Source organism: Sprattus sprattus, assembly GCF_963457725.1.
Source record: "Sprattus sprattus genome assembly, chromosome: 6".
Taxonomy (NCBI): Eukaryota; Metazoa; Chordata; class Actinopteri; order Clupeiformes; family Clupeidae; genus Sprattus; species Sprattus sprattus.
This window is the reverse complement of record NC_137925.1, coordinates 19,133,568-19,205,239: the sequence shown is the minus strand read 5'-3', so window position 1 is coordinate 19,205,239 and position 71,672 is coordinate 19,133,568. Positions and strand designations below refer to the sequence as shown.

The following is a 71,672-nucleotide window of genomic DNA, read 5'->3' as shown; positions in this document are numbered from 1 at the left end:
CTGTGGAGGGTCAAAGAAGACTCTAAAGTGAAACGCTGGTGAAAATTGGTTGCTGAAGGGGACGACTGAAACATCCATCAGGGCGGAAATGGTTCCAGATAGAACCTGTAGATTGATTCTATATCAACATTGTGACCTCCTCACTTGTGCACTTTTATCATAATCACATCTGATCTCATTTCAGTTACATAAAAATGTTCTTTGAAAGAGTTAATTAGTGAAGTTCAACAAGGTTCTCAGGGTGGAATAAAGGTTATGGTATTGTCTTTGAAGATGCTTTCAACACTGAACACCATGTTCCGTCAAATGCCTTTCTAAGTTGCTTTTGTTAACATTATATTTGTCCATTTTCTTTTTCTGTTTTAATTTATTTTGTGTTTGTAATGTTTATTTTAGCCTTATAATGCCTAATTTCTATGTAAAGATTAAGTGGACACTGCAAAAAAAAAATATATATAGCTGGCAATTGGCAAAGCACAAATTGTACTTTAACAGTGAACGGGGGCAAAAGTAAATGCACTTAAGTAAGTGGTCTCTGGCATTGGTTTGTCTCACATCTACACTCGTGTGCAGTTAATGAGTATGATGAACACACACCAGCTACGATTAATTGAATCAGGTAATTGTGCAGAGTGAAAAGTTTAAATCAGTGCTCATTTTCATTGGGGAAGCATGAAAGGCACCGCCCTGTAATCAGAGAGTTGAGCCAATGGCAGTCATGTGTCGCAGTCATGTGATCCCATCCATAACTATAAATTAGAAATTGCTATTCATTTTTACTTTATTTTATCAAACTGGATTCGGTATAGATACAACATAGACTGTTTCTATGCTGTAACTCAACCAATCATTTGAAAAAAAATTGGAGTTTATTAATTTATTTAAGATTAGTCTGATGACTTAAATAGGATTTAAGTTGTCCTTTTCTCGTTCATCCACACAGACTATTCGGTAAGTTATGGAATGTTTACTATCAATGTTGGCAATTCTAATGTAAGTATTAATATGAATCACCACAATGCACATTGTGTTGACTATCGCTTCATATCCTGTAATATTAAAATATTTGCTAAACAAAAATCAAAATATGATGCTAAATAGGTGCTAAAAGTAGCTATAATCAGTCACAGGGAAGGCAGCAATTGAGAAGCTTTAAAACACATTCCTTCAACTTTTACTTTTAAAAGTAGCACAGGTAATTTTTTTATTTTTGTAAAAGTCTTTCAGTTAATTATTTTATACTTCTACCCTGTGGTGATGATTTTAGCGATAACAAATTGAACACTGAAATCCACATCCATGTAATTACAGTCTTCAACCTGAGGATGGCGTTCTAAACCACTTTATTTCCAGGTTCATGTGTTTGAGTGTTTTCATCGCCCTCCTGCAAGCAGCTGCAATAAGAAAAAGAAGATAACAATAATCATTAACAGGAGCAGAACCAAAAAAAATAGATTTAGTAAAAGAAGTAAAAGATTAGAACATTTAAAGCAATTCACTGCATGCAGAGAAAGACTGTCAAAAGGAGAAAGGGAGTGTACATTTCAGTTAATCATTTAAAGGTGTGTAATTTTAATTTATTAAAAAGTGAGTCAAAACACAGAGAGAAATACGGGTATCATTTATGTAGGGTACAGATGCCAGAAAAGTACCCTGTAATGTACGTAAACAGTCCTTAAGGTGATAATTGCAGACTTTGTTTAATTTTAAAGTACAAAATCATTGCTCACAAAAAAAATTAACAAGCTTAAAGTACAGGCAAATGATGCAGCAAATCATTGATCACACTTGGTTGTGTATATGGAGGCATTTTCACTGGATACTTTCTATGACACACCACAGGTGCATAATTGGTCCATATCTGGAATACATGAGGTATCTGCAGTCAAGACGTGTTTTCTCAGATATCTGGAGTAGGTAATGGAATGTAGCTAACAAGCAAGCCAATGCTACTATCCTGCTATCTAAACAAATGCGCAGAGAGCCAATGCTAACTTAATAAAGTATAGATAGCTAGGTGTCTGACAAGATACTGTGCCTTGATCCCCTTCTCGTTTTGTCAGAGGGTTAGAACCCCAAAGAGTCCCGAAGTTAGCGACAGAAAAAGAGTTACAAAGGGAAGAGAATCTAATCTGTAATCTGAGCAGAGACTAGGTATGTTAATGGCATGTGCCTCAATTAAGTACTCACTCTCTTAAACCTTAAATCTTGAAAAAAAAAATATTCGTTTGTGTGAACTTGATTTTGTCTGGTAAATGTAAACTCAGCTCAGTTGTCAAAACAAGCAGCAGGAGAGCATCTTGTTAACCTCGTGGTATACGGCAGTCTCAAAACATCATAGCATTGTTTATTTAGGCTGCTCACATATTATCTTTTTATTAACAGGCCAAAGAAAAGGCTGAAAGTGGCATTGAAGATGTAGCTACTGTACTTTGTTGACAGGTTAGTTTTTTTTCTTTAATTATTGTCTATCATCTTAGCTAAAATGCTTATGATGAGGTATGTTCACACCTAAACTGCACATGAGTTATTCTTGTAAGGCTTTTCCTATGTATGAACTGCTGCTGGTTGATGATAATACACCTATAACTTAACAACCTGTAACTCTACTTTCATAAATAGGTTTCCCAATCTCCTCCCCTACCATGGGCCAGAGGAGCATGACCACCTGGGTGAGGAGTTTCTGAATTATCAGACCATGCCATCAACCTCCCTTCAGGACGAAACTAAAATGGAAAGCTTCTGGGCTGGAATGGCAACACGAAAACATAAGGTATAATTTTTTTTTTGCCTTTCTGGAAGGTGTGGCTACATCTGTTGCTTTTATTGATGCACGCATATATTGTGTCATACATGATGCAAACTATGCATGTTGCATCTGAACTTTGTTACAGTATACTTGCAGTATTAATCAAAACATGGTATGTTTTTCCATTGTGTCTTGGTTCATTTTCCATAGGTGACAGGAGCCAAATAATTTGAGAGGCTTGCTGCCGTCGCCAAGCTGGTCCTGGTGTTGCCCCATTTGAATGCAGATGCTGAGAGGGTGTTTTTAGTTGTGGGACTGAACTAAACTAAGACCAGAAATAGCCTGATATTTGATGGCACCCTGTCCTCAATAATGGCCATAAAGATGGCCGACCTGTATTGCTTAAAAAGGCTACTGTTAAAGCACTTTTTTGTTTGATAGAACGTGTGGTGGGAGGCTTTGAATAATGAAATTATTTATCCCTAACTAACCTTGTGTCATCTTTTGCTGAACATAAATAATTAAGTGCACTTAAAGGGATAGTTCGGGATTTTTGACATGAATCTGTATGGCATCCTCATCACCAGTGTCATGCAATCACGCTGACTTACCCCCGGCAGTGTCCTGTGAGCAGAGTTCTCGTCCAGTTTTGGTCAAGCCGAAAGTAGTCCGGGAGGTTTGCTAGACCCAGCAAAATAAAACGTTTCTCTTCCCAAAACATTATGTGTTCAAAAGAGTGATATATTTGCATCCCAAAAACATTGTAGTGGAAAAAGTCACACCTCGTTATCACTTGGACCTATTTTCAGTACGCGCGATACCGCAACCTCACAGCAAGGGCTTACCTGTTTGATTCGCGAAAGTTGATTCGCCAAAGTTTGATTCGCCAAAGTTGCCTGAGAGAAACGTCCGTCACAGGAAAACAATGAAAACTGAGACAACATTTGATAAAATTGACATAAAGCTGAGTGTAAAAAAATGGTGAAGGCTTGCGACTATCCAGGTTGTGGCAACAAAGATGATGGTGAATCGACTCTCAGTTTTCATCGTTTTCCAGTGACGGATGTTTCTCTCAGGCAACTTTGGCGAATCAACTTTGGCGAATCAAACAGGTAGGCCCTAGCTGTGAGGTTGCGGTATCGCGCGTACTGAAAATAGGGCCAAGTGATAACGAGGTGTGACTTTTTCCACTACAATGTTTTTGGGATGCAAATATATCACTCTTTTGAACACATAATGTTTTGGGAAGAGAAACGTTTTATTTTGCTGGGTCTAGCAAACCTGCCGGACTACCTTCGGCTTGACCAAAACTGGACGAGAACTCTGCTCACAGGACGCTGCCGGGGGTAAGTCAGCGTGATTGCATGATACTGGTGATGAGGATGCCATACAGATTCATGTCAAAAATCCCGAACTATCCCTTTAAGAATACAATTATTAACAATATAGGTTAGGTTTCAGTGAAGAATTAGTTGAATACCATTGTAATCAAAATGTCAATCAACCTACATAGTCATTGAGGCACAACAATAGTTTTCTGGTTGAATGTTCAGCTCAAGTCTAGAAGGCCCTACAACAGGGGTCGGCAGGTAACTTAGGCTGTGGGCCAGTATTTTTCAACGCCACTAGGTGACGGGCAAGAGTCTGGGTTGCTGCCTATTTAGACGCTGCAATAGGTGCCCCTTACGTGACATCGCAACAACTAGGCCTACATTGGGAATGGATAGGTCTACTTAAAATAACTAATGATAATGAATCATGTTAACTCTATCTTAGCCCCCTCTGTCAATATAGCCACGCCTATTGTGAATAATAGTAATGATGGACTTCTTTCAACATTGAGCCTCCTAATTGGACCTAGGCTACTACTTGGAGTCTATCTTAGGCTACTTTTATTTCGAAATAGTTGGTTGATGCACTTCCTTACAATGTAACAATGTTTATTGTTTGGGGAAAATAGTGTGCAGAGAAAAGTTAGCAAAGAATTAGCTGGGAACGATGTCTTTGTCAAAAAGTCTGAAGAGGAAAGTTGACAACTAAAACAGAACCTATAAAGGGAAATGGAAAGACCATTTTGCGTTCATCTTACACGGTTTCACTAATGGAAAGCCCATGTGTCTCATATAATATATAACGAATTTGTCGCGGTTTGCAAAACATAAACCTATTTGATAGGGATAACATTGGGTTTTTTTTCGCAATAATCTTGTTGCACACTGAAGTTTAGTTAAAGATGAGTGTTGAAATTAAGAATGCAAGTCATGGTGCCCTGGTGTTTTCTGTCATTTCTGCTTAGCTTCAGCTTGCCTTATTCGTGAGCCTGTCGACCGGTGGAGAAAATAAAAGATAAAAAAAAATAATAATCGCTACGATCAGAATAATCTGACGGGCCAAAAAAAACCGCTGGCGTGCCAGAATTGGCCCGGGGGCCGCGTGTTGCCGACCCATGCCCTACAAGTCATGATCAGATGAAAATTAATCAGAATAAGTTCAGGTATTGCACATCTTTAGCATACCACCCAAAAATACACTAGAATGCAGGAAATAACATCTACTTAAACAAAAATGTCCTGGGGGTGGACCTTCAGCTATGTCTTTGCTTCACAGAATGTAACCAATGTTATCCCTATCAACGACTTTGGGCCCCACAAACCACCAGAATGCAGGGCACAACATGGGTACAACGCCAAATTAATTCCAATTCCCTGATATTTGAGCCACCAACTTGTGTGGCTGTGTGCACAGCTAAGTTTTGGTCACCCCCTACAAAATCTCACTCCAAGGTTTTTTGAAAAGTTCGCAGCTTTGCACTTTGGTTTGTCCCACAATCAAATGCAGTTGGTCTATGTAAAGATATGCATCCCCATGTGAGTAAAATGTATATTTTCTACTCCTGCAGCCTGCAGTTTCATCTGTTGCCTCTAACCAGTTTAACGGTAGAACTGCATCAGGTCGGGACACTGCATCAGGTAGGCTTTGACAAACAGTGCAACCACAAGCAAAGCGTCAATGGGTGCTGTGAGGGCTGTGCACCCACTGCCAAGCCCCACAGCTAGCAAATAAATATTCTGGGGTTAGCAGAGTTAGCTAGTATAATCATTTTGAAAAATGTCTAAACCACGGCTTAAATTTGTGGGGATTTTTTTTTAAAAATATTTTAAACTATAGTCCTATGATTATGGCTACAGCCTTAAAGTACAGTAGCTGATCTGTTCATTATGTTTGCAGAAAATAGTTGAATAGACACAGAAAATACACACGCACTAACAGATTGACGTAGTAAGCTAATACAAATGTTGATTTCATATTCACTAACTTTGAATTAGTGGATCACTGATTTCATTTCCCACCAAAACAAACAACTAAACTTAGTACAAAATAATTAGAACAGCTGCAGTCTAGAAATGGCCTATTTCTGAGTCTGAACAGGTTTTTCCCAGTAAATGATCAGGGGCAGGAAGGTGTGTGTGTGTAAATAGAACACCCACTGTTCCACTGACACCGATAATTCACACCCATAGGAAAAGCAAGCTCCGCCCCTGAGTGTGACATCCACATCATGTTTTGTTGAATGTTTTTGCCTCATAAAAATGGCATGATGCTCCAGCTGTAACTCATTAGGTACCAATTTGGTACCTTTCCAGTGGGTACATCTATGTACCAGGATATAGGGGTATATTTTTGGTCACTAGGGGTGCAGAAATGTTCTTTTAGAGGTACAGACACAAAGGTACGAAAATGTACCAATGATAAAGGTACAGTGCTCGTACACTGACGAAGCATTTGTACCTTATTAGGTCCATTCCTGTACCTTGATTTATTAAGGCGGGTATCACACTGACCTGCAGTAGCACCAGGAGAAGCGTCAGATTGTCCATTGTTTGCTATGGTTAGAGAGTGAAGCAGTGGTCACCACTTGGGTCACACTAGTGATGTAGGAGCAGAGCGTTGATTCAAGTTAAACTTTGTTTAACTTCCAGAGCGTAACGTGATGCTCATCAGCGTCAGTTTATCCTAGAAAAGCTTTAGGCGTTTTCACCAATCAAAGCAGTAAAGATTATTTTTAGGTGTGGGACATCTGAAATGACAAGGACACCACAGAGAGGTTGATTATTGCCATCTCAACATCTTCACATAAATATCACAATATCCTGAAAAAAACAAGCATGGGAGAATGAGAATGATTAGTGTTTTACCTTTTTTATGTCTAAGTGGGAATCACTGCCTCTCGGTTGTATAACGGTTAAAGGGCTAGGTGCTTTATGGAGTAGGCCCACATAGAGGTGTTGGCTACAGCCAGTAGCCTGCTGTGTAGTATTGACAACCGTAGACATAGCAACATGTCGAGGCCGAAGAGCAGTGGCCAATTTAAACTTAAACTAAATCAATAATCAATTAACAATAATCAATTAACGCTACGTCACTTAAGCAGGGTTGGGAGGATTACTTTAACAATGTATTCCGATACAATTACTGATTGCCTGTTAAAAATTGTATTTAGTAACCTTATCCAAGTATCACAATATAAAAGTAATGTAACTTGAATACTTTCCGTTACTTTTGGATTACCTCAATGCCAAATGTTCAGATGGTTTTCTCTATTTTTATGTCTGTGATGGATATAAATACTTAAAAACATTGGTCCAACCTTGACAAAGACATGTACTTCTAGTGTGAGAAACTGTGCAACTCAATGGTCACATGCATTTCATGAAGTGGTTGTGCTATCCACAAACCACTCCTATAAAGGCACACACCAGCTTTTTCAAATTACATACTTTCTGCATTTGTGCAGTAATTGTGCTATATAAATAACATCTGGTGTGGGCGTCCTACTTATTACTGGGGAAATTAACTTAGTATGCTACAAATATCAAAATGTGCTTATATTGTCATAGCTATGTGTTAGACAACAAACTGAACTCAATACTAAATATGTAAAGGTCTTTTTATGTGCGACTGTATAGTATTGATTGGAATGTCGGGATATCCTTTTGGGCCCAAATGCAGCATTCCACCAAGATATTTTACTAGTGAATAACACATCATTTGCGACAACATGAAGAAAGTATGAACCATTGGAAATAAAAAAAATAAACCGATCAGCCCTTATTCACTGTCAACAGTTTTAACAAACAAATACCTTGCATCATTTTACACTTTGTGCCCAATCCCCTTTGCAATATAGCATGGGCCAGATGGGCGGAAATGTGAACTTGTTCAGTTTGATGTCCTGAAGGGAAATGGGCACGAGGGCCGTGTGGTTGTGGTTTGATGTGTGCATATATGTCATGCCAGCACTGAACTCTGCTCTTGCCATACCCCCTTTGACTTCAACTCACGCAACTCTATCTCATTCACAATCACCAGAGTACTAATCACACACACACCTGTCACTTCTCTACTTAAACCCTTCACTCCCCTCAAAAACCCTTACACCCTTCACTTCGTGTCTGACCTCATATCATCAAAAGATGGCTTTCACTTAAGCGCATTCTGTAAGTCCACAGCACAATGTAACCATAGAAAAGAAAATGAGGAAACCAAGTTTTAAGAATTAAACCTGGCCTGTGCTCAGTGTTTTTTAAAGACAAATCTGCTTGTCATTATGAAAATTCAGCCTACCGACCGACATTGAAAGTTCACAACACCACAGTCTACAAAGCATAGGCTAATAAAAAAATCAAATCAGCACAGATTTAGAACGTCCACAGTATTTTTAATGAATCAGTCCACTTTCTGAACTGTCAAAGGGAAGAAATTATTCAAGTAAATACAGTCAGTAGACCTACGGGTTCAAAGTAAAAATATAGGGCGTACCTACAGAGTAGTATAGTATAGTAGTATAGTTTAAATATGCTGTTCGAATGTTGTTAAAGTGAAAGTTGCATTGTAGTTTTCTCTGTTGGCTTCCTGTGATGTGTTATAAAGAGCGCATGTGGATGATGGTATAATGTTCTGCATTTTAAAATCTATTAATATTCCCAATTTTTGCTAAAAGTATTTGTAATCTAATTACTCTTTTTTGTAACCTAATTACATAACGGCATTCCATATATTCTGTTACTCCCCAAGCCTGCAGTTAAGTAAGGCTACACCTTAAATTGCACCTTAACGGTTCAAGCTGTTTCCCAGAACGTCCATAGCTAAGGTATAGTGCTCTAGAGATACTTTCATACAGTAGCGTAGGTCAGACTCCACTATGCGGAATTGTGTTGTTGTTCGACCGCAGTGTATTGTGGGAGAACTACACTGCGACAGTTAGCCTCAGTTCTAGGAATATGTGTGTTATATTCACCTGTAATGTGTGTGGTTTATGTACAAGCCTTCCTGTTATGATGTTAATGTGGTCGCAAACGGGCGGCAGCAGATCGCAGCGAAGGCAGATGCAGGAGTCATCGAGCTGAGCAACAGTCCGTGGACAGCGTTAGCATTTCTGGCAAAGAAGAAAGATCAGACATGGCGTTTCTGATCGCAGATGCCTGAACGATGTCACACGGAAAGACTCATACCCGTTACCCCACTACCCTACTACAGGTGCTTCGTCAAGGGCTTCGCCGATATAGCCAGGCCGTATCATCGACTGACGCAGAAAACACAGCCCTTCCACTGGAGCAAGGACTGCGCAAACCCTTTCGACAGGCTGCGGGCAGCGTTGGTGGAGGCACCGGTGCATTCTCCGACCCCACTCGCTTCCTTATCCTTGACACCGATGCCAGCGGTGTGGGTGTTGGGGCAGTGCTCTCACAGAAAGGAGAGCAACGAGAGCAGGTAATCGGCTACTTTAGTCGAGTCCTCAGTCAGCCGGAGAGAAACTACTGCGTCACTAGAAGAGAACTGCTGGCGTTGGTCCTGAGGATAAAGAATTTCCGGACTTATCTCTACGGGAACAAGTTTCTCCTACGCACAGATCATGCCGTCCTCACCTGGCTGTTGGAAGTTCCGCGAACCGGAGGGGCAGTTAGCTCAATGGCTAGAAATGCTCCAGGATTGCGACTTTAACATACAACACCGGGCTGGCAAACTGCACGATAAAGCTGTCGCATTGTCACGACAACCGTGTGTGGCGACGGAGTGCCACCAGTGTCAGTGTCATGAGAGGAAGAGCACGGCGACGGCTGAGACAATGCACAACCAGCATTCGAGAGAGGCACCAGGTCGGGGCACCCATGGAACGAGTCAGCATGGACTTCCTCTGACCATTCCCCGTCACCGATCGGAAAAACCGCTAAATTCTGGTTGCAATGGACTACTTCGCCAAGTGGCCCGAGGCCTACGCCACTTCCGACCAGAGTACCGCAACAGCAGCAACATTATTGGTGAGCAAGATGTTCTCCGGTTACAGCGTCCCTGAAGAACTTCACAGCGACCAGGGGAGGAACTTCGAGGCAGAGGTGTTCCAAGGGGTCGGTCGGTTGCTGGGGGTAAAGAAGACGCGGACTACTCCACTTCACCCACAGAGCGATGGACTGGTGGAACGCTTTAACAAAACGCTGGCGGAGCAGCTGACCATCACCAGCAATCGGCAGGCAGATTGGGACCTCCATATTCCAATGGCCTGTGGGCGTACAGGAGCGCAGTTCAGGAGAGCACCGGATGCACACCCGCTTCCTTGATGTTTGGCCACGAGTGAATCTGGCGTTCGGACCACCGCAGGAGCCAGCGGTCGAGGGCGCGCCAGGACTGGGCTACAACTACCATCTGCGCGATCAGCTTTTAGCTCGCCTCAGTGGGGAAATAGAGACTGTGGGGGAATCGTCCACTGGGACTGTAACATCTCCGGATGCAATGAGGACGCCATCGAACCACTCAGAGCGTACACGCAGGCCTCCTGCTCATCTTCAGGACTTTGTAATGCAGGCTTGGGTTTATGAGGAGGTGTAACCCGCCTGGAGGGGTCTATGTAGCGTAGCTCGGACTCTGCTAGGCGGACTTGGGTTGTTGTTTGATCGCGGTGTATTGTGGGAGAACTACACTGCGACTGTTAGCCTAAGTTCTAGGAATATGTGTGTTATATTCACCTGTAATGTGTGCGGTTTCTGTACAAGCCTTCCTGTTATGATGATAATGTGGACGATATATATGACTTGAAGTGCCTACCATGTTCATGTTCTACAGATGCCGTGGTTATAACCTACTGTACTTACTGTAAGTGTGATGTATGGTTATTGCTTGACGATTGGACAGCAGTAAAGTGTTGAGAGCCAATCAACGACTCGACCTGATTCTTGCCTTCGTCACAATACATTTGGTCTGGATCACTCTTAAGTAAAGGCCTACAAACGTTTTAGAGCCAAAAAATATTGTGTTAGGGTCTGGACATATGCACTGACTGCGATAAAACCAAGATATGTGTTGCATTACGTTTTGTGCTTCATTAAATTAAAATAAAAAAAATTGCTTACAATTAGCTACTATCGTTATTTTTTAAATCCATTGCGAATAGCCTACAAACCGCTAGCATACAGCCGTCCTTATTTCTGAACTTTATTTGTGTAAACCTACTTCAATTATGATAATCTATGCTCTAATCTGAGTCATGGCCATCGTAGGCCTCATGCATGCTCAAACTTTTGATGATGACAATAAACAACCTCAGCAACAGTATATGTAAGACGTTTTCTCTAAGAGGAACTTTTAACAGATGGTTTGGGAAACACTTGTAGAAAAGTTAACAAATTTAGTAATGTAACCTATCCTTTAAATCTTCTTAAAACTCTAAGAGAAAGCGTTATCGGGAAACAGAGCCCAGGGCTTCGATATCTCCTCTACCTATTTCTCATCAGAACTTAAGCTATTGATGAACCCCAAACAACAAACCATCCACCTCGATTTGGCTACTTAAGCTATAACTTTTAATCGAATAACTTAAGTAGTGTTTCATTACTTGTGTCACACATGTCATTCAAGTTATTTCAGACACGCGATTATCTGTAGCCTAAAAACGCGGCAGTATGGTTCAAATATCGGTAGGTTATGGATGCTGTGAGGAAGCCGCTACTGCTGTGGACTCGGAGTGTACCAACGCGCGCAGAAATAATACTCGAAAATGTCGGTAGACCTACTACACCTAAAAGCCATCTTCATCTCATTGCTACAAATAGTTAGATATTTATAAGCGAGAGGTTAATAACACAGACATCTGTCGAATATTCGTATCTAACAGAACACGGCAATACTCGTGGTTTTCAGCACTTTCAGCACCCTACATCATATGGATGCAATGGAAAGTAACATTGGTTGTATCAGCCTATCCAGTGAATGTGAAGATCAGTGAACGTGACTGTCGCGCTACTTATTACAGTAGGCATTATCCATAACCGAAGGTATCAACACTAATTAACACAAGAAAATAATAAGGGTGGCAGACAATGGTAAACATTTTAATATCTTAAATATACCAAAGATCCTAAGTTCTTGTAGTTTGGACAGAAATAAAAACATGTGATTTCATAAAATCGACATAGTCAGAACACACTTGTCTTAGGAAGGAGTTGTTAACAGTCTTAAGTAGGCTATGTTACTGTGTGAGGTAGCTTGAGCTCTGCGTAGGTAACTTCAGAATTATAATAGTAGGCATTATGCTAAAATGTCACATCGCTTGGAACTTACTGTATGGTTTGCAGCTTATTAGCCTCCTGCTCGTACAATTATTCTTATAAGTATTCTTAAACAAGATTATTAGCCATCTAAATATGATATGGTTTTACAATTATATATGTGTCAGAAACACAGTCGACAATGATGTTGCCCTTAATGATGACGGTGATGGGATAACGTAATCATCACATCAAACACAGTGTAAATAACATTTCAGTCGGTAACGTGGAATAACTCATCCCACCATGAAAGCGTGCAAAGCGAGTCCACAGTAATGGAAGGTAAGCCTTTAACGGCACCTCAAAAAAATATTGATTCTTAAGAGGACTGAAATCCTATCGGGTGGGGATGCCTATTTCTCTAATTCTAAAATAAAGCTCAGCGTTGGTGTTTCATTCTGTAAATAGCCTACTTTCACACACAGCATAGCACGTCACCCTCCTGACTGCTAGATAACATTAAGCGCACTTTTACATTAATCATAAATGTACGGGCACCACTAGCGGCAGGGATCTGTGGTTGATCAATGGTAGGGGCTACGTGGATGTTCTCAGTTGCGCCTTGAGAAGGTCCGCTGCTATTGGCTGATCGCATACGGAGGAAGGCCCACCTAGTGAACATATTATTGTGAGATTTCCCCCCTTAGACCATATTTGAATACTGTGCAATTGAACTATAAGGAGAAGTGACATTTTGGGAAAAAAAAGGTAAGTGTGACATCTGTTTGCAATGGTTGTCTGGTACTGACTGCTTGTGATGGATCATCGGATTTGAAAAGCGCGTATTTAACAAAGCATGTTGTGTGTAGAGCGAAATAATACTGCTTATTTACGGATTAAACAGTATACATTTCTTATTCGATGTAAATAGCATATAATCGGTAAAATACCGGCATGTGGCGACAACCTGATGATGGTGAATTGCTCACCATCAATTTGCCTTGAAAGGTACCTACTGCTGTCCAACAATATGTTGTAAGGACGTTGATGACACCATACTGTTGATATCGTGATTAGCCTACTATTACAACCAAATTATATATTTGTAAAATAGGAACACTAACCAAAGAATTACTAAGTTGTATATTGAAGTAAATTAGTCTCTTTACACAAAATACTTTAATTTAATGAATGTTGTGTGCATATTTGTTGCCTATTTCTTCTCCATCTTCCATTATCTCCACCATGTAATGCTCTTCCATTATGTCATTGAATACTGCCTTTTATGTGATACAGCCAGGTCTATTTGAAAGACACTTCTCGGGCATTGAGAGTAACGTTACATTAAGTAATAATTAATGAGCAGGTGCACAATTAACCGTTTCGAGGACATTGTGTTCCATTGCCCAATTGCGACTGGGAATTAATAGGGGACATTAAAAGACTAATATTTAGTGTAAACATAGTCACAAACGATTCTAGCTGGAGGCAAACGAGGCGTTCCATTCCCTCCTCCATTGTGTTGAAGTGCCAGGGGTAGTGAAGCCACTTTACTGACAGTTCGTGGCTTTTTGACTGGTCACATCTGAATAGGCTATACTGTGTGTAAGGTAAGCACGGTGATTAACATCGATTTATTCATTCATTCTTTTTTTCTTTGTGAAGCGACGGGGCCAAGATGGATGTTTTTATGAAGGGGCTTTCTAAAGCTAAAGAAGCTATGGACGTGGCCGCCGAGAAGACCAAGGAAGGAGCGGCTATGGCTGCCGAGAAGACCAAGGAAGGAGTCATGTTTGTGGGTAAGAGAAATACACGAGTCGTGTGCCTCATCAATTCCTTAAATGTATGCACATCACGGATATGCCTCGCGCCTGCCTCCGTGGGGGTGATGACGTCCAGGCATCCCTGCCACTGTTGGGGGAAGCTGTTGCCTTCTCCTTCATAACCACATAGCGCATCGCTATAGGATGGGGGACGTTTGTATATCTCATTGGCTATAAGAGGGGTGTGGTGATCTTTTTTCTCTCACGTAGACCGTGCATAGTGACTTTCACATGAGATAATATTATGCAATTATTTTATCACAGCTGTTGCGTATAGACAGTCACCTTGAAATCACCTGTTTTTCATGATAAGAGTAGTATATTAAGTTACTCATACAGATACTGATATTCAACACAGACGTGTAACATCAAGGGGACAACCTTGATTTGCGCTTGCAGTGTAACTACCGTCTTTGCTATACTTTGCCAATGTTCCGTCTATGCAGGTATATTAGGTCATAGGCCAGTTTTGCTCCCTGTAATTATCATTTAGGGTGAATTCTGGAGGAGCTTATTTGATTTCTGTTGGAAGCTTTTGAAACTGTTGCATTTACAATCTATGTGGTTTGTGAACAAAGGCACTCTTTTAGCCTTTCAACATGATGGAAAGGTGTTTAATGAAACACTGAAAAGACGTTTTAATTTGAGAATTTAGTTTTAAGCATAATGCATTCAAACATGTGAGTGTGCTGTATTCCTTGGCAGTAATGCTATGGGTGGTTACGCAGCGTTAGTTATTCAGAGACTCACATAGAGTTCAGATAGACATGTAGTCTGGAGATCATCCAACATCATTTTGATCCCTCGCTGGTGCTGGAAGGGAGCCTCACAGGCCACATGTCACAGAATTCCATGATCTCATAGAGTGTCTAATTCACCATGGTGACTGTAATGACAGAAGTCCCTTTACATTTAGCCTTTCAGCCTCAAAGTTATTTCTCCCTCATATTTCTTACAAAACTGTGGTAATGATGTGTGCTTCTGGCTTGTGATGTCAGCTGATAGTGTTAGGTCATTTGGTTGAGCATCTCCAAGAAGCCTGTATAGAGCAAAACCATAGTTTGTCTTAGAAAGAGCTATGTGGTTAAAAATCAAAAGGATCTCCACGGCAAGCAAATTCCCTGGCTTTGGACATTGTGCTGGGAGGGATGTTTATTTTGGTAACTTGATGTGTCTGTTTGTGTGGAGAAGGGGGTGTTGCATTTGCCTCTGAAGACGAGGGCAAAATAATCTACCGTGTCTTTTATGGCACATTTTGGTTAGAAGTCTTTTTTAATGTGAACCGGAATGCATGACTAGCTAAAAACAGCTTAATATGGATAAACAATTTGAGATGGAGCATGATATGAACACATGGCATGGATATGAAATCCATCAAATTCATCAATATGATATGTAGAACATCCTAAATATCGGACATAGATTAGCCAGTATATATATATTACCTAATTTGATACACTATATGAAAATTGTCTTCAAAATTTTAAGCACCTAGAAATTGTGAAGGATGAACTTAATTAGAGCACCAGTCGCAGACCATTGTTCCATTCAGTGAAGGCAGAGGAACTAATCAGTCTGATTTTGACCTGTAGACCTTTCTCCCTCTATGTTGAAAGAACGCCAAGTCTGTGGCAGGGTTCGGCAGCCACGCTCTGCTCAGCGACTACCAAGGCAATATATCTCAGGGCTGCCTTCTTAATCATTGCACTGCTGTGTCACAAACTGCCTGGTTGTGTTGCTTTAGTGTGGCTATTTCCCGTGTGAGGGTCATGCATGTCCTTTCTGGTGTTCCAAAGGGCTAGCTGAGAGAAAGAAAGAAAGAGAGAGAGAGAGAGAGAGAGAGAGAGAGGGAAAGAGAGAGAGGAAGAGAGAAAAAGAGAAAAGGCACGTCATCCCTATGTGTGCTCGCACGAGGGAATGCACAGTGGTGGTGGTGGTGCCCTAGAAAGCTACGCTTGATTCGCCCCGTGGGCTTGTGTGTGGAGGAGGGGTGAGAATGAGCTCATAGGCCTCCCCCTCACCTTTGACTGCCGCTGCATCCCGCCCACCGCCCACCCAGCCCAGCAGAGCGCAACCAAGGAGATGGCAAGACACCCCAACCCCACGGCAGCTGTGTTTTACAGCCCCCTACGCACGCACGCACACACGCTCACAATGCCTTTTCAGAGCTCACACTCAAATGGCCATGAAAGAAAGATCCCAGAACCATCCAGTGGTAAACAGAAAAGTCAAGCTGTAAGGATTAAAGGTCAGACCTTGAGTCCTCCGATTTCTGATTTCTTTTAGACAGATAGAAACAGTGTTGATTCTCAGGGTCCGCACTAAAATGCCTCTTTGCATTAAAGTGGTGAAAATGGAAACGTTGTCTTTGTGAGTAATTCATAAGGCGTACGTGTTAAATGAGGCGTGTTCCTCTTATCGTCAGTGGTATATCTGTGCTCCTCCTGTTTTGGGTGAGTGCACCAACAAGTGTCATGCGCCATGTTTATAACCAGTCTTGAGTAGGTCTTGAGAAAGGCAGAAATGTCTTGAGATCGAGGCATCAGTTGAAAGGGTAATGCCTCATTCACTAGAAAAGGCCATCCACTGACAGCTGAAAGTGGTGTGCTGATCCTCATCCGAGGCGAGAGTGAGCCGTCAGAGTGCCGTGTTTTTGTGACCTTGTTCGAGTGGGATTGCGGGGGTTTGATTTCAATGAGTGTAGTGTGTGTGTGTGTGTGTGTGTGTGTGTGTGTGTGTGTGTGTGTGTGTGTGTGAGAGAGGCTAGGTGTGCTCCCTCGACGAGCGGCACAGTTTAATCGCCGTTAAATGTCTGTTGTGACTGAGGGTGAAGTGCAAGGTGAGTGGCTGAAATGCTGAGGACAGAAGGAACCATTTCCTCAAGTACATAGAGACAGGAGAACAAAAAACAGAGCTCATCTTAGTTGCACTGTATATATATATTATACCGTATACCGTAAATCAGTGTGGATTTAGTTTAAATGCTCATAACACCAGGTATAAAAGATTATGGGAATTTAAATAAGAAGCTTGCAGAAATTAAATAGCCCTCAGTTGAGCAATTTCATGCAAGCTTCTATAGAATTTAAAAGAGCTTTTAAAAAGAATATGTGCTCTCAGTGCGGGATTCAATAAAATACTTTCAAGACATTAATAAAGAAATACTAGATCTTAAGTAATTAGGATCCAGACAGATTCAAATGCTGTTATTCTGCAATGAGTATGAACATCAGTAAACTTTCATAACTGTTAAAGTGTATTCATGATTTACTCTGTTTATATGAAAAATGTATCACTTTGTGATAGTTCTTATTCTTTTTTTTTCTTCTTTTCTTCTAGGGAGCAAGACCAAAGACAGTGTTGCAACAGGTAAGCTGACCTTCTTGGCAATTCGGTATTTAGTATTTGTGAAGATGTATTAATATATGATAGACCTCATCACCTCAGCAAACACATCAGCAAGTCAGTTACTGGTGCATACTGCGTGTGCTTTCCACCTCATCAATAATTTAATACGGCTAGACTCTGCCTGGCGGGTTAACCTAATCCACCAGAACAAATGCGCTGTTCCGTACGATAGTGTATATAATGTACATACAAATATATTTAACAATGTGTTGTTAACAACCATAGTAAAATATTAGTACAGGCTATCCTATACTGTTTATAAACTGTAATTTAGCCAAATCTAGTTAAATATTTGTAAAATGTAGACTGTAGTTGAGTGTGCTTGTTTGGTGTGTAAACTCTTTTAGTGTGTGTTAGACCAGTCTAGCAAATGGCCATCAAAGGCTATGGGCCGGTTTTGACACTATTGTTTGGCTAAGGAACGCCATTGCTAAACAAACAACCTCATACCATAGAAGAAGAAGTCATTTAAAATATGTGTGTGAGGATATGTTACACATTTAGCATAAAGCTGTAGAGGACCTAATGGTTCTGCTCATTATTAGCTACATAGCTACATTGGTCCAATTAAAGCTGAAAAATTCCTTTTGTTCACAGCTAAGGAGCAAGCCACGCAGCTCGGGGGCGCAGTAATGTCAGGTGCCGGGAACATTGCTGCAGCCACCGGTCTGGTGAAGAAAGATGAATTCCCCTCTGACTTGAACGTAGGTTCCGTTCTGAATCCCCCTTTCCTGACTAAAATTAGACACTGACATGCATGCCAAGTTATTTTTAAAGAGTTTTTTAGTTAGGAAGCTGTGTTCGAAAGCTGTTTTTTTTTGCACACAATAACTCACATTGTGTGCACCAGGGTTTTTCTTTTAAATTATTTTTTGGTCGAATGGGTCAGTTTTTAAGAAGCGATTACACAACCATCCAGTTACTGGTGTGAATCTCCACCAGATATCATCCCAGGGGTCCACGTGCTGCCTTGCCCTCTGAGCGCAGGTCTTGCATCACTGGCCCAGTGACAGGCAATGGGACAGCTGGTCCCAGAGGGACTATCATCACAGCCTCTAACCTTCCCCTGTGTTATGTTTGCCCCTATCCCCTGCAACCTTGCACAATGTCACTGGGCCCAGCACTAAGCAATTACAAGGCACCAGAGCATAGGGTTTTCTCTGCTCACTAGGACTTTAGCAAAGACACATTGTCATGGAAATCAGGTGTCATGGAAATTGGTGGCTGTAGATAGTTATTGAATTGCCCACATAGCCCCTTGCTGACACACATAGAGGTCTTGCATGTACTACAGGCATACAACACACACACTCATACAAATAGACACAACACTCCACACATAGAAGTGCAAAACCCTACATTGTTGCATTACTGTACAAAGAAGCAACCCCCGTCCCTTTCCTACATTGTGAGACTCACCACAAATGACCACCATTTGTCTTTGTCTGTTGCACATTTGAGATGATGCATATCTGGAGGAAATGGATGTGTACAGATTGTTTATGACTCCTTTCCACTTTAACTCACACTCACTCACTCCAACGTCCTCTGGAATGACTCATCAGTAGTATGCAAAGGGTGCCTATGTCTTTGGAGACTTCACTATATCTATGGCCCTTTGCCATAGGCATAAGCCTAAGCATTTCATCAAAATATATTGGGCAACATCACCACTACAACAAGTGGGGCACTTATTGTCCCTTCTCCTTCTCTTCTGGAGAGACTAATAAGGGAAAAGGGAACACAAGGTTCGGTGTCTTAGATGTGTGCCAGCCTTATTGATCTGCTGTGGGGTGATGCAGCTATCTCAGAGTTGAGATGGGAACACAACCTGGAAAGTCACTTTGGAAAAAACAAGAACCAAAAAAATAAATCAAACAAAACAAGAGTTTTGGGTGGTAGCTCTCAGAAATTCTCATTCTTACCCTAAACAAAAGTACAACTTGTAACAGCACAGATGTAGGTAAAAAGTATAAGTAAATTAAGCCAAAGGATAAATGACACCTACGCTTAATTAAGATAAGTGCAACAGAAAATGGTGTCAGAGCTGTAACCCAGAAGTCTCCCCAACCACTGTTGTTGTTCTCTTTTTTGGGTATCTGTGGGAGGGCTCAGAAATCCTCATTCATCCGCAGACGCATGCTAATTCAATTGAGTGTAATTCACAGGGTTTATTACACACCTGAGATGCTGAGGGGAAAAACCTGTCATATTTGCAGCACTGCCCAAGGCACAGTGGTTGGCACAGGTTTACGCATGGTCTGGTCATTTGTCAAATTAGTGAAATATTGGGCGAGGATTTTAGATTTTATTAATGGAATCACTCCAGTTAAACTCCAATTAGATGCCAGATTTATCCTGTTAGGACATGACTCAATATTACAACTCAAACACGATATAAACCCAAGATTGATTATGATGGTCCACCAGCCAGAAAACGTTTAAACGGCTCCACGGAAATCAGCTGAAGCTCTAAAGTTAGCCGTGTGGTTCAGAAAAATGTAATCGTATGGACCTCTTGAGAGCATGATGGTTAATTCAATAAAGAAGCCATCTGTTTGTAATAAGCACAGGGGAAAATTCATTGAGTTCATGAATGAGGTAGAAATGAGACTGGCCCGAGATGAGATGAGATGTCCATATAGCCGTCTGATCTCTGCTTAAGCTGCTGCTGACCACCCCTGCTCTGTGTCTGTGTCTATGTGGGTTGCTGTTTGGTAGCAGCTGTGTTTTTCACTGATGCCCATACTTTGATGCACTGCCTGGGTGGATGGTTGGGTCAGTAGCAGTAATTGGCAGGAACACATTGGCAGTGTTCCTACACAGAGGGGGGTTTTACTTTTAACATTTCAGTGTTCAACTTAGTCTCATTATATATAGATATGTAAATGTTTCATCAGGAAACATGTACAAAAGCAACTGCATCATTAAACGTTTTGGAAATGTGGTCACCCTCCATTTGAAGTAACCTTTAAATACAGTGCACTAAATCTGGATTGAGTAATTAAGCTTTTAATTCTCAGTGCTTCTCATGTAGATATTGTCACCTGTTAATAACCTTAAACCTAACCCTTACCCTAACCAAAAGTACATCTTGTTACAGCACAGACTTATGTTAGAAGTATAAATGAATTAAGCATTAAGTATATAATACCTAAGGTTACTTAAGAAAAATGTAACAGAAAATGCTGATAGAGCCGTAACGGCCCCCTTGTTGTTGTTATTGTTGTTGTTCTCTTTTGTTGCCTCAGTAATCTCATAACTCGCTTACACTGAGACTTAAGATAAGGAGCTTCCACTGGCTGCAGTTTTGTGGCTTTTACCCTCATAAGTGTTCAGCGTAAAACAGAAATGATGCATTTGCTGACCAGCTGTAATACTAGATGAAGGAGGTACCTTCAAAAAGAAGAGGAATAACAAACTTTTTTAATTGTACATGTGGCTTATTCTCTTTAGGCTGTCATCTTGCCGGCCCAAACCTATGGTGGCATGAACATTTTAACATCTATACCTATACTCTCAAAGCCACCAGTTACCAAGCCCAGTGCTAGCATCATGTAATGACTCGAACCGCTGTGAGTTCTGTTACAATGCCGTGGGATTAGGTCCTATTCCAGCATGGCCTAATTGCCACGATTAGCCAAGTTTAAAAATAAAACCTGCCGTAAGCCTTTAGCTTGGTTCACATTCTAGGTAACCGGGCCCCCCTCTTCTCTCCTGTCTCAGCCGTACGGGCACAAAAGAGGAAACCGAAACCAAGACGAGGTGTCCTCATTTTAGGGATCTCTTGCCTTTCAGTGTTTCATCCATTATCTTTGTAACTGTGAGCAAACATAGATAAGTATCCGGATCACATGATAAGAAACAGTGCTAGACAGACAAGTGGCAACTTGGAGTATTTCTCTTAAAGTTCTTTTGCCCGAAGCACTGGGTAGAAAATGGTGATTCAACGTGTGGTTGTTGGGTTTCAATGCCATTATCATCCACTGTGTGTGTGTGTGTGTGTGTGTGTGTGTGTGTGTGTGTGTGTGTGTGTGTGTGTGTGTGTGTGTGCCTGCTTGTAGGTTTATGTATTTGTGAATGCTTTTGTGTCCTTGCTCTGAGTGAGTGCATTTGTAAGAGGTTGCATTCACTGCCTGTGTGTCTCTCACTCTACATTGCACATCTCTCTCAATCTTTCTCTCTCTCGCTCTCTCTTCCCCCCCCTCTCTCTCTCTCTCCCCCTCCCTCTCTCTTTCCAGTGCTCTCTATCTCTCTCTCTTCCTCCCTCTCTCTCTATCTCATGTGTGTGCATGTGGGTGTGTTCCATATCTCTGTGTATGTGCACGAGTGGACGGTATCTGCAGGTCTCATATAGTGAATCACATGAACCCTATAGTGAATGGTGTGGCTAAGCGCTCTCCTGCAGGTCTCATATAGTGAATCACATGAACCCTATAGTGAATGGTGTGGCTGACTGCTCTCCTGCAGGTCTCATATAGTGAATCACATGAACCCTATAGTGAATGGTGTGGCTGACTGCTCTCCTGCAGGTCTCATATAGTGAATCACATGAACCCTATAGTGAATGGTGTGGCTGACTGCTCTCCTGCAGGTCTCATATAGTGAATCACATGAACCCTATAGTGCTATAATGAATGGTGTGGCTGAGCGCTCTCCTGCAGGTCACATATAGTGAATCACATGAACCCTATAGTGCTATAATGAATGGTGTGGCTGAGCGCTCTCCTCTGTCTCTTTCTCTCCCAGCCGGAGTTTGGTCAGGAGGCCACAGAGGAGCCAGCGGGTGAGCAGCTCATGGAGCCTGAGGGAGAGACATACGACCAGACTCAACAGGTGAGGTCAACCTCCATTACCACACACACACACACACACACACCCACACACACACACACACACACACACACACACACACACACACACGCACACACACACACACACACTTGAGTATGCCTTTATACAAACATACGTTTCAGAGCCTTTCAGTGGTTATTTCTGCTTGCGTTGAGGACTTGCACACTAAATCAAATCTATCACAATATCTAGAATTAATAAGCAGGAAAACTGTGGTCTACATGCCCTCCCGCACATATTATTTAGAATGAACACTGCCACTGTAAAGACAATTACCAAATGGCAAAAACACAAAATCCATGAAGACATTTCTGCAGTGCCAAAAATACTGCAGTATCAGTATGACAGCATGGGAGGAAGATGGCCCTGAACAGTGGCAATGAATATACACTGTTTACTCGATATAGCCCAGGTCACCACCATGATGAAAAAACCTTTCATTTAAAAAGTATGATTGTACGGTTATCTGCACGTTATTTATTCCCCCCTCTACGCTGTGTCTCTGGTAATTACCTCATAAGCAAGCCTCGTCTGGCTGTAGGGGTGTGGTGATGGTGACACTGTCAGGGCAGTGTGGGGAGGTGCAGAGCAGCCTCTCCCTCCCTGCCTCTCCGTGTCTCTCTGTCAACATGGATTCTTCGGTGTCTGGCGACTGACTACTGGTCGATTGGTATTAACAGCAAGCTGGCCTCGTCAGGCGTGTGACATGTGAGAGATGTCTTCCACTCTCTCCCCCCTTCTGTCTCGCTCTCTCTCCCTCTGTCTCTCTCTCCCCCTTCTCTCTCTTTCTCTTTCTCTCTCTCTCTCTCCCCCCTTCTCTCTCTGTCTTTCTCTTTCTCTCTCCCTCTCTCTCTCTCCCTCTGTCTCTCTCCCCCTTCTCTCTCTTTCTCTTTCTCTCTCTCTCTCCCTCTGTCTCTCTCTCTCTCCCTCTGTCTCTCTCTCCCCCTTCTCTCTCTCTTTCTCTTTCTCTCTCTCTCTTTCCCTCTGTCTCTCTCTCTCCCCCCTTTTCTCTCTCTTTCTCTCTCCCTCTGTCTCTCTCCCCCCCTTCTCTCTCTCTTTCTCTTTCTCTCTCTCTCTCTCTCACTCTCCCTTCTGCCATTTCTTTGAGTGACCCTGAGGGAAGGAGGCAAGACGCAGCTGTAATGAAAGGACATTCTGTGGCTGGGTCGTGATGATCTGGGTGGCTTGCTGGTTGACTGATCTTGGGGGGTTGATTGTCACTGCCCTCTGCTGGGCACATGAGACACTGACATGATTAGTGGCTTTGAGGCAGATTGATGGTCGACTGATAAACGTTCAAGATATTACGCAAGAAATATTGCTGCAATTAAATATCAGGATGCATATTTATAAGCCAGATTTATGAGATGATAAATGTTACATGGCAACAATAATTTCCACGAAGGCCAATCTATTCATAAATTAGTCATGACAGAATTGAACATTTCTTATGGGTTACTTATGGGATGCCCAATTCTCTTGCTGTCTCCTGGTCGTCTCCTCAGTCTCCAGCTAAATGTTTTCTCAGACATTCAGTCCAAATGATCTTTGGATGAAAGCATGTAATGCCCAACTGTAGACAATAAATCACGTGCAGATAACCCTACAATCACACTTTTTAAATGAAAGGTTTTTTCATCATGGTGGTGTTCTGGGCTTTATCGAGTAAACAGTGTATATTCATTGCCACTGTTCAGGCCATCTCCCTCCCATGCTGTCAAATCACAAAAGAGTAAGATTTTAGCATATAAAGAACAACTAATCCTCTATTTCATGAGCTTTAGTTTGAAGATGAATAATGTACCATTTGTGGCCTAATCAGGTTTCTTTGTCTCTGAATCAGTGTGTTTCTGAGTGTCTTCTATTTTCGCTTTTATTCTATGATACAATACTTATTAGCACAGCTGCGCTATTGTTTGGTTGGTAAGCATCTCCTCAAACAATACATCTTTGCCAGCAGCAGTATTGCCAGTATGCTAAATATGCCTGATGGAAATTAGCTCAGATGTCCATGATGTCTGCTGTGTTCTGAATATCTTATGAACATGTCAAAATGAAAGGCATTGGCGTTTTTGATAGAGCTAATCCACACGTGGGTTGTCCAGGTGCATATGGCCTGGAGAGCTGAAGCTGCAGCAGAATCAAAGATATCACCACACACTTGGAGTCAAATGCAGTTATTGATTTGAATAAAGAGACCAATGTGACGGTGACCATGCGTCTTCGTCCAAATCATTACAAAGACATCTAGCATGTGAGATACACAGCTGAACTCAAGTCACGTTATGAAGTAAAGTACTGCCTGATGAGACGAGAGAGAAAAAGGTCAAACCCAAAGTATACTGCTTGCATAGAGTGGTTAAGTGGTTATCAGTTCTAAACTCTGTTATTCTCTGTTCATTTCCAGGAGCAGACCCAGGACTATGAGCCTGAGGCGTAAGCCTACCATCCCAGCGTCCAGCCAGCAGCACAATAAAGGTTTATATCAATACCAAGGACAAATGCTGACCCCATCACAATAACCCTGGTTGCAAAAAAAACCCGCTAAAAATCTGCAAGCAAAACACCCACACAAAAAAAATCAAACATTCCTGCCGAGAGATAAAAAAAAGTTCTTCCTAACAGAAAATACTTTTATTATGATCTATTGTTAATGTCATGGTATTACTGTAATGTGCTGGGTGTAGTTTTATTATCAACATGGGCAGCTCGGCCTCGTTCCCTTGAATCCCTCCCAAGGAAATGAGATCCGCAGCCCATTTGTGAATCTTTGTACCTGTGTATCTGTATTTATATATTTGTGCAATAGATTATTTGATCTTCCAATACACATATTGGGGGAGAAAAGAATCTTTGGGTAAATTAATACAAAAGCAACAATATTCTATAGCTGTGTACAACGCCTGTTTGTGGGTTCTCTTTTTTCATTTACTATTGAAGGAAGTTGTTGATTTTAATGTTTTTCAAGTAAGAGTTTTATACATTGTACCTTTATAGTTGCTTGTGATATCATTTCAGTGAGGTATCTGTCAGACCTGGGCAACTTCTCTATGTTTGTGCGTGCGTGTGTATGTGAGGTGTGTTTGTGAAATGGCGATTTAACAAGTCAAGTCTAAATGTGTCTTGAAATCTCAGTGGATGTCCGATCAATATGTGCTTTACAATGCTGGAAATGTTGATATAAAGGTTTCTGTGTCAAGCAAGACATGCAAATCCTCTGTAAATAAAAAAGGAAAAAATAAATAAAAAGTATTTGTTTTTCTTTCCTGCCATCCATCACCCACAGCAACATTAAGCTCTGACGTGCTGCTCTGCTCTGCTCTGCTTTGCTCTGTTCTGCTCCCAGCTGGATAAACTGTCTGACTGGCAGAGACGTGGACCTAACAGTTTTTGCCTCACAGTCAACTCTCTACCACAGGCACCCCTCTCAGCGGATGTCTGGGTGTTCCATCCTGAATGAAAGAAATGCTCTCCAAACTGCAGAGGCTTGCAGAATACGAGCCAGAACCTCGTCTCGGAGCTCCAGTCCTGGGCCCTCACCCTCACCCTCCATAGCTGGAATGCCAGCCTAATCTAGGTCCCTTTTTACTTGGGGTTTTGTGCGTGTAATTGGGCAGGAATGTGGCGGACGCGCACGGGCACTGTCCAGCAGCGGGCTGAAGGGGTATTAAACGGGCCCACGCCCACTTGCGTGCTTATTTGAGTCTCTGAGAGAGAAGGACAGAGCAACGGCGCGTGTGTTTGTGTATTTCTGAGACAGGAGACTGTGTGTGAGAGACCTCGAGAGCATGGCCTCCATCAAGAAGTCCTTTGAGGGGCTGAAGGGCAGCACTCAGTCTGCGGCCAAGGGGGTCACAGACACTGCAGGTAGGGCAGCTCTCTTCTGTAACACTCCTCGAGTTAAACACTGATCAATTGATCCATGATCATCAAACTGATCACGTTATAGCATGCTGGGGTGGTGTGTGTGTTACTCCTAGAAGCAGGCGTTGTTCTGTGATATTGGAAAAAAAAGATAATGCCATTGAAATGCAGCACTAATCCCAGTATTAGACTGAGAGAGATTTTTCTGATCAAGAAATAAGTTTTACTTTTAGTGCTCATCTATTTTGTTAATGCGATGCATCTGCCACTCAAGTGCACCATGAAGCTGCTCTAGAAAAAGTTCTGCCTAACCACACTATTATAAATCATTCTGATATATTTACAGTGATAAAAGAGTAACCTAATGAGAATAATCTGTTTAAACTTTGTCAGTATATATATCTAGTAGGTGCTATATAGTCTACATGGACGCTAAAAATGTAATTAATGGATGTGTTTAAGAACCATTCAAGTGACTGGCAAAATATATTCAAATTAATTAGCAATAGAGTGTGTACAAACAGTCTCAAGGGCAAACGAACATGAATAAGGAGAATTCTCCAACTGCGGTGCCAAATCTGCGTTTGGAGGAATAAAGAGAATCAAACCGAAGCCGGAGTGTGAGCGTGGTGGTATCAGTCTCGGTGTTGAGGACACACTGACCTCTGCTCCAGGATGTGTGTGTGTGCCAGTGTCAGCCATGCTGTCTCTCCCCATGTGATTACAGTGCAAGCAGCTCAAGATGCCGTGCACCAGGTGGCAGAGTCCTCCAAAGAAACCACCCACACAGGTAGCGCCAGCCACCTCAGACTTACGACCAGCGTGATGCCAATCTTAATGGAACGGGTTTAAATTATATGTACGAACATGTAAATCTATCGAAGTATGTATTTATATATATACAAACATGTAAATCTATTCAAGTATGTATTTATATATATACATATATATAATACATACTTCAATAGATTTACATGTTATATACATACAGTATATACATAAATATATAAACTTATATATATACAGTGTGACATTTAAATCATAAACAGTATGTCAAAAGATTTGTTTCATATAAAACTGGGTAAGCTTAAATGGGTGCACCAGCCTGCCTGGGTCCACTGATGTGCCCTTGCACTGTGGTGCCATTAACTAACTTGCTCAGATTGTTTTGGCAGTAAATGTCACTGTAGATTTACTTTGCTACTGCCATGTAGGCTTCTGCTGTCTAATTGGGGTTGTGTTGGCAAATATTATCTCTCTAGATATTGTTCCCATGATATGATTTTTATGATTTTCTATCACCAACTGAACTACCTGGTCCACACCCTGAGCTCTCCCCCTTTGTCATGTGCCCTCCCATAGCTGCCGAAGAGGTCTCCCGGCAAACACAAACCACCATCGGCAGCGCCGCTGACAAGGCCTCTGACACCATCAAGGAGTTTGGGCAGAAACTAGGGACCAAATGAACTGTCTCTCTCAGACACACACAAACACACACCCACACACAAACACACACACACACACACACACACACACACACACACACACACACACACACACACACACACACACAAACACACACACACACACACACTAACACAGACACACACGCATGCACACACTCAGCATGCAGTGATGACTCAGATTGAGCAATTCAGAAAAAAAAGAAAATGTAGAGCTCACTGTTTTGTTTCACAGTCATTGATAAACCCTATGGTAATTGAAGAGGAGCCTGAGTGTGCCATTCTTCTCATGATATCAGAGAGGAGCGATTCAGCGCTTTGGCACACAACATTCCAGTCAATACTGATCTCTTTACGATATCACGTATTTAACCTTTGTCTGTTTTATTATTAGGAGCATTTTTATGATTTTCATAAAAGTAATAAAGAATGTAAGTGTTCTCACAAAGAGGTTCTTCAATGAGAAAGTAATGGAGCTCTCTGTAGACCTGAATCTTTGATAAAGGTTACAAAACCTTTCTGCCCTCTGTGTATTGTGAAAACTCCCTTCTATCATCAAACAGCAACTTGGTTTCTCACACATGAAAGCTTCCATAACCAATATCTAGTATATTTTGCAAAAGGGGCAATGATATGGTGATACAGTTCAGGCATGTGAATGCTATGGATGTTGGTTGCTGTCCGTGGTCCTGTAGTTTTGCCTGTAGTTCTGGCACCATGCTGTGCACTCATAATGGACACTGTTGCATTGTGGGTGGAACATCCTCTCAAGTTTAAAAAAAAAAATATCCAGCCCTGCTTCCCTGAGAGGCTTGGGGGCAAATACAACACTAAATATGGATGACACATAATATGGCAACAGGCAAATCAAGCTCACAACAGACATTATTTATTCTATTATGATATCATTTTAAAACATCATGGTTTAATGGTCATCGGTTTTACTATAAGTATGTGCAGCAGGTGTTGGCAATACATCCATGCATACAATTGCAATCAAATCTATCCAAGAGGAGTAACTGTAGAATATACAATTTCAATCCTGTTGAACTGGCACATAATGTATCAGTGAAGAGGGAAAAATGTAAAGCCTGTTCTATCACATCAAAGAACATGTCTGCACCAGTCGATCCTGGCTTTTTAACCTCTCATTATCACCATCCTCCCACATACCTTCCTCCTCCACCTCCTCCTCATCCTCCTCCTCCTCCTCCTCCATCATGCTGTCTTCCCAGGCAGTGGCAGGCAGCCCCCCTCTCGTTTCGCGTTGCAGTCACAGCTGTTTACCAGGCCTTTCAGTAGCAGACCTGCCTCCATCTAGGCGACCAACCGGTTGCTAGGAAACAGCTATCGGTGGGAGACTGTTATTGGCAAAAGCCCGGGAGTTGGTGAGCAGGAAAGCAATAGAACATGGAATCCCAGGGGCAGGCCGTGCCTCTCACAAATTTTGCAAGACAAATAAATAACCAAAAGGCCAACCTGAAGGGGCTCTTTGAAAAGTAAAAAATAACATAGAACAATTCAGCTTTCAAAGCCCTCTAGGTTTAGCCTGTTATCATGAAATGTGCATGACTGTTTCATGGCATGTGTATCTAGTTTTCCCTTCTCCTTTTCTGTCTGTCATTTGGACTGGATGCTGTGCGTCTAGCTCTGTGGCTCTGAGGTGGGCATGTAATTGGACTTGCAACATTATGAAATCAGGTCATGCTCATATCGACATTTCTTTTTCTTAGACCTCCACATCACCCATGATTACGATAGACAGGAATGCTGTTGACAGTATGCAATGATTAATTTTAATAGTGCATAGATGACTAATTTTAACCAAGCACTGTGTAACCTGTTGCCATCTAAACTACGTCATTATTGGTCCTCTCTCCCCAACCTCACAGCAAGCCCCCCCCTCCTCAGTGTGCCTCAAGTGCCTCACTTTACCCTTTGTCTCTCACAGATAAAGTGAATATTGTTTGTCATGAATTGCTCTACAGAAGAGGGAAAAAAGCTGTCCTACTATGAAGGCACGATATTAATCACCATAATTTGCAGCTGATTAAAGAGAGGGCGAGAGTGCGAGAGTTTTTTTCTTTTCGTTTCATCACCATGCATTTACAGCCAGGTTGAGGCTGGTTTCCAGGGCAACAGAAAATCAGAAGCTTTCAGTACTCTGAGCCACAGTAAAAGCCCAAGGACCTCCATCCAGGAAGATTCTTCTGGAAACTAATCCTTGTTTTGTCAAACGCGAGGGGGAAGAGAGATGAAGATGGAGCTGTGAGAAAAGGCATGCTTTTGGGTGCAGAATATGTAACACGTGGATCGTGTGAAGGTATGTAACATTTTAGGTACTCAATGTTCATCAGATTTCCCTGAGGGGTGCTGAATCTATGCTTGATAGTATGTGTGCTCGTTCAGTTGGTCATGATGAAATTCCCCATGCATTCAGCAGATCTCTGTTAAAGATGGATTTATATCATTTGTGGCTTAAGGTTCTGTTTTCATCAAAAGGAACTGTGTGAAACTCAGTGGAAGTGTGATTGCAATGCAAGTATCAACAGTTGGAAAAGTGTGCCGATATAAATTATTTGTACACAGCCATGCATGCATAATGAAATGAGCAACATTTGGATAAGAGTGTTCTGCTGTTCAGGCGTTACATCTTTGTTTAGGGTTGAAATGCTCTCCTTCAATTGAGTGTTTAATCAGATGCTGTTGTCTGAAGGCTATAAACACAGCTCTACTGGGAAATCTCCGAGCAATTGTGACAGTAGTAATGACCGTGTTCAAATAGTGTGGCTCCTTAATGATAGTGCAAAAATCAGTATCATTATAGCACTAAGCAAATCACAGTTTGAGATGGTTTTTTTTTTATTTATTTTTTGCAATGAAAAGAAGAGATGCTGTTTTCATTTCTTGCTTTGGAATTTTACAGTAGCTAGATTTGATCAGTTAAACGGTTTATTGTTCTTTCCAGGTGAATGATTTCTCTCCCTTCGACAACTGAAAGCCTCAGTGGTGCATTAACATGGGAAGCCTAAAGAACCCAGAGGAGGACCACCACTGCCACGACGTCTTAATGGAGAGCCCCATCCTAACCAACCACAGCCAGTGGCACGCTGACTCCAACTCCAACTCCAGCCCTGACCTCAACAGCGAGAGCGACGCAGCCAGCGACGGTCAGACTTCGCAGAGCACTCAGGGCACGGACACGGGAATGCCGATGGATCAACTGACCTCCCCCTCAGAGAGCTCAAAGGTGAGTGGCAGCAGCACCTCCCCCTCCTCCGAGGAGGAGGCTGACCAGGTGCGATCTGAGCACTCCCACGGGCTTGAGTCGTGCCAGTTTGATCCCGTGCCAAGTCTTAGAGAGCCCGCGTCAGAGGTGGACTTGAGCCCATCGCACGTGTCAGTAAACAGCGATGACCGACCTGATCAGCTGGGTGATGGTGACGATGATGGTGACATTATGTCAGGCCAGTGCGACCAATGGAGGGAGGGCAGCGGGGGAGAGAAGAGTTGTCCACCAATCAGGCGGGACGTCAGTCAAGAGATTACCATACTGGTGACCAGCTATGACAACTGTGTTGAAGACGAGGAAGAGGAGCCGAAGGAGGATGACGTTGGGGAGGCAGAAAACGAGACAGGTGGGGAGCCTGAGAGGTCGAACTCACCGAACAACATCGAGGAGGAAGAGCCGAGAGCCTCAAACCAAGAAGTGGTAGCCACAGGAGGCTGCGAGGGGGCTGGGGAGGGCTTCATTGTAGTGGCGAGCCTCACATCAACAAGTGAAGTGGAGAGGCCCCAAATAGTGGGCTCTAGCTCCATGGAAACTGGCAGAGACGGTGTGTCTGATGTCCAGTATGAACAGGCTGAGGTGCACTGTGGTAGCAAAGAGTCTACTGATCCCTTTAACAGCAAGAGTTCAGGTTGTTTACAGAAAGCCCCGTCTGAGGTTCAACAGCCCACGGAGGCAAACAGCCCACTCAAGGGTGATCTGAACACAGACCCCAGCAATCAATGTTCTGAAAAGTCCATTCACACAGATGCTAAGCCCACTGTCTCTGGTAATGCCACTAAGAATAAAGATGTGGGGCCACTGTCTAGCACAAACAACACCCAGAGCAGTGAATCGACGGAACGCCTCCAGAAAGTCAAGACGCTGGATCTCTCCAGTGGCGGGTTTAGTTCGCCTCTCAGCAAGACGGAGCAGATGCCGTCCAGTCTGGAGGTGGCGTGCCACTCGGTGGCCACCAGTCCCATGACTCCACCTGAGGGCTCTGCTGCATTTCTTTTCCCATACTCCTCAGCCAAAACAGGCATAGTCTGTGCCAACACTGCAGAGAACAAGGAGTTCAAATCAGTGGCAACTGCCCCGATGAGTCCCCAGAACTTAACTGCCCCAGAGGCCATACCCGACGCCCACACAGCTGGGGTGGAGATGCGATCAGTGGCAACTGCCCCTATGACTCCCCAAAACTTAACTGCCCCAGAACCCTTCCCGGAGGCTGGCACAGCTGGGGTAATGATGCGATCAGTGGCAACTGCCCCTATGAGCCCCCAGAACTTAAATGCCCCAGAGGCCATACCCGATGCCCACACAGCTGGGGTGGAGATGCGATCAGTGGCAACTGCCCCTATGACTCCCCAAAACTTAACTGCCCCAGAATCCTTCCCGGAGGCTGGCACAGCTGGGGTAATGATGCGATCAGTGGCAACTGCCCCTATGAGCCCCCAGAACTTAACTGCCCCAGAGGCCATACCCGATGCCCACACAGCTGGGGTGGAGATGCGATCAGTGGCAACTGCCCCTATGACTCCCCAAAACTTAACTGCCCCAGAATCCTTCTCGGAGGCTGACACAGCTGGGGTAATGATGCGATCAGTGGCAACTGCCCCTATGAGCCCCCAGAACTTCACTGCCCCAGAGGCCATCCCCGATGCATGTAAGGTTGGGAGTGTGAAGACACGTGTGAGCTTGGAGGTCATGTGTCACTCAGTGGCAACAAGTCCTATGACACCACAGGAAGGTTCTGCAGTCTTCCTCTTCCCATCCTCACAACATGTGGAGTTAAGATCAGTGGCAACTGCCCCCATGAGTCCTCAAGGCTTAACTGCCCCGGAGGCAATCCCAGAGGCTTGCACAGCTGGTGCGGAACAGACCGCCCCAGAATTCCTCCCCGAGCCCCGGGAGTTGGAGGCAGATGGAGGCCCTCAGGAACCTCCTGAACCCCTGCAGGATGTATGCTGGGATGAGAAGGGCATGACGTGGGACGTGTACGGGGCGGTGGTGGAGGTGATGGTGCTGGGGACGGCCATTCAAAAGCACCTGGAGAAGCAGGTGCAGAAGCACCACAAGCAGCTATCCTCTGGCACCGCCTCCCCCACCCAATCACAAACCCAGACACAGACCCAAAACGAGTCTGTGGCCGAGGCCCAGAGTCCCGCAGATGGGGCCTCCACACCCGCCACAGGCCTGACCCCCGCCGGCTCCCAGAAGAGTCTGAACCAGAAAGAGAAGAATGATGCCGTGAAAAGGAACGGGCGGCGTAAGAACCCCCTGAGGGTCCGTTTCCGCCGATTCAAGTGGCCTAGCTGCTGTTCCTGCTCACGGCCAGAGGAGGTGCTGTGAATAAGAGGTCAGGCTTCACCAAATCTGTGCCCCGTTTAATGCCACACAACCACACTGCTCTTGACCATTTAGAACTATGTGTCTTAGCAAACTACATGTTAATACAGCTTTCTGACACCATTTTATTGATTCTGTCTAGAACCAGAATAACATGTCTGTCATTTCAAAAGAAGCTAGAATTTCACATTGCTTCATATTTTTTGTCTTTGGATTAGATTTGAAACTGAGAGACAGAGACGAAACCAATCAAATCAATGAGCAACCCAAGAGCAAAGAATGTCCTATTTCATACGTGTGGAAAACAGGACGTTCTCAAAACTTACAATAGAAATATCTTGCTCATGTTGTTAGCTCAATGTGAATCAAGTAAGGTCCATACCTGCTTCAGTCTGAAAGAAAGAGAATCCTGTTCTTTTGGACATCATCACATGGTATACTGTGCACACAGCGTACTCAGCCGCCCAGTAGCCCACCACCAGCACAGAGGAGTTCAAATGCTAGTCATCAGCTTTGATATCAAGGCTATTTTGTTTCCCTGAGCACCATGACATTTTACAGAATTCAAGTGAGGATTTGTGTCGATGTGCTTTGCTTTTAGGTTTGAAGTGCCCATATTGAAAGGGCTCACACATCTAAAGCCAAGTGGAGCTCCGATGTTATTGCATCCAGCCCAGCAGTAGTTTGCTTCATCGTATATGTTGATATTTTGTGATGCCGCAGATGTTACATTTGATGCAATGTATTTGTGTATATGATTACATTTCAGAGAGAAAAGAGTATAGGAAAATTATGAAAAGCAGTTTATTGGACAAATATCATGTATTGACACATTTGTGTACATTTGTTTCTTATTGTACAGAGAAAAATGAGACCATGATTTCACTTGCACACAATGACACGCATTCAATCTGTTAGATGCATATAATTCGCATTCATAACGGACAAGTGGAAACTGAATAGGTTCAACTTAACAGTTCACTTGCACACAGTCAAGTCACAATTCACGTGACATGATTTGACCAAACTGCTGTGGCACTGAGAATTAATCAAACCTTAGTTGTAAAACTTTTTTGTTTTGTTTGCTGTATATCTGTATTTCAAAACGAGTTCCATAATTTTCACATTCCTTTAAAGATGATTGTCAGGGAAAGCCTCAAGATTTGTTATATCTTTTAGTTTAAACATGACCCACAATTTGTACAAAAATCATATACAAAGCTTGTTTTAAATTACAGTACATCTTAGAAAAAAAAAATGATTTACATGTGCCATAAAAATGGCTTTATTTACCTGTGCTTGTTTCATGTTTTTCTGCAACCTAGCAATTCATTTTAAAGTACACTGGATAATCTCATAATGCACTGAATACTTCTGGGAAAGTGCACTGTTGGCAATAGGACATTTTTATAATGGAGTTATGACGGGATCCATCTTGGCATGGCTGTGTTTTTTCCTCAATGTGCAAAAGGTTCTTCTAAAAGCAGTAGTTGCGTAAGCTGCACGCTATTACATGAGGGCACTATGGTTGGATCTTAACTTTCAGCCACTGCCCTGACTTTTGGACTTCAAATGGGCCAATTGCTTCGATTAAAAAGTATGCCTCAAATCAAAAATCTGGTTGGTTTCTGTGTTTTGTTTTGTTTTGTTTTGAAAGGGCTTGGCGGGCACTCCAGGTGGTATGAGTTGAAGTTGGCATGTGTGCCCGTGTGGTGTCAGTCAGTCAGAGCTTCACAGGTCTGTGGTGCTGAGAGCGGGGTTGTCGAAGGTCAGGGACGGCGGGTCTTCATCTCCACCCTTCCTCTTGCCTCTTTGAGCGAGCGCAGCTCCCAGCGGCTCGTAATAGCTTTGGCCGTTCTCTTCATCTTCCTCCTCGATTACCTAAAGGAGGATATATACAAACAAACAAACACACACGCGCACGCACACATACACACACGAACATAAACAAATAAACAAACACACACAGACATAGGTGCGCAAGCACACACATACACACCGCACATTAACAAATAAACAAACACACAGACACAGGTGCGTGCACACACACACACACACACACACGCAAACACATAGACACAGAGATGCATAGGTAATGTGGGCAGGCACACACATCAAATATGTAAGCATAAATAAACATACGCACCAATATGACAATAAGACAGACATGAGAAAGAAACACAATATCATTTTTAGGTAATACCTGATAATGATTTCTCATTCATTATATTATGTTTAATACATGGAATTATATCACACAGTTGATTGGACTTTTCTAAACTTAAACTCTTTACCATCATTGGCATAGTGTCTTTCTCACTCATGTTCATGTCAATGTTGTAGTCCAGGGAATTAAGGCTAAAAACCAAACAGAACACCACAGAAGATCAGAATCTCACAAAGTAACAACATCTTAATGTAATAAGGTAGATATATAAGATACTTAAGAAAAATTACCAGTATAGACAATTGATTTGATGGCTTGAAAGAAAATCAGATGAGGTTTAGTCGATTAGCTAAATAGAAATTAATATTGAAAATATAAATATACTATGCATCTGTGTATACATTGTGCGATTCTGAAAGCCACAGCACAGGGAGGCTACTGAGGGATTATGGGATAGATAAGGGAGATAGAATGGCTTATCAGGGAAGTTTGCACAGTCAAACATGTTTTGCATAGACTATGAGGCCCTGCTGTTCTCTGTGTTAATTAGGGAACACTGTGATTGCAATCTGTGTTTTCCTGTCTTGCCTTTGAAAACCACAAATACCAACATTAAACAACGTCGTCTGCATTTTTATCAGAGAGTTTTGTTAAAAAACTTGGTACCTGCAAACTTCCAAGACAAGACAGGACAAGATTGTTCAGGGCAGCAGCGATAACTAGTTTTAAAATACAGGAATCTTTTCCAAGTATCAGACTTTCTTCCTCATTTGCTGTCAGATCTCTGGTAAGATCCATATCAAGCTCCTTTCCTTCCTTACTGACAGTGACTGGACTTTGTGAGCGCTTGGTTTAATTGTGGCCAGATTGCTTTCCTTATTGCTTTTTTTTCAGAGAAGGTTGACACACTGTGTGATCTCGGTCACGTCGCAGAAGCATCTCATACAAATAGAAAAGCCGTGCCACATCTATTTAAAGGATTAATGCGCATTGGCTTCAGCCCCTGCCATGCACAACCTGGATCTGTCAGTGTTGGAGTCCTCCTCGTCGAAGCCCAGATCTGTGGCCGCTTCAATGTTGAGGTTGAGCACCGGGTTCGCCCTGCAGAATAAAAACACCCCATGACCTGTCAATCACTCACATCAGAACTATCGAAGATCTTTTGGGCCGAGACTCTTAAACACCAATGTAGCACTGGCTTTATCCGTCACCGTTGAGATGTGACTGACTTGTGACATGTTCTGACTGTGTTGTGTGCTACGTGGCCATTTAAGACTTAAGGCCCTAATTTGTAACAACGTCAAAGAATTCCTGTTATCATCATCTTATGATAGTGAATTACCATGACTCACCCTTCCATTGTATACTTGTTGGTGCCAGGAACAACTGGGCCAGATTTCTGGTTTTCCGATATGGACATCGTTGCAGAGTTCATGGCCTTGGCTGCTTTGAGCTTCCTCTGATAGCTGAAAGATCACCACAAACCAGCTTACATGTGAGAATCTTTCTCACACACTTCTGTGTGATAAAGGTGATAAATAAACCATACATTACCATGTACTAAAACAAACACACTCTCTCTCTCCCTCTCTTTCTCTCTCTCACACACACTTAATTCCTCTTTGCTTTGTTTTTGTCTAGGCGCTGCAGTCACTAGTACTTGCGTTCACAGGTCAAGTCCTTAAACTCCTATCTGATGGAGATTGAGTGGTATGTGTAATTGACCTCCCGCGCTGGCTACGTGCCCGGAGCTAAAGAGATCACCCCTGTAGCAGGGCGGCATAAGCCTGCTGGCATGCTCACACAGGCTACATTTAAACACAAGGGGATTTAGACAGGGACAAGGCCAGGAGGCCTCCACTACGCTCTCCTCCGCTCTGCTCTTGAGACCTTGGACCCAACACCAACATGGACAGCACATCCTAATGGCAGAGAGGCACTGTATGAAAGTACTCTCCTCTATCCGTCTTTCTCTCTCTTTCTCTCTCTGTCTCTCTCTATTTCTCTCTCTCTCTGTCTCACTCTATCTCCCTCTCTCTGTCTCTCTCTCTCCCTCTCTCTGTCTCACTCTCTTTCTCTCTGTCTCACTCTGTCTCACTCTCTTTCTCTCTCTCTCTCTCTCTCTCTCTTACTCACTTTCGCACTTTCTCCGTGACCAAGTGCAAATCCACACTAAGCTGTTACACCTCCATGTTGCCATAGCGATGAAAAAGTTTTTCCCACACAAGGCGTGTTATCTGTGCTTGGAAAATACAACCTCTGTGCCATGCATAATACAGAACCATAAAGACTCAGGCCACACTCAGATACTGCCCAGCCGGACTGAGATAAACCAACCTGGGTCATTAGTAGAGGGTGTGTTGGTGCTTTTGCTGACATCATCATTTCATGGCAATAAAACACAACACAGGTACAAACATTCTTATACTTACACTTATACCCTCATACATCACACGCACTCACACTCACACTCACACTCACACTCGCACTCACACTCACACTCACACTCACACTCACACTCACACTCACACTCACACTCACACTCACACTCACACTCACTCGCGCACACACTCACACTCACACTCACACACTGTCTGTGCCATAGTGAATTCAAGACTTACTTCCGCCTCATGAACACCAGTAAAGTCGACGTGACAACCAGCACGATCACCAGGCCTCCCACCACTCCCAGCAAGAGGAACATCTCCGTGTTGTCTTTTCCTTGATTGTCCTCAGAGCCAGCATTCTGGACAGGAAGACCAGGGAGAAGTCACAGGATCACAGAGTCAGTTTAAGTCTATGTATTTGTAGTGTGCTTAACAATTTACATTGTCTCAAAGTGCTTTACTATACCTATGGCCCATACTACAGGTTGGGAAAATGTTCAGTGAGAAGCCTACATTTGTATTGAAAAGTATGTCGTAAAAATTATATTAAATACTACACTAAATGTGAGATGTGTTTCAGCAGTCTCTCTTTTTGGTCTAGTTGGGGTACGTTTGTAGGTAAACTACAAGCTAAGATCATCGGATTGACTGGCTTTGATTGTCTAAATGTCTCGATGAGAGGTGAGAGGTTCTTTTTCTCAGACTCACCACTCCTGAGAGCCCCTGCCCTAATAGAATGTCCCGGTACTCTGTGTTTCCGTTGCCATTCACCATATTTAAAACGGTGTCATGTTGCAGGGCAGTGCCATTAGGAAAGATGAAATAAGCCTCCACAACAGTTAAGGCAGCAACCCTGACATGTAAGACAAGAGAGAAAACACTGATGAATGACTGACAGCTGATTAAAAATACTGATGAACCGTTTAGGATTTAGATTAAATATGTCAGATACATATTTAGAAACCAATTATTGGTGAGTGATTCTTAGGTACAAACACAGAAGGACAAACACATAACGACGTCATGTTGAGGTCTTGCTTGACACTTTTTCCAAGTCCAATAATATGTCACAGTGTTTTTGCCACCTAGTGGTGAATATTTACCATGACAATGCCTAGGTAGTGTTTTCCAAAATGACCAATAAATGACCACTTACTGTATGTATTTCTCTTTGATAATAGAATGATTGTCTGGTCTATATAATGGTCTACACAGCCACATGATAGTTTTAATTTCTGTAGCCAAATCATTTTTACAGTGGAAGAATTCTTTAGATTTAATTCACATGCAAATACAAAGGCACAGACAGTGAGACTGTTGAATATCGAGCCATACTGAATCGTACCTCTGTTCTGTTTGTCCAGAGACCTTGACAATATGAACTGTTGTTCCAGTGGCCGCCTCAAGTGCCCTTAAATTCAACAGAATTAACACCTTAATCAGGGCACCACAGCTGATGTTGTATCAACAGTTTTTGCACACTAAAATGCATAACAACAAATAACAACACCAGGTTTTGAAAGGAGACAAAAAACACACATTTCTTAACGGGCAGACACATGGGAAAATATGTAGAAACGTGTAGAAATATGTACAAATGTGTGTTTTTTTCACCCCAGAGGTGGCAAAAGTCAAACATTTTCCTACCATTTGATATTTGCCTGGTTATTAGCAAAATCTTCTGCAGTAGATCGGAACTCCAGGGACACTTTGAAGGTCTCGTCGACGGTGAAGATCTACCACAAACACAAACAGCAGTGAATTACAGCAGAACTCCTGTTCCGTATGTCCTGTGTTACATTTATGCACGGTGTGTTACATTAATGCATGGTGTGTTACATTGATGTTTGGTGTGTAACATTGATGCATGGTGTGTAACATTGATGCATGGTGTGTAACATTGATGCATGGTGTGTTACATTGATGTGTGGTGTGTAACATTGATTACCGTGCTTGATCAGATGGATGGTGTGTTATATTGATGTATGGTACATGATGGATGGTCTGGTTCTTAGGTGTGACAAGGAGAGGGATAGTTACCACAACTTCTGAAGTTGAACTCAGTCCTCCTTTGTCCTTCACCTCAACCGTGATCACATATCTCCCCTTCTTGCTGGCGTCCAGACTCTGGAGGGATCTGTGGAATGGGATGGACAACATGGATTTAAATCTAAGTTTTAGCTATTTATAGCAAAGGAAAAGAATAGAGTTTTTGGGGTCAGCAGAAGACATTTTAAACAAATGTTTGGGATGTTTCTTTGGCTGTTTGGCCTTAACAGCATCAGCTCCTTTTTCAAGGTTCACTTCATAACAGTAAGGCACATTTAATAGATAAGAGGTCTACCTTGAAATTCCACATCTAAAAGCTGATGAATGGTTCACATGTCAAATACTTTTTAGAAGGATTTACTAGAGGTACCGTCATTTTTGTTACCGTATTATTCCAGTGTTGTCTGAAGGTGTTGGTGGCTGGTCCACCCTGAAGATTTTGTTGAGGTCCTCAGTCTGGTTATTGTTGTTGACGAACCTCACTGCCAGCACTTCAAACGTTATGATGGCGTTCTCCCCTGAGTCCCGGTCTGTTGCCTTTAGACGCAAAATATAGAAAATGGCAATTCAGGGATTCCAAAAAAACATCACGGCATGCATCATTAGAGAAGGCAATAACCACGGCAACAGTGATGAGTTTATGTGAACTCACAGACACGCTGGCCACAGATGTATCTTTGTCTGTGCTTTCGGCAACAACAACTATGGAAAAACACAAGGTTCTTATCAATGACCTATTCTTATCTTACTAGAAAACAGGCTGTATAAGAATGAGGAGGAGAAGAAGTTGATGTGTTACCAAAGTTGGGTTGTGTCTGGATGAACTCTGGGGCGTTGTCATTTATATCTTCGATTCGGACAGTAATTGTCCCTGAAAATGCAGCATTTATTTTAGATCTCATCTTCTTAGAAATATAAATAAATTAAATTGAGACCAAAAGAATCCATAGGACATTAACCGGTTAATTCATTAGTCAACATTTGTTAAGCACATATTCCAAAATGTCAATTTTTATTCAGCCTCTTGCATACTCCCTGTGTATCAAGCCAATGACTTTAACGTAGAATTAATAATGAGACAAAAAAGTAAATATAATAAATAATGAAAATGTCTCCTACCCTCACTGCTATTCTTTCCAAGCTCTGTTAAAGTGTCAGTCACTTGCACGTGCAGGATCACCTCGTGGCAACTTTCATAGTCAACCACATACTCTGGGTTGATCGTCACATTCCCTGAAGGCTCCACAAGGAACCACTCCTCCTGGCAAACTCCAGACTCATTGCATGGACATTCGGTGCGGAGAAGTTCATATTCAAGCAGGTGCATGGTGTCTTTATCGTCACCCACAATCTTTCCAATAACACCTCCGTCTACGGTGGTGTTCTCTTTCATTCCTATTACTATGCCCGTTTTTAAGCTGGGCGTCTCGTCATTTACATCCAAAACTTTCAAATTCACAGTGGCTGAGTCTTCATTCCTGTCCAAGTCCAGAGCCAGCACTTTGAAGGTGTAACTCTTGCGGGTTTCATAATCCAGCTCGATGTCCTGGTCCACGCTGATGTTCCCCCAGTAGCCTGAATTGTTTGGCACTGGGACGCTACGGACCGAGAAGGTCCCAGAACTGCCTCCGGTGATGCTGAACGAGATCCGGTTGTACATTTCGGTCTGGTCCTTGTCTTCGGCGAACACAGAGTTGATGAAAGCACCTATTGGGGGGACGGGGGGGTCAACAAAGTGACAATATGTTATCCAATGAAATCAACGAGTCAGTGAAAACAAAGACATGACCTCTCCTAAGGTGTAGTGCAGTTAGGTCTACAAAGTAATCTGGAGGACCTACCTTGCTCACTTTCTTTCACTTCAAAGTTATACTCATTTTTCTGGAAGAGGGGGCTGTTGTCATTGATGTCCTGAAATGAAATAAGAGAAGGACGTGTTACGTTTACTTCTAAAGTTTACATCTGCGATACATATACTGTATAACAAGACAAGACTCCATCTAACTATTGTCAGTAGATAGAGATACCTTAAATAGCTACTGAAATAGGGATAGAACTGGCTCATACTGGGAAAGGTAAACAAACTAATAAAATATTACTTACAAATAAGGTAAACAGACAAATAATCCTATTATTACCCCAACATTGATTTCCACTATGACCGAGGTTCCAAGGGGTGGTATTCCTTTGTCATAAGCAGTCACATTCAGCTCAATCACTCCTTTTAATGCCGGGTCCAGAGCCTCCCTGTCCAGGGCGTCTGTCATTTTTAAATTACCAGTATCCTTGTCAATTGAGAAATTGCTACTGAATTCACTTTCGACAATTTGATACTCGATCTTGCTGTTGTCTGTGCCGGGTTGATCATCATCAATAGCCTGTCAAAGGAATGAGATCAAGATCATCATCATCCTCCACAAACTTTTGAATACCAAATAAACCACATCTCATGCAATAGTACAATATTGTTTCTGCATACAAATGTCAGTTGACTCTCAACTATTTCAGTTTAAAAAAGTATATGTCTAGTCTATAAAGTCTTTAATTAATTAAACTTTAAAAACAGATTCAGAACACCTTTCATCATGCATACACTGAAGTAAAGGGTTACTCAGGACCCTGGTTGAGTATGGAGTACTTGATAACACAACATTTGTAGAAAGTAACACACGCTTATGGTCTAGGTAATATAACACAAAGCTAGCAAGCAACAACAGATTTAACTCTTCAAACAGTGAAAACCCCTTGTCCTTATTCCTACATTATATTTAATCCCACCACTTCTTTAGCTTTTATTCAGAGGGCAGGCCCCAGGTTGTTGAGTCAAGCATCACTCACCTGGATTTGAAGTTCAAAGTTAACACCAGGACCCTCGTTGACAAAAGCAATGTACGACTCTCTGATCATTTTTGGTGCGTTGTCATTTATGTCCAGGAGTGTGATCTCCAGGATGGCAGTGCCAGTGTTGTTGGCCTTGTCTTTTGCCTGCAGATTGGCAGAGTAAAAACTGCGACCCTCTCTGTCCAGAAGGTCACCGTTTTCAACTGTGATTCTTCCAGTGCCTGGGTCGACATTGAAGAACTCCAACCTGACCAAAAAAGAAAAGGGAATTTAGACAACATTTCCCAAAGTACAGAGGATCCAACCGAAAAAAACATACTTATGGTATGTTATGTCAGTACATCTTAGGAATGACAGAAGAATTGTTTTGGGGGCTTATTTGTCATATATGTTGATAACAAATTTAAATTTGCAATAATTGTTCAATGAGTTTGATAACATTTAGTTGTCATTACAAAACGTCTGCAGTATACCATAAAAAACACAGAACATACATGCTCTCTGGAAGCAGTTTGTAGACAATGTTTCCGACATCTTCTGTATCTGGATCAGTGGCCTGTCAAACAAACAATCACTCTTTAGTATAGGATGCATTTATTTCATAGACTATAAGCTAGAGTAGCATGAAGGAAACATTGCAATAGACATTAGACAAAATCAATTATTCTGTGACCTGGCAGATGTTCAGTTTTGGATTTCCCCCCAAATACCTGTGTTTGTGTGTGTGTGTTTGGGGGGGGGGGGGGGGGGGGGGAGTACTCCTTCATGTGGTCTTTTTAAAAACACAATATATGGAAATTGTCCACAGTGTATTAGACCTACTGTGATGGTTGCTATCTCTGTTCCATTTGGACTGTGCTCGTTGATTTCTAAGTCGAAGGTCTCCTGTTTGAATTTGGGACTGTTGTCATTGATGTCATTGATGGAAATGGTGACAGTGGCGGTAGATTTGAACTCCTCTTTTTTGGAGTCCACAGCAATCAACTGAGAGAGAGAAAGAGAGAAAGAGAGAGAGAGTGAGTGAGTGAGTGAGTAAGAGAGAGAGAGAGGGAGAAAGCAAAGAAAACATGTTGAATGCATTGAATCATAGGGGATGGAGTTAGTTTGTGCTTGTTCACGTTCGTTCCCTCATTCAGCCTCCCCTCAGAGTCGTGGGCTTTTTAAAGACTCTAGTTGAATAGTACGTCCTATAGTCTTTTCCTAACCACTTGATGGAAAACGCCATGAGGTCAAAGAAAGATGTGGAGAAGAATTCATAAGAACTTAGGAAAAGACAACTGTAATGTTTAGAGAATCCGACTGCACTTATACTGGCCTACGTATTATATGAAGGTGGATGCTATTGATGTAGATCATGTTGATCAGTTGGAGTTGATACCGCAAGGAGTTGTGGGACGGCGTAACCTCCTGTTCTTTTTGTAAAGGATGGACCAGTGTACCCTATGCAAAATACCCTATGCTTAATAACCTAGGCTGCATTGAGGCACCTCTCCTTAGCATTTAGAAAATGTGAACAGCTCTTTTTATGGCTGCCGCTTACATACTTCCGGGTGATTTCAATCAGATAGGTACTTTGTGTTCCTTGTGTCGTGTGTGAGTTGACACTACAGTGCCGTTCTTCTGTGACCCGCACCACTCTGAACTGTGTAAGAACTAAGCCCTTTTGACCGTGACTGTTGACATTTTTGACCTTGATCATGTTCTGTGTAAAGTTTGCCGGTGCGATTGTCCTCTGATCAGTTTCTGCAATCCTTGGATTGAACTTTGGCCCTCCTGTTACTACTGTAACTTCTTGAACACTGTATTGAGTCAATAAATTTCCCTTCCTGACGGTAATCACTTTGTATGTAATTGATCTCATTCCCGGCTGCTTGTCTCAAAGCCCATTTCTGTTAAGCCAGGATAATTCTGTCCAGAGGAAATCCAAGTCCGTCTTAGCTGGTTGAGCTGGGCAGTCGGGTGTCTTCCCTGTGTGCCAGGAACCCTTACCTTCACTGTCATGGTGGTACCCTTCTCGTAGTCCACGTCTGCAGGGGTCTTCATCAGTATTTGCACTATAGTATTTGACACGGCACGGCTTGGGGAGACAGAGAAGGCATCCTTGCCTGGGCCCTCAATACTCAGGCTGAATTCGCTGTTTTCACCCTGACAAACATCAAATTGAACAAATAGTACCACGATATACTGTATATGATATGATATATATATAAAGCATAACAAACTTCAGTATTCATAATAAAGTAAGAAAAAAAACTAAGGGAACCAATAATGGTTTATATGAGTTTTGAGTTTTTGTGGCACTCGTGGCTGCAGCTACACCTGCAGAATTCAGAATAAAGCAGAATTCAGAATAAAACAGAATTCTAACCTTATCCGCATCTATCACCTTCATGCTCAGGCCGAGCACAGAGAGTCCAACAGCTGAATGCTCATCTATATTCCCACTGAACGTGTTCTGATTAACACAGGCCTCAGTGCAATCGTAAAACTCTGGTGGATTATCGTTTTTGTCCCCGATGGTGATCTGAATTTCACTGGTTGCAAATGCATTGACACCGTTCACATTCTGTACGGACTCCTCTGCCTAGGGAAGAGTTTTCAGTTAATCGCATGCATGTTAGTGAATGGAAAAATCCTCATCGCCAAAGACAGGAGAAAAGCTGTGGCAGGCACCTTTATTTCTAGAGTGATGACTCCATCTGATTCCAAATGCTGCTCCCGATCCAATGTTGATTGGACAGATATGACCCCACTATTCATATTGATTTGGAACAGGCCAGTTGCAGATGCGTCTGAGAGAGGAGGGAATGACTGAGGAAAACGTAGGGGAGCATCCTACTGTAGTGGGCACCCACTTACTAGGGCTGGGCAGTTATTGGAAAATGTACAGATACCGTCATTTCTGATCGCATACTGTTCAAAACGTATTTAACATGACAAATTGTGCATGTCAGGTTGTGATTACATTACAAAAATGAATAATGATTTTGAGTAGTGATGTCCTTCAAACAGATTAGGATATTTGCCTGCCACTTATTTTCCCAAATATATCAAAGTGGTATTTTGAAACCTGCCAATACAAGATATCTTCTATTGGACTTATTCTCACCAAGGTAAATCTGTAAATAAGATCATAAAAGTAAATCATAAAATATATTTTAGGTAATTTTGCCCAGCCCAGCTATGCAGTAATACAACAGCTCTTCCTTTAACAAAACAAAATGTACAGGGCCTTCATGACAATGCAATAATTGAGTGATAATTCTCTCACTTGTAATGCTGAACTTTATCGGTGAGTTGATGCCTGTGTCCGGGTCTCTGGCTCGTACTTTAAAGACCGGTGTACCCTGGTTGGCAAGAGGGGCAGAGACGACATCTTTTTCAAGCAGATCTTTTTAAAATAAAACTTTGTCATTACTGTTTTTTGTTTAAAAGGGATTGTTTTGCCAAACAGGAGGGTATTAGTTAGGACATTTATCATCATCATAATTTTCACTGAATACACACAACATTCAGTCACTCACCACAGGACTATCTTCCACCACAGTGGCAGTGCTGGGGAGATTCAAGAACACAGGGTCTATATCTGAGACATCCTCCACATTAACAAAGATGAAGACTGAGCTTGACTGAATAACATGCTGTCCTTCAAGTGTCCCACCACCATCCTTGAAAGAAAAAAATCATTTAAAGCAAATAGGCATGACTGCATCTCTTTTCCTAGAAATGCTGTAGACTAGGCATACCTGATTCTTTCCTAGTCATGTGCATTAAAACATGTGTATATTTTGAGCATGTGTGAACCATATATGAATCTATCAAGCCACATTCACATGTTAAGGCATTGGTGGCCAAGAAGGTATTTAACATGTTTTAAATATATTCACACTATATGCAATAGAATCATTTTACAGTACATTTTGAATGCATGAATCATTCTAGTAAGACATCAGAAAACTGAAAATGAATGGACAGGGTGGAGTAACATCTTCACATTTACCTTTGCGGTGACAGTTAACTGATAGAAAGTGCTTTTCTCTGTGAAGCTCAGTTTTCCCACGAGTGTGATACTCCCATTTCTTTCCCCGATTTGAAAGAGACTTCCTCCATCAGCTGGTGTGACCTTTGGGATTAGTCACAGTTGTCATTTTCTGTGACTTTTATTTGATACAATCAAAGTGATTGCAATTAGGTCATACATCATCTTTCATAAATATTGCTTACCCCAGACATATAATAGCCCACATATCCAGAAGTTCCTGAATCAGGATCTTTTGCGGACACGCTTAGAACAGTGGTCCCTAGGGGTGCATTCTGTTTGGGGGGGGGGGGGGGGGGGGGGGGTTACAAACAGATTAAGACCAAAAAAGAAAACACACTATTGTGGCATCATTCCAACACCTTTACTGTGCTAATCGTCAGGGATCAACATTAACTGTATGATGGTATGATGGATAAATGAATAACCTCACAAACAGACACACGGACAGAGAAAGACAGGTAGATAGATAGATAGATAGACATGAGTTGAGAGACAAGTTGATGAGAGACAGACGGATGCACAATTTTTTTTGTAATTACTTACCTCTGGAATTTTGGCATTATATGGTATCCCCTGGAATGCAGGCGCGTTATCATTGGCATCTTCTAATACCACAGTAACTTGCTTTTGCACCTGAAAATACATTAAAAGCATTAGAAAGGGGGAGAAAGAGCCTCATACTCTCTGGAAAAGAATACAAAAAGATGCTAAATGAAGACTTACATCTGTGTATACACCATCACTGACTACTAGAGTTAATGAGTGTACTTCCTGCCCCTAAAAAGCAGAAGAGTTTTAAAACCGCATTAAAAGACATAATATAAAATCAATGACCATAGATGGTTTTGTAAAGTTTAAACTTGGTTCCCATATAAAAGTAGTTGCACATAAACTAACCTCTCTGTCCAGTGGAGACTTGACTGTTACCTCTCCTGTATTCGGGTCAGGCTGGAAAAAGGCTGACGCAAATTTAAAACTATATCTCAGTGCTACCCCTTCAGGATCCGTTGCATTAATCATAAATGCACGCTGACCTGTTCAGAGAAAACACTTAGACCACGATACAAACCACATAAAGTATACTGAGTACAAAGAATGCCATAATGAGACTGCAGCAGATTCAGAAACACATACGCACCTACAGGGGTGTCCTCACGAACACGAATGAGATCATCTGTGGTGATTTCTGGGATCAAATTGCTGTGGGCTGGAGAAACAAACTAGTCAATAACAACAAACTAACAAACAAATTAACCAGGAACCGACTACTTACATTAGTATCTCAATTTCCTGAACATCTTGATCAAGCAGTTTATTGATTTAATTGATGTTCTTCAGCCTAACCCATTCCAGCAACTCTGTATAATAAAAATTGATAAGAAACCCAACTCACCTTTGGCAGTTAAAGTCACTAGGACAAGAAAGAAAATGATCGTCACCTGCCCCATTTCAGTGTTTAGCACTGTGGACGCATAATAAAGGTTTAGAAAGTAAGTTCTCATGACTGTTTTACACATTATTTTTCAATTATTTCACTTAATCGTATTACATTTCACATATTTAACACCATTATTTCATTATATTTAAGAAACTAGTAAACTTTATCCAACAGTTTTCTCAGAAGAGATGTCAACTATGTCAACTAATACTACTATGAATTTCAAAAAAACATTCATTTGAAGTCCTGTTAAACTGAATCATGATAAAAGGCTTAAATATACCCTTTATATGCAGTACTTAACAGCTGATTAAGTCTCAGATAGGTTTTCAATATTCATATCCATCACACACACAACCTTAGTCAGTAATGAACATTTTCAAATACTGATAAAAACAGATAAAGACAGACAAACTCCAAAAAAGAGGCACACGGTTTTTCTTTACCTGGGAAACGAAAGTTATATGAGAGACGTACCTGACAGTGCACTCGATACCATTCAGGACAGATGCCTTCTGTTGAATGAGGAGAGACTATAGGTAGAAGAGGACCTTTGGCTGGTACCACCCTGCCGTTTACAGCCGGTAGACTGTAAAAGTAAATCATTAACACTCTGTGTGACTTGATTGAGCGTCGTCACTTTCTTATACGCACTGAAAAGCAGCTTAGCAGTGGCATGGCATCTGCTCCTAAAGCAGTGTGGCACACGAACAAGAGAGTTCCCTCTTCAGAGCTCATCCACTGCAGTCGGCACAGTTTGAGCTCATAATATATAGTAGCGTGATTTTCCAGGGATCTACGTCCAATGTCCTTACCAAGAGTATCTGATATGTTGCTCATGCCAGCAAAAAGCAAGAGGCTTGTCATCCAACTTGAACCTGAAAAACACATGCACGTCCAAAAACACACAGACATACACCGACACACAACGAAGCAGGAGACTAACTGCATTCACTCTCTTTCTAGTTCTCGTAGACTGGCGTGACAAAGACGACAGAATGCACGCTCCAGTGCACCCCGTGGTGGTGCGCGCCAGGCCTCTCACTGGAAGTGGCCTCACAGCAGGATGCCCAGGCCCTGGCAGGCAGCTTACCAGAGGCAAAGGCTGAACTCCTCCCAAGGCTTAATGAATGCAGCCTTGTGGCCTGACTGTCACCTCAGAGAGGTGAAGGTAGTGAGGCGGGGGGGGACATTCCAGGTCAGACAGATATGATAACAACAACAAAAACAACAAGATCATTAAATGACAGGAACACCAAAACTTTCAGCTGAAATAATCTTATACTTACAAGACTTATACAATTACAAGAACCATAACAAGAACAACAAACACACACACACACAAATTAGTGAGACCACAACACTAAGAATCATTCATGGCTCCACCCACCTCTCCGGAGCGCGTTAATGAGCTCGCCGTGTTGAACCCTCGTTTCCCTCCCCCATTTGTTGCTTCTAATTACTGTGAGCCAGACAAAGGATAATCCTTTTCAGTGTAGTTTATGTCTTTGCCAAATTTGTTTGCAACCAACCAAAAACAATGCCTGAAATTCTTTCTAACACCAATAACAAACCCCCCCCCCCATCATTTCAATATGGGTATATGACATCTATGATCTTTAAGAGCTAAACTCTTATATAAAGTCACTCTTATCTAAAATAAAGTTTTAAGAGTTATAATCTTAAAGTTTCTGGTGTTATCAAGTCACACAGATAAAAATATACTAAACCACTTTAAAACTGTTGAAAAATTTGGGGGATTTCTCATATTGTATGTGAGAGATGGTAATATGACATTTTTAAAATGTACACATTTGACCAAAAAGTTGTTTTTGGAACCTTAAGCAAGTTAGTCCATCAAATAAACAAGGAAGTTGTAACTTGCATGTCAAAATGATTATTAAGAGCAGAAAGTCCTTAAGATGACCCATTATCACTGAACTGCAGCACACCTAAGGAATTAATCAAAATGAAATAAATAACTGATAATCAAACTGACAATTATAATCAAATAAATGCATATTCTTATCATTATATCCTTATAAAATGTTTATTGTAAGAACAACTCACAGAGCAAAGGTTGTCTTTTCGCAAATAAGTGAGTTCCACCCATGCCTACTAGCCTACTGCCTCGCCCATAAACGTGTCAACTAAACAGGAGAAGACCCATGGAAATTCCTCTGCCCTGAGTAATGGAGATACTCCAGTATGTCATTGCGTGATTGCAGCCCAGAGAGAGGTAGGTGTGTGTGTGTGTGTGTGTGTGTGTGTGTGTAGCCCGGAGAGGAGCTGGCCAGATCTGCGGATGGTCTGGAGCTGATCCACTCCAGAGTTTTGGAATATTCTCTTACCAAGATGATTTTTTTCTTCAGCTCTCAAATTGACATTGATGCTCGCAAAATAAAAATAAAAATATCTATCTATCCAACTATCTATGTATGTAACAATAATAATAATAATATTAATAATCAAAATATTAAGAATAGAGGAAATGAAAACGGAATAATAAAGGAAGGCCCTAACCCTGGGTTGATCTGAAACTGGAGAACATACATGGTTGATTTAAAAAACTGAAAATATATAAGGTTGATACTTTGTATCCAGGATAATGAACGCTTTATAAATGCCTCTTACAAAGATTTTGACTTGTGCTTTAGATCAAAGGAGATTTTTATCCCAAACGATGAATGTAGTAGCTAACTGTTTCTATGGTTAACTGTTCTAATTTTTTACTTTTATCCCATGGATTTGCAAGCTGGATCCCTTATATCTATGAGCACCTGAGAGTATAAAGCAGCTGAAAATGGAAAGTCTTAATCAAATGTAAAAAATGCAGGATTTTATATACATCTGATCTGTCCTTTTCTGTTTCTGTTCTTTGTGTGATGGTGTTGGACCAGCATGCACCATCACTTAGTTTTTAGCAGCCATAGGCCTAGGCTGCCAAGGACCTCTTGTGCTATACCATACAACTTCTCTTTCCTCCTTTCTCGATCATCTCTCTGATGTCCGGTGACTATAGCATTTTGGTTTTCATCTGTCGACTAACTTGTGTCTCTCCTGTTAGTCGGACCTCTGCTTGCCATGCTGATGGCCAGGACCATTGTTCTTCCCCATTATAACTTATGCTTACATACGTATACAAGCCAGTCTATTAGAATACCTAATTACATTCTCTCATTATGCCTCTTTTCTTCTCCTCGGTGTAGACTCTCCATTGCAAGGTGAGCTTCCTGCTTTCCATTTCCACCTAACAACCGAGTCCAAAGTTACACATTGCCTTGAATGCATCACACACACATTTGGATTGGATACCTCTGTACTAATATGACCTCAATCATGTGCTCTTAATAGGAACCCTATCACTAAATACAGTCATGCACTAAACTTCACTTTATTGATTGACTGCAAGTCACACATACCATCTTTGTATTTCTGTATTTCTTATTCTGTGTACTGGTGTTGTATATTGTATATAAGTATATATATTCTGTTATGCTGTGTGCTGTTGCTGCATATATTGTATGATAATATATACATAGGTACTTTAATATATTCCACGGCGCTTTGTTGCACACTTAATATTTATATAGATTTTATGCTATTCCTACCGTTTTTTAGATATGCAATATTGTTGTGTTATATGTTGTTGTTGTGTTATATGTTGTCCCTCGTCGCTCCAACAGGAGAAGCACTCCAAATTTCGTTGTATGTAAATACAATGACAATACAGGCTTTTCTATTCTATTCTATCAATACATTAAGATCATCAATATGGGTCTAGGGGGTTCAGGATTAGGCTCTCTAAAGTGCTTTGAGACAATGTCTATTGGTAATGACGCTATATAAATTAATACAATTGCTCTTGTCTGAGTGGTAAACAGGAAAACTAATGTAAAAACAATATACTGCTTAAAAAACATACTGTGTCCTTATTAGACAACGTTAAAAAGCACAAGGATTTCTTATTGGTTATAGTTATCCATGTAATTACACAAGATCGTGTATCCAGAATTAACATTGTAACTGAGTGTATGCTACAAACGCCATCTAGACAGCTACGGGTAAAACCGTACACGAGTTCAAACCGATGGACTAGCCTACATGAATTTGGAATAATATTGTCTCCTAAGTTTATATGAAAAGGGGGGAAATCGGTAGAGTGAACTTGTCCTCGGGCATTTATCTTCCTGAATGATTTGAAGCGCATTGTTTGGCAAAAAATAAATCTAATCCCTTCGGTCTTTTGGATCACTGACCTGTCCACTTTCAAGTGATCTTGATAACCGACACATGACATTGAGGAAATTATTTGGTATCTTATCGTAAAGGTATTACGGTAAAACTAGATGTAGGGAGAGCGCCCTCTCAAAAGCTCTGGAAAGGGGTATATCACAAAACTACTAAAACGTTGGAAAGACATGAGGTTGCCTTGTATGTTGTCAGTGTTTGCTTCAGATTCCCTACGTAGGTCACTAACTTTTCATGCCACTATTTTCTCCAGCAACCTTAATATTTACTTCGTTCCTTGAGGATGCGACGATGTTATACCTTTCTCTGCAATAGTGGTGAAATCCACGGAATGTTCCATTTACAGGAACAGCTGAAGATAATGCCGCACCGAATATATGAAAGAGATGTGAAGGATTACAAGGAGAATTAACAGTGAATCAAATGCTTGCAAATTAACAATCAGGTAACCATGTGGGCCTTTTTAACGTTATGAACACTATTTTCTTTGGGCTGTTTAGGACTGCATGTTTGGTTGCTTGGTTTCTTTTTTTTTTCCGGGGTTGGCGTTTGCTTCTCCGTTCGTCTTTTCCCCCTAGCCTTGAGCCCCTCCTTGTTTTGCTGCTTGTTAGCTATAGCTATGTTGTAATGTTTACATTCAGGCCAGAGTATGGGAAACGCGCTCCTTTCCAATAGTGCATTTACTTTTCCATGTAATATGCTAAAACCCCTTGCAGACAGTAGGCCGAAGAAGTAACTACAATTTACAAAAAAAATGTCTTTCTCTTCCGTCTCCTCATCAGTGGTAGGGTATGCAACAGTATTTTCTCTGCAGTGTGGCAGCTGCACAGGCCTATTTTATGAATTGTAAGCTGTCTAAGATACATAAATTACGATTTTGAAATCGTCAGACAAATCACATAAGAAACAGGGAATACATAATCTCAGTCATATTTACAATTGGCTGTGGGGCCCTGGTGTAATATTCACAGGGCCTAGGCTATTCCACATAATCTATATATTCATGTTTTGTTTTTTTAAAACTCGCATGTTGTTAAAAATGTTTAACTAAGGATGAGGTTTAGTCATGCTCAAACAAATTACATAGCTTTCACAACAAACCACAAATCATCTTCTCTTTGCCAGCTCCCCGTTTTGCTGCAAGTCTTACGTAACAGGCTAGGCTATGTCATATCTTCTCTTATGAGATGAGTTAACAGCCAAATCAGCGAGGGCAGGGAATCGGCGCATGTTCGGAAAGTGTCTAGTTTGTTCTCTGTTGGTCGCGCGGTGAAATCAAAAGTATTGCACAGAATACTTCAAATCAATTTATGATTTTTAATGTTTCGTTCCTATCCTCGTACATTCCCGCGAGTTTCTACAACGGCACTAAAATGCCTTCTCGGTCAGACAGCAGTCCATCGTCTGCGTAGGCCTACACGGAGACAGATCATTATCCGTAGCATGTTTACAAATCTATTTGGATAGCATGTCAGTATGTAGGCTTAAAGTCCGATCTTTTCGCTTTGAAAGTAGTTTTTATGCATTCTATAGGTTCCGCATAGACTATGATTTGTTCTTAGATGTATAAAAACTGTGGTGTTTTGAGATGGTGGCTATTTAGTGACAACAGGGGGTTGTTTGGATGCTGTTATTAGACCTGCATGCCAATGTGGAACTGACATGTGACCTGGTAAAAGACTTAGCCTACAGGTAGAGGTATCTAGGATGCCACAGCTGAGCCCAAGAAACAACACCTGGGTTGTTGCGCTGTTTTACAGACTTAATCTTTTGAAAGTATTTGAGCTTTACAAATTGTTAGATGTCACTATCAGTTAAATGTGTAATCCTGTCATGAATTATATAATCACTTTAGTAGGAGTTTGGCTGTCATTATGCAAGAGGCCTATTGCATATTCAGAGTTTAGACATTGTAATAGCCAACTTGCATTTTCGTTCCAGACTTTTTACCTCATATTATTTTGGATGACTAAAGTTAGAAAAATCAGAACCAAATGCATTACTAGCCTCCATAAAGACAAAAGAAGCACTGATGAGTTTATGCGCTGTTACACATAGCCCTAAGATTACACCAAGGAAAGTAACCAATAATATATCAAGTAGTAGATACAATACGCCTGGACGCCGTGTAGAATTCCAAAATCGGATACAATCTATCCAAGTCTGTTTTACGGCTATATATCGATTCGATTCTGTTTGATTGGTCCTCCAGGGCACTTGCGTAGAGAGTTCAGGGATGAAGGCGTGGTGTCGTACTCTATTCCCAACAACAAGACATTGAATGGAAACACGCGCCAAGGAATGTTGTGAATTAAATATTTCTTAGAATGTTAAAGCAAACGCAGCAGTTACTTCGTTTAGTAAGAAACTCATTTTAAATATTAATTTGGTGCCATATGGATGGCTTTGCGATATAGACTTCCCGTAAACCACTGCAAGCCATTGTTTGTGTCTGAATTGGACTTCTCCACATCAAGATCAACAAGCAACAGCTAACGTTAACTTTTAGGCTTCCGATGAACGAAACAACTACTGTCACCTCCACGATTGAAAAGAAACACCAGAACATCTGCTAACGCTAGGTACTAACTGGCAACGAAGTTTAACGTTATTCTACGAAAGCTAGCTAACGTTAGCTAGTATAACACTGACTAGCTATGCTAGGTAGGATGCTATAATGCCAAACTGAGGCTAACAATCTAGCATAGCGTTAACTAGCTATCCCTAGCATTGTTTGCCTGAATTACTGATAGCTAGCATAGTTGCCCTAGCCAGCTCTATTGCCACTTTTATCGCGCAACCTACGTGCATGTGCGGTAATGTAGACCAACGGTGGTTTGTGGCCAAAGAAATAACATGTAAGAACAGTTAACGTTAGAGTGTCCTAACGCTGCCAGATTTCAAACAACAGCCTAGCGTCAACTCGTCAAAAATAGTTTCTTCCACTCTAACGTTGCCTTTTAATATAAGTTAATAATTTGAGGAATTAAGGGCATTTCCTGCTTGGTTAGCAAGATGGTTGTCGTTGTTTTGCTGCTCTAGCTCGGTCAACGTCGGTCAGCTAGTTGACGTTAGAAGTAACTTGTACAGTACTGTCATATGATATGCAATGCGTCTCTGTCATGTGTCACTATATGATTGCTATGGTTGTGCAGGATAACTTTCACAGGACAAGAAATTAACTGTTATCTCAGCTAGCTTCGGAGCTTACGTTGGGTGTTTGTCGACCTTAATGTAAGGGAGATCATAAGGTAACCTTAGATGGTTTATTGAACTACCTTTGTGTCGTCGATGGCAGACTAGTAACGTTAGCCCACTTTTTATATAATTTACAATATATTGTAATCATTTGGAAAGCTTGCCAAGTCAATAGTTGTTCGATGTTGGTAGCTAATATTAGCCAGATGGCTAAGGCTTTGTTGAAGCTCACACTAACTAACGTTAATGTTAGCTAGGAAAGACATCATGCTACCCGACGAGATTACAGCGGTTTAGCCTAGTAGCTAAATATCATGTGAACTTCATTTACAAATCAGTAGTTTAATGGACGAAGCTGTTATATGGGTATGCCATGATCTGGTTTTCTAGAAAGGTCGAGATTTGAGTGTCGAAGTGTCGCTAGTTTGGTTATTGGACTCCATTTCATGTCGACTCTTTGTTATTGCTTTGTTTCTGCCCCTGAGCACATGGCTTTCCTTGCTTTGTTGTTAAAGTTGCAGTACTCCCATTCTGCACTGCCCAGTCCTTTGTGTTTTGTCCAACTAACAAATGTTTTTATTATGCTTTGTTAAAAATAATATGTGCATTTGTATCCTGCGTCGAAGACATGCGACATTTTAATGGTTTATTGTTGTTTGGGTGTGTTTTGACTTGCTCGTTAGGTTAGTTTACACCGGAGTTGTATTTGGGATGGCTCCTACGGTGACTGAACAATGACATGCAATGTATTTTTTTAAATTCTCAAATAAAATAGACGGTGACTGAATTGTATCAACCTTTAATCTCCTCCTTGTCATAGTTGTTTTAGTAATCCGCACAAGTATCTATTTGCGCGTTGCCCTTGCAGGTTACTGCCGTGAAATAAACCAACTATCTGGATGTCTTTAGTTGAGAAGGGCTGCTGCCATTATACACTGATATCATGCACTGAATTGTGTGGTGTCCTATAGTCTCTAACTTTACTTTGTTTTAGGCCGCTCAGATTTGAACAGTGAATGTTGTGAAGGGTTTTGTGTTCAATCAAGAATATTGTGTTTTTTGAGAAAATAATGCAATGTGTTTCTAACATAGAGTGAAGACAATCTAAAGCTGCAAGACACAAGTGCCTCCAGCACTGAAGGTCTCCCTCTTCCTGAGAGTGACTCGTCCCCACGACGTCACAAATGCGACCATGGGAAATAGCAGTGAATAGGCGGCCACCACCTGCCCCCTTAAATCAGAGGAGGTTCCTTGGGGAGCCCTGCAACACCCCTGTGCATCTCAGGAGAAGGTGAGTAAGAGCTTTTGGTGAAGCTCACAGAAGACTTTAACATGTTTGTGTTTGAGAGCCCTAATGTTTTTCAGTCTGATGTAAAACAGTCATCCACCCACCCTAAGGATTGCCGGACATGCTCTGGTCACAACAACTAAGACATGTCTGATTTGTGTCATGATGTAGCCCTCCAGTACGACGACAGTGGGGTCAACGAGACCGGCCTGTACTGCATGGCTCCCTGCACCAGGATGAGAGCTTCCACCACACGCTCTTCTCGCAGCATCAGCAGCAGATTCCTTTAGATGAGTCTAGACAGTACAGCCATACCAGCGCACCACGTATGCTCCACCCTGCCACGCACCCTCCTCAGCAGAACCCCATCATGGTGGATCTTCACGAGCAGGTAGGAGGCTCTGCAAGAGCCTGAGAACTAGGACGGGCCTTTGTGGCAGTCTCCGCTACTCTGCACAGGGGGTCAAGGTCATGTTGGTGGCGTCCATTTTGTTAAAATGGTATTTCTCTCTCCCCCCTTCAAGATGCACCAAGGATCAGTCCCAATATCTTACACAGTTACCACGGTGACGACCCACGGTTTTCCTATCCACACCGGGCAACCTATCCCAGGGTGCAACACTCAGCAGCTCCCAGCATGCTCGGTAATGTTCAGCGGACAGCTCTCTCTGCTCTGCTGCCTTCCTCCTCCTGTGAGTTTGAAAAGGAAGAGCTGGATTGTCAGCGAAGTTTGTGTAGTGTACACCTTATGACCCCATACCACTCCAGCTTTATTCTGTGTCAGTGTTTTTGTTGTAGACAACCATCAAGCTTTCCCTTCTCTGTTGTGTTTTCTTTTATAATGCAGATCAGATGTCATTTTGCACTCACCCCAGCTTCAAAGGTTTAATTAAAGCTATTAAACTGCTTCTGTACAGGTTCCTTCCATTTAAGAGTATGTAGACACCGTTAGCCACAGTTAGCCCAGCTGTTTTGTCTTGACTTGACTTGTACATAATAGCCTCTAATTGAAATGGTTGTGTATGCAGTGAGAACGTGAAGCTTAGGAACGACTGTCGGTAGAGTAATATGTCAAAACGGTACACAAATCGTGTTGTCCGCTTGAGCCATAACATTTGTGCTGTCAACATATCCACTCCCTGTATCATATTTGTGTTAGTAAATGATAGAAGTGTTAAAACTGTGTTGAATGTATTTGTGTACTTAGGCTATCAAGTAAGCAGTTGGCAAACTTAATTATCTTTTAAGTTTTAGTCATAAGAAAGTCTTATTGATGAGATGAGTTACCAACTGGGTACACACACTTAACAAAGATGAAGCAAAACTATGTGCAAAATGCCTGACCCAAGTGACCATAGTTAGACTACTCAAGATAAAATAAGACATTCTTCAAGATTATAATATATTATATGCTACAACTAATAATCTCTGTTGTTTATTTTTGTGTGTTTGTCTTCTACAGCTAATCCAAGCATGTACAATGCAGCATTTACCAGTGTCTTACCAAGCCTTCCCGCCACTCATCTCCAGTGAGCATTTTATACTGCACCCCTCTCCACCTGTGCCCCCACACCAGCCACCACACCTTGCTCCTCTGAGCCAGTTTGTTCCCTTACAGCCTCAGCATCCGCGCATGGTGAGTGCCTATTGTTACGGGCCAGCTACTCTCCCAGCTGTAGAAAAAATGAGGGAAAGTAGGGCGGTAACTAAGGTGTGTGTGTGTGTGTGTGTGTGTGTGTGTGTGTGTGTGTGTGTGTGTGTGTGTGTGTGTGTGTGTTGTGTGTGTTGTGTGTGTGTGTGTGTCTCAAAACAAAACAAACAAAGCTCTGTTGGTCTAGCACCTAACGTACCCCTCAGAGAGATGAGGCTTCCCTTCTTTCACACCGAAGTATGGTCCTCTCCAGTGTCCTCCATCAATCGTGCAACGCATGGACAGTCCATGTGTTGTTTTATCCCTTTTTGTTTAGTTTAATCTGTTTCGCTTTTCTGTTTTTTTTAACATGAACCTGCATGGTTCTTCCTTTCCCCCAGTATCCTGTGTAGCTTGGGTGAAGGCAATGGTGTGAATCACTATATTCTCCCAGTGTGGCTACAGGTATTAAGCTGGTTTAAACAAAAGAAAAACAAATACAAAAACCAACTTCCCTTTGAGCCAAACTAATCCACCTTCCTCTAAGCTGATCAGGTCGAAGAAAAGCCTCCTTTTCCAGAGTACCACAACACCGTACCTTTTTGTCCATACAAAGAACAGTTTCTAGACCATGGCCATTCTTCCAAACCCACCTAACCCCCAACACAGATACCGCCATCATTGCTATTAAAAGGATAGTCCCATCCCTACTGAGGGTCCGTCAGCTGCAAGGACGCAGCAGGTGCCAGTATTTAAACAAAGAAATAAACAAAAGGATGAATGCATGTATGTATGTATGTGTACTTGGGTGTGTCTATACATGTTTGTAACACTATTAGGAGGAACTTCACTTCCACTGGAGGTATTTTCAGATTTGAGGGGGGGTTGTGTCAGCTGAAATGTTGATTTGTCCTGAATGATTTCAATGACTGTTTGGTAAACTATGGTTGCACCAAATTGTTATTTGACAAGGCTCAGTTTTAAGCATCTGCTATTTGTGATATATGGTGTTCATTTTCCAAAGCCTGTTATAGACTTACTTGCAGTTTGCCCATTGTTTTCTTGCACCCATGGGGCTTTTCTTTTTAGGGGTGGGGGTGCAGTTATGGTAGTAGTAGTGATGGGAAGGCACTCTGTGGCTGTCTTCAACATTCAGGCTTTCGGGTGATTTCAGTGACTCAGATGTAATGGGTGTGTACCCCTCTCTAGTTCAGTTTTGAGCTCCAGACTAACCAGCAGGTTTTCCCATACAGCCTCTGCAGAGGGTAGAAAATGAAGTTGACCTAAGAGGGGACCAGCACCCCATGGGGACCTTCTCCTATCCTCCTGCGCATCATCCACCAGCAATGCCTCCCTCAATGCCCTTGCAGTACCTTCCTCAAGAGCCGCTTCACCAGGAACTGCCCTTCGGAGTGGTAAGCTACCCAGACCCCCCCAACACAAACATACACTTTTTATTTTTTGTAAACTTTTTTTTGTGCTACAAACTTTTTTTTGTAGCATATTTCTGTCAAACTCTGTTTTTTGTATCTGATGTGTTGTGTGTCTCCTCTCTGGTTGGGTGCAGCCATATCCCCATGTGCTGCCAAGGCGTGTAAATGGACAGAGATACAGGTTACAGCAGCCTTTGCCCCCGCCACCTCCACCGCCACCCTACTACCCCGGCTTTTTACCTTATTTCCTGTAAGTAACATTGTATCCGTTCAATTCATACAGTCATCTCTCATGGTCATAATTTTGTATTCATTTGTGCAGATCTTTAAATAATGTTGGTTATTTGTGTATTTAAGATTTTGGGAATGCCCATGCCTTATGCACCCTTTAACATAAAACATGAACGGTTAAGCAGTTCACCTCAATACCATGGAATGGACTTTACTGGAAAGTTCCTGTTGCTAGCTGCGTGTCCTGCATCGGAAAGGTGGGTGAACTGATTTGTGTGTCTGTGCAGTTCAATGCTTCCAGTGCCTCCAACTGCAGTGGGCCCAGCCATAAGTCTGGACTTGGATGTGGATGATGTGGAGATGGAGAACTATGAGGTAATGGTAAAGTAGATCTTAAGAAAGACCCCCCCCCCAAAAAAAAAAAAACAATCATAAATGGTATTTCTCAACATTTCCTTTGAGATCTGTTCTTTTGAGGTGGTCATGTCACCTTTTAAAATGTAACTGAATTTCTTCTCAGGCATTGCTCAACTTGGCCGAAAGGCTTGGCGAAGCCAAACCGCGAGGACTCACTAAAGCCGATATAGAGCAGCTTCCGTCCTACCGGTTCAATCTCGAGAACCACCAATCTGAACAAACCCTGTAAGTACTGCTCTGTGATGCACGAGGATGTTAATACACCTTGCTGGATGAGCAACATTAACATTTATGTTTCCATCTCATTTGCCCCCAAACAGGTGTGTTGTATGCTTTAGTGATTTTGAGTCAAGGCAGCTACTCCGAGTACTACCCTGCAATCACGAGTTTCATGCTAAATGTGTGGACAAATGGTTGAAGGTAAGTTTCTCTGCCCTTTCTTCCATGATGTCTTTGTTAGACGCTCAAAGATGGGCTGTTTTTAAATATTGGTAAATGCGTCCATCCCTGTATGTTGCAGACCAATCGCACTTGTCCAATCTGTCGAGCAGATGCCTCGGAGGCTCATCGGGACGTCGATTGAGCCGGCTCCATGATCTGCATTGGAAAACAGCACAAAAAAAAAAACAAGAAGAAGAAGAAAAAAAACACGACAAACACAACTGGAGTCCTTGACTGGGGATAATCTGCCACCTAACCTGTGCTCTCCAGCCAAACCAATACCGACATCCCTCCCCCTCCCCACTTCAACCAATAAGCAATCTTGGATTTTGTATGGAACGTGTTTGACCTCCGCTGTGCATCGTCGTGTGAGTTTCATCAACGCTACTGCCTACTATAGCCACCAATAGTTATGGGATTTTTAATCTCTCCTTTCCCAATCCCCTTTTTCTTTTCTGCCCTCGTCTTTTGCAGACTCCAAAGATTTAACATGGATGTGATGTGTTGCCATTTTTATTATTTTCGTTTTTTTTTTTTTTTTTTATGGAATATTCTCTAGCTATTTGGGCTTTTCTTCACATAAGGCGCTAATATAAGGTGTGCATCAGCAGTCGGAGGGAGTTATAGGACTGGGATGAGGGGATGGTTGGATTGGCAGACCTGTCAATCTGCCAAGCAGGGAAGGCTAAAACAGTTGGTTGTTGAAGTTACTGGGCCATTCCACTGGTTCAAAAGAAACCGTTTGACCATCATAGATGCATGTTTGTGTAGGTGATGGGCAAAGTGACTTGTTAAATAATGTACGTTTTTTGCAATAATGTATCGACAATTTCAATATCGCTATCTGAGTTTAGTTTTTACATTTTATTTTCACCTTCGAATGCTATTGTGAAAGAATGACTTGCAGTGGTTAAACGTTCAGAATCTTTTAACACCTGATGTAAAAGGAGGGAAAAAAAGAAGAAAAAAACTCCAACACAAAATATGACTGTAAACGATGGACATGCACCTGGTTGGAAACCCAACCCCCCCTCCCGACGTGGACTTGAGGAGGGTTTAGGAATCTCCCTCTTAGCAGGGGAAAGCATTTGGGGGTGGGTTGGGAGGGTGGCACGAAGTTGCGGGACAATGGCGTGGAGTGTTGTAACCATTGCTGCTCTGGCATTGGGCACACCCAGTCTGGCATAGACTCACAGCGTGAGGGGAGGGGTGGGGGGCTGCCAGCCTCTTGCCAGAGTCATCTGGCTTCACTGCACAAGCCACCACACCACGTCCCCACTTACCCACGTCCTCCATGTTCAGCCGGCTCCCTCCAGGGTCGAAAAGTGCCCGGCACAATGCGGTGTGTTCTCCTACCAAAACACCCATGAGCTGCCACTTCAAAAAAAACAACAACAAAAAAGAGAGAGGGGCCCTAGACAACCTGGAGAGAATGCCTGGAAGAAGATTTTGCATGGACTCCTTTTTAGACTAGCAATATTTTAAGCGAGAAATTTCCAACACATGTTTAACAATTAGACACCATTAAACAAAGAAAAGACGAAGTAAGCAAACTAAAAAAAAAAAAGAGAAAGAGGAAAAAAAAAGACATGCTAGCTTAAAGCAGAGGGGACCCAAGTCTTGAATGGCCTATATCTTACCATTTGATTACACCTCTGCATTTGTGGTAGAGCTGGGGAAAGGAAAAAAAAGAAAAGAAACGTACGTAAAAGAAAATAACATCTGACATTCACAAGCTGACACTGGAGAGTTCGACGCCCTTTTGCAGAAAGCAATATGTGCAGTGAGTGTTTGAATGGAACATTTCTTCCTGTTTGTGGAAGACCAGGCTTTTTCCTTGTTTTGAGCCAAATATTCAATATACTCAAGATTTCAGCTCTGCCTTCTTACGACCTTGACAAGCACAAACCTATTACTAATCTTTTAAAAAATATATATATACTTTGTCAGTTCCACTTGTTTTAAGAGTATACGGTTTTTAAATGGTGTTATTTATTGGTTTTAACTTAGATAACATTTGAAGGACAAGGTCAGAGTACTAACATGGTATGTGTATGTGTGTTATATTTTGGCAATGCTGTCAGGTCTCAGGCCATGTTAATGGTGTAAAGTGATGTTAAAGATAAAAAAAAAAACAGCATTGTATGCATAGCTTCAGTGTGAAAGGTTTAAAAGTTATCGTCTTGTTTTGAAGACAAAAGAATGTTTTAAAATTCCCTGTTAATGTAACTGACACTTCTTCTGCGTGTCAGTTGACTGTCGTAGTGTCCAAGATCAGGAAGGGATTTAAACGGCATCCTTCAAGTTGGGTCTTACGAGTAATGCACTGTAATGTGTTCAATTCACTCTTCTTAAACTTCCAAAATGGTATCCGGTTTAGGGGGGGGGGTGGGGTGGGATTATGAAATAGGGTTCTTTTCAAAAGTGGTCTGTAATTCCAGAGCTAATATTCCTACCCGTGAAAAGCACTGAGTAGCAGTTACAGCCCATGTGATGGGGTATGGGGACCTTGCCATGTTTTAAAGCATTTCTGGTAAATATGTGCCAGCTCAAGAAAACAATATTAAAAAGAAGCCATTGTAATGAGTTTAACCCAGTTTTGATGACTTAATTTGATCTTTCTATATATATACGCATATGTTCACTGGCATATATTTTAAGTTTAAAAGAAAAATCACTCAGGGCCTCTCGGTAACTAAGAAGAAGGAAAACAGTCGCGTTCAAATGGAAATGATGCCATGGGGATGTATTTGAATTTTGATGGTTGTTTTCCTCAGGCCATGTGTATTTTTAAATGTAATCAACAACTAATACTTAATTTTTGCTGGTAGTAGTGGATGTTACACCATATTAAGACAGGCATGCTAGAGAGGAAAAGAAAAAGGAGATATAATGTAGAGCGAAAAGAGGCATTGTGTCACTGCAACCAATCAGTGTATGTTACTTCAAACCTGTTCTACATTTCCTTTCCATGTTCTTGTACTTGAACGAAACACACATAGCGGTTGTGATCCCATTTTGTGCCTCTGTGCACACTATCCTACCTAAACCACTTCCAAGAAATATTCTAAAGGTGTTTGCATGATTTAAGAAAATTACAAAAAAAAAAAAACCTAGAACAAGTGTGTATTTTCAGTGGAAGATATCTAGAAATGGGGCGGGACATATTTAATTGTGCACCATATGCATGCATGTCTGACCAGGTCCCCATCGGTTTTTGCTAGCTCTAGTTGGCTTTGGGTTAATCGGGGTTGGGGACTATTTGCTCAGCTAATTACTGCCATGCATTGTACTGCACACATTTGTAATAGAACTGAATGACTACAAGATTTTATTGCGCTAATTCTTTGTTACCAAAAAAAAAAGATTACAAAAAAGAAAAAAGATAAAGAGAAGATAAGCAAGAACAAAAAAAAAAAAAAACCTGTAGCTCTTCAGAAACTGGGGGATAGAGCTGGTTTGAACACAAGGTTTCCTCTACCACATTTCTGCTTACGTTTATTGCCTCAGTGACTGAAATACATGCCTGAAAACTAGATAATCGAAAGCCATATAGTGACAAGGTGCTAGATGTTCTATTTTAGGTATGTTGCTACTTTCACTTAAGGGAATGCAATAGTCTGCCATGAAGCTCATGTACTCCAAGCAGCATGCTGTGTCAACCCCACCCTTAAAATTGGTCAACAATGGTCACCAGAGGGTCAAAAAAATTAGACGAGGGTGGGGTGGGGTGGGGTGGGGTTCCCTGTTACCTTACTGTTTCTTTAGTTTTTTTGTTTCCTTTTGTTGTTACTGTCTTTTATCCTGCAGCTCTCTGTTGTCAGTGCAACTTATGTAAATGTGTCCTTATTAGAAAACAAATCTTTTACTGCCCAGGTGATCAGATCAAGTACATCTGCCTTAAATTATCAAGTTATGTATTGTCTGGATGTCAGGCTTCCAACAACTTGTTTGAGAGTAACTACTATTGCTACTACTGCTACCATTAAAACAAACAAACAAAACAATCTCAAAAAAGGTCTGTGGCCCTTACCAATTGTAATGTTGAAACCTTATTGTTACACTTAAAATTGAATTCAGACAAACTTGACCACTACAGTAAGGGATCTCCTTCGTTTTGCTGTTTATGCTAAAACATTGTGTTTTGATTTCCCGCTTCTGTGGCTTTGTTTTCTTCACGAATACCAAATTCCCTTAAATCCTCACAAAAATCATTTAAACGATACAAAAGATCAAAAGGGTGAAAAAAAAAATAGAATCTTGTAGTCTTTCTGTTATCCGATTAATAAATAATCTCACAGCTTTTGTGGTGCAAAATTGTGTTACAATAAGCAGCTGAAATATTATTTAGGAATTTGTGATTTTATTGATTGCTCAGTAGATGCCACTGATTGTTTACCAATGATTTTTGCTGTGGTGGGATAGTGGATTGTTTACTGTTCTTATACTCCCCCTGGCCTCTAGGGGTCCTCGCCTGAACTCCAGACTACCCACCCGCCAACCAGGCCAGGGGCATGTGTTCTGTGTTAGGAAGATATTTTGCTTTGGTACTTGCACATTTACAGTTACCTCATTTTTGCCATGTTTGTATTTGGAAGAAAAAAAAAATAAAAAAGCTAATATATATATTATATATAGGAAAATGGTTCTTAATGCTATAATTTTTCATTCCATTGGAATCATATTGTTTGTAGCATTTAACATATAACTAGTTATAGTGTATTATATATACATCTGTATACTGATTGAAATTTTTAAGATTTGTACTTTTTTTAAATGAAAGTTGCTAGTTCTGCTTTACCGAGTAGTGCAATCATATTTTTTTTAATTGTTGTGGCTGATTTGAGAGGGTTGTTCACTAATAAATGTATGATGTATACCAGTACTACAATGATTACTCCTGTCTTTCTAGACCATTACTCAATAGAAATGCATTTTTATATTTTATGTTTCTTTTCCGGTTTTCTTTCTCTCTCTCTCTTGTGTGTGTGTGTGGTGTGTGTGTGTGTGTGCGCATTTGCGTGTGTGTGCTCATGAGCTTTTGGGAAGACAGACCAACCTTGCCCAGCTCTTGATCCTTTGGACAGCATTTACTATATTACGGTTCAACTTGCATCACTGTGAGCTCCATAACTCTTAACGCGAAAACACAATCAGGATAGTTGAAATGTTGAACAAAGGAGATTTGACCACTGGGGCTTGGCTGTATTACCTTACACTGTGTTAACAACTAGTGCACGGCTCAGTAACAAGGTGCATTAAAGCCTAAGTAGTATTATAGACTGACTGGTCTTGCTTTGTTTCCTGTGGTGCAGTCGTTTTTGTGATGCCTTGGCCCGTCTGCTTTTATGCCACCTTGAGTGCATCCTTTTGCGCCTTGCAAGACTAAGTAATAGTGATCGTTAACAAATGTGAGTATCCAATACCAGCTTTTTTTTTTCTTACACGCTCAATAGGTATCAGTGACGTGGTGAATGAGCTGCTGTGAATTTTAGAATCGTTTCTTTCCTGTCAATATACTATTGGGAAATTTATGGATTTCACATAATTGAAGTGTTGACTACTGTGTGGCAGTCGAAAATAAATTACACATTGTAAAAAAAAAAAACCTCTTCTGAATATTTTCTGATATTGTTTTGATCTTGAGGGGCTTAAAATGACACTCCCACATGTTAAAGAAACTAAGCGGATAATGTGTAACGATATGAAGGCATCAGCGCCATCTACTGGGTGAGGCCTGAAAAAGCACCCCTGATATTAAAAAGGTTATTATTAATGCCCTCATACGAGTCAAATGAGGTTCTGATGTGGACATCCTGCTGACCTGTTCTGTTTTCTTCTCCAGACTTAATTTGTTCAGGTTGTGCAATCATGAAAGCATCTTAGCTATGAGTACACCAGTAGTTTTCTCACACTGCTTTCCTACATGATTGGCTATAACTATGTGTATATATTTATAGTATATAACTAGACTATTTTGAGAGTATGTCTCTAGGCAAGGGACATACCAAAGACACAAATCATCTCTATGAAATGAAACAAATTCATCAACTTGAACAGCTGCCAGGTACATTTTCCTATATCATATGAAGCCAAGACAGTTTGTACCTAGACCTGGTCTCAGTTGAGGACTACAGCCAATCGAAAAGGGTTTTCAACAAAGTATGATTTCTTAAATAAAGAGTTTAGTCATGTAGAAAATACTTCCGTAGCTGTGCTGAGTAACACCTGAAGTACCTATGAATACATCCAAATGAAAATTAATGTATGAACAAGTGGCCATAAATGACTATAGAATTGTACATTTTAATTTGTACATTTACAGAAACCAACCAGGAGACCATTACAATGAGCCAAATGGGGTGACAAATGTAAAGGCCTGGAAAGCCATTTTAATATACTTTTTTGTAATATCTGGCAAAGTCATACTCACTTTCTGGGACCGATCAGTGTAGCGTATCCTCCACACAAAGATTTTCAGGGAGAACAACAATAGTAACCGTAGTAACCAGTCAAATTAGTGACGTCCAACCAAACTGGACAAGAATCTGCCTGTCAGTCAGTCCTGTGTTGCCTGTCTGGCAGCAAACAAGCATGCACTGGGTGGTGGCCTTTCATGGTAAAACTGACAGGAAAGGGGTGTAGCTGTTTGGGCTTCAGTCAAACATCTAGTAATGTTAAGGATCAACGCATGGTTTTAGAAATACTTACACAATTTTAGACTTACAATTGATAGATGAAACAGTGAAAAGTGGGAAACACTCTCATATCAGATTTTCATTACTGATTCAAGTCTTGAAACATTGTATTCAGCAAAAAAACCTGCATACCGCAGCTTTCATACAGTCGGGGACCACCCTCTAGCCTTGAGTGTTAATTTTTCATTCCCATTTCCTTCAGTAATTTATAGGTTTATAGGGAAAGGGTGGGATAAAAGATTTCTTTCTACTCACGCAAATGTCACACTTATATTCTACTGCTAAGCTTAAAGAAATGCTATAAACTGACCCTAAAACAAATATTTTAACCCATAGTATAGCATAATAGTTACTTTTTATTGTGTTTTTTTCCCCCACATATCTACAAAAATATTAAAATTGACATGGCTTCAGGGTTAGCAGAGTGTCCATCGGCAGGCTGAAATGCAAAGGTTACCGGAAGCTTGGACAGCAACATTATCAAACTCAAACCACAACATTTTAAAATGTTTAATTTATATAGTTGGAAAATTACATCTTTACATGACCGGCCCTTTCAGATGGTAGAAGGGCAAAATAGGCATCTATGAATTACCACAGGCACACTATGGGCAGACTTGTACTATACTATATAGAAAGGGTCACATGTAAAAGCTGTGGCCCTTGGTTTTGATCTCAGTCAGTTAAGAAGTGCAAGTAGCCCATCACTTTTCCAACCCATCCAACTGCGTTTGGTCATTTCGTACATTATATGGTCAAGTTTGCCTTTAAAAAAAAAAATTATAGTATTGTGAATTTCAGGCGTGTTCTTAAATATCTAGGTATGGTATTTACAGGGCAGTTCTCGTTGCACTCCTTCAACAAAAACCAAATCAGTCAGGAGGGGAATTGGGATATGGGGCAGTGGGGCTTAAATTATTTCCAGAGGTTAATTTTAGTGATCCCTTGTGCACAATGGTCATTCGACAAAATAAAATACAAAACAAGAAAAAAAAAAAAGCTTTTTTTCAAGAGCATGGGATATAAGCTAGATGTCAATCGTCCGAGAGGTCTTGCACGAATAGGACTTCTGACCGGCTAAGGCCAGCCTCCTTGAGCGTGGGGGGATTGGGCAGCTCCTCCGTGGGTAGGCAGGGAAGAACACGACGGGGGAAGTTTGTAACTATTTGGAATTTCTCTGGGCTTTCTTTCAAAGAAAACAGGAAGTCGTGTATCACCTGAAGAAGAAGGGAGGAAAAATCCAACAAAAAACGATAAAACATAATTCATCTGACTATGCTTGAAGTATGACCAAATGCATCACCAAATGTGGATTTTTGAGTGGTTTCCATAAAAGAGTTTTTACCGTTATTGACTGGCTGAAGAGGAACCTCCTCTCTACCCTCGAATCATTGGGTAGTTTGAACACTATTTTAACACCGTCAGGGTCGTCCACTCCAGGCTCCGGAGGAAGACATTCAGACTTGCGCTCCTTCTCCTCCTGGAGGTTCTACAGAGGGCACACGCACACAATGATTATGCCATTTTGACAATTAAAGTATCTCAAAGTTTGTAAACATTCTATGAATCTTATCTTATTACTTTTGGATGTATGCCATTTACTTCCAATTTTCAGTCCCTGAAAAGTGTACGGAAATGTATAAAGAAAAATCTGAAATAATGCACAGAAATACTAAGCAATGTAATCCTTTGAGAAATTCTTCAGAACCGCTCCATTGTTGAAGGCATGTAAGCCTTGGTTCTTTTAACAGGTAAAGAGACGACTAAATCCCAGGCCATCAGCTGTGCCCTCACCAAAATGACGTGATTATCTAGTGTGCCTCCCTTACCCGTTTCCTCCTCTCCTCTGCCAGAACGCATTGGCGAGCCTTCTCTTCCTCCTGCTGCTTCTGCTCCTGCTCCTCCCTCTTTTTGCGGTCCTTCTCCTGGTCGGCACGCAGCGAGTCCAGGTACGCCTCATCCTGCTGCTGCCTAAGCACCTGCGTCTGGTTCCTCTCCTCCCTGGAAAACAAAACAAAACACACAGACACACGTAAATACAAACCGCGTTCGTAGACACAACACATGCAAGGCTATTTGCACAGACATCGTCCATCAGAAACATCTGTCCTTATTTAAAACCACTTGAGGGGTCAGTGGAAGATGAGGGGCGGTGTGATAATGTTGCACTGAGATTACAGCAGGGAGTTCTCACTGAGGCATGAGACAGACGAATGCCCTGTGTGTGTGTGTGTGTGTGTGTGTAAAAGTGTGTGTGTGTGTGTGTGTGTGCGCGCGCTCACCTCTCCAGGCGCTCGGACATCAGGTAGGTCTGGTTGGCCTCCATGATGAAGTTGAGCTGGTTGATGAGGTCCTCTGGCTGGATGAGCCCTTCTAGCCTGCCCACCACTGTCATCTTCCTGTCCTTTAGCATGATCATGGCCAGAAAGGGGTAGGTGTTCTCTCGCAGGGCCTGGGACACTGATGACGGGACACAGGCGAAGAGAGGGTTACTCTTCATTATTGGATCCATTTACACTGATCCACACCACACTTACCCACCTCTGAAGCTCACTTACTAAGAGCATGGTGCCAATAAAAGGTGAAGTAAGTAGAATCAAAATTAAAATGCTACTGCAATGATGAGAACACTTGACACAGATACACCCCCTTTTATGTATTTGCTGTCGTGTCAAATACATTTGACAGCCCTCAATATTGTCAACAAATAAGTAAAAGGCATTCCAAAACATCAGCGTGCACAGAAGACACCGGAATAATTCTTAACTGTTATCCTTCAAACCCCTGTTATTATTGTAGGCCTTTCTATTTTTTCCACAACAGAAGCACTGACTTGCAAATGAAGGAAACTTAAAAAGGTGTACAGAATCAGATAAAATATCATCTCAATGCAATGCAGTCAAAGATAAATACACAGATTTAAAAAAATAAACAATGTATCTGAAACTCTTGAAGTTTCGAGTTTAGATGAAAACTGAAGTTAGGTGGTCACCTCTGTAGCCCTCCGGCTTGTTGGTGGAACACGCCCAGAAAAGCATCCTTGTATTGAGGAATGTCAGGACCTCTTCTGTGCATAACGTGGAGCTGAATGGACAAGAAGGTAGAATTTAGTTAAACACTTGCATCAGCATTCTACAACACAAAATAGTTTGCAGCCTAATTGAACCCAAGTCTACAGATATGGCGGAGGACCTACCGACAAAAACCATCTGTGTCCTGGTGGTCCTCTCCGTGTAAGTAAACTAGCAAGTAGCGTAACTCCCGTTTTGCATCATTCAGAACCTGAATGGAGCAAGAGCACGAGAAAAAAACATTAAGATGCTGACCTCTGATGAACCAAACATCCAGAACAGTGCGAATGCATGGGCATTGATAGAGCAGAGTAGATAATACATTACTTTCACCTGAAACTTGAGGAAATTGACACATATTTTTTTTAAACGTATTTTATGCCCAATACTACTTTATGGTTTGCAAACGCATGTCATTACACTTCCAGTATTGCTCCATAACCACGGATTCATAAAAAATCTAGAATTTACCTGGCTGTATGTTCCTTGATAAAAGACAGGATGTGACCGGCCATACTTCTCTTCAAAACTATGAATAAATGAAACCACATCTCCTACTGGGTCTGTCACTCTTCCTCTGGGGTCTGGTCTGACGAAGCGCAGGGCGAACCTGAGAGAAAAGATAGGAAATTACATTACATTGGCAATGGCAATCACAGTATAATTATGTGATTTAATTACAAAGAAAAGAGGCATACTAGGATTCTTCATTATTTTTGGAACAAGGTCGCAATAGAGGATATAAATACACTTTAAAAGGCAGTACTTTA

The 71,672-nt window shown here is 41.7% G+C and overlaps 6 protein-coding genes across 9 annotated transcripts in view; 4 read left to right on the top strand and 2 right to left on the bottom strand.

Annotated features, from left to right (window-relative positions):
• Positions 1-13,966: 13,966 nt before the first annotated feature.
• sncb (synuclein, beta) lies at positions 13,967-24,813 on the top strand (the record flags this gene model as incomplete). The annotated part of the gene is made up of 5 exons (XM_080840086.1): positions 13,967-14,087; positions 17,451-17,480; positions 18,117-18,223; positions 22,269-22,355; positions 24,781-24,813. 5 exons carry the CDS (start codon positions 13,967-13,969, stop codon positions 24,811-24,813), a joined length of 378 nt encoding a protein of 125 aa, XP_080696212.1.
• Positions 24,814-26,161: 1,348 nt separating this feature from the next.
• Positions 26,162-27,703, top strand: adirf (adipogenesis regulatory factor; the record flags this gene model as incomplete). Its single annotated transcript, XM_080840093.1, has 3 exons — positions 26,162-26,240; positions 26,965-27,027; positions 27,600-27,703. 3 exons carry the CDS (start codon positions 26,162-26,164, stop codon positions 27,701-27,703), a joined length of 246 nt encoding a protein of 81 aa, XP_080696219.1.
• A 3,016-nt stretch (positions 27,704-30,719) lies between these two features.
• Positions 30,720-33,323, top strand: gprin1 (G protein regulated inducer of neurite outgrowth 1; the record flags this gene model as incomplete). The annotated part of the gene is made up of 1 exon (XM_080841469.1): positions 30,720-33,323. The coding sequence occupies one exon, from the start codon at positions 30,720-30,722 to the stop codon at positions 33,321-33,323; it is 2,604 nt and encodes an 867-aa protein (XP_080697595.1).
• Positions 33,324-34,411: 1,088 nt separating this feature from the next.
• On the bottom strand, positions 34,412-49,084 carry cdhr2 (cadherin related family member 2; the record flags this gene model as incomplete). Its single annotated transcript, XM_080840077.1, has 32 exons — positions 34,412-35,201; positions 35,615-35,678; positions 35,778-35,801; positions 36,505-36,588; positions 36,840-36,953; positions 38,109-38,233; positions 38,583-38,727; positions 39,220-39,285; positions 39,522-39,610; positions 39,915-40,011; positions 40,309-40,460; positions 40,576-40,625; positions 40,723-40,794; positions 41,043-41,630; positions 41,765-41,834; positions 42,062-42,301; positions 42,762-43,011; positions 43,259-43,320; positions 43,587-43,748; positions 44,754-44,909; positions 45,133-45,348; positions 45,438-45,556; positions 46,036-46,111; positions 46,289-46,432; positions 46,765-46,887; positions 46,989-47,078; positions 47,350-47,439; positions 47,530-47,583; positions 47,704-47,840; positions 47,945-48,013; positions 48,200-48,268; positions 49,060-49,084. The coding sequence occupies 32 exons, from the start codon at positions 49,082-49,084 to the stop codon at positions 35,052-35,054; spliced, it is 3,972 nt and encodes a 1,323-aa protein (XP_080696203.1). The 3' UTR covers positions 34,412-35,051.
• A 3,762-nt stretch (positions 49,085-52,846) lies between these two features.
• rnf44 (ring finger protein 44) lies at positions 52,847-63,502 on the top strand. Of its 4 annotated transcripts, none has more exons than XM_080841164.1 (11): positions 52,847-52,940; positions 56,786-56,984; positions 57,153-57,372; positions 57,506-57,673; positions 58,444-58,617; positions 59,865-60,026; positions 60,179-60,294; positions 60,563-60,650; positions 60,796-60,917; positions 61,013-61,112; positions 61,213-63,502. In XM_080841164.1, the coding sequence occupies exons 2-11, from the start codon at positions 56,878-56,880 to the stop codon at positions 61,273-61,275; spliced, it is 1,320 nt and encodes a 439-aa protein (XP_080697290.1). In that variant the 5' UTR covers positions 52,847-52,940; positions 56,786-56,877; the 3' UTR covers positions 61,276-63,502. The 4 variants fall into 4 exon arrangements, with proteins under 4 accessions (XP_080697290.1, XP_080697292.1, XP_080697289.1 ...); XM_080841166.1 differs by lacking the exon at positions 52,847-52,940 and adding an exon at positions 54,796-55,077 and having other exon boundaries at positions 57,506-57,625; XM_080841163.1 differs by lacking the exon at positions 52,847-52,940 and adding an exon at positions 54,796-55,077.
• A 4,141-nt stretch (positions 63,503-67,643) lies between these two features.
• The window catches only part of faf2 (Fas associated factor family member 2), a 6,022-nt gene continuing 1,993 nt past the window's right edge, over positions 67,644-71,672 (bottom strand). The window contains exons 5-11 of the mRNA XM_080840597.1: positions 71,374-71,512; positions 71,028-71,113; positions 70,824-70,915; positions 70,114-70,291; positions 69,661-69,832; positions 69,177-69,320; positions 67,644-69,048 (exon numbers count right to left, since the gene is read on the bottom strand). Of these exons, the coding sequence (XP_080696723.1) occupies positions 68,866-69,048; positions 69,177-69,320; positions 69,661-69,832; positions 70,114-70,291; positions 70,824-70,915; positions 71,028-71,113; positions 71,374-71,512 (994 nt within the window). The 3' untranslated portion in view covers positions 67,644-68,865. The remainder of the gene's footprint in view (positions 69,049-69,176; positions 69,321-69,660; positions 69,833-70,113; positions 70,292-70,823; positions 70,916-71,027; positions 71,114-71,373; positions 71,513-71,672) is intronic.

Bases quoted from the DNA above. Each gene is read 5' to 3' on its own strand.
- rnf44 (XM_080841164.1), top strand. From the start codon at position 56,878: ATGCGACCATGGGAAATAGCAGTGAATAGGCGGCCACCACCTGCCCCC. The intron at 57,674-58,443 runs GTGAGTTTGAAA...TGTCTTCTACAG, and splicing joins TCTGCTGCCTTCCTCCTCCT to CTAATCCAAGCATGTACAAT. The intron at 61,113-61,212 runs GTAAGTTTCTCT...TGTATGTTGCAG, and splicing joins GTGTGGACAAATGGTTGAAG to ACCAATCGCACTTGTCCAAT.